We start from the raw sequence: 71436 nt of genomic DNA, 5'->3' as shown, positions 1-71436 counted from the left end.
CAATGGCCTCAGTTGTCAAATAAAACTGATTAAATAGACAGACATTAGATATCTTGTTAAATGACAGTTGTTTCCGCTTCAGTGGTAGAATAGTTAACATTAGCTAGCTATAGACCTAGATTGGATATTGCTAAGCAACAAAACAAGTTAGTTTCTGAGCTGTCTTGTTGATGAAATGTGAATTGGAAATGTACCTGACAAAGAGAATGACACATGTACACCTAATTTTAGATTTATATGACAACACAGGAATAGGACACAGACAGAAAAATAAAATCTTTTACCTTTGTGTAAATAAACTAGCTACCCAAGTTACTGTTTAGTATACTACTTAGCAACACAAAGTAAATTAAACCTGTTAGCTCACTATGAAACTTTCAATGTAAGATGATCTGGCTACAACTGACAAAAAGATAAAATCGCAAACCTACTTACAGGTTGCCTGTGATGCCAGTGATGCTGGACTGGCCCTTGTTTCAGTGTGAAATGCTGAGCGAAGGTTTGAGAAATTGTCCAGAGTGAAATGTACAGAGCAAACTTAGCAACATCTCCAGGATCCTGTTACATATGCATGTCTACGAAGCTCATTGCTCGACTGTGATTTTTTTAAATGACAACAGAGTTGTCTGTATGAGTTATAAATGGCACTAATCCCTAAACGATTGTTTAACCATTCCCATTGTTCCATTGTCATTGCTTTGATCTTCACTATAACTGCAGAAGTGCACAGATGTCTGTGGCACCTTTAGCTTAATTAATTAATTAAAATTGTTAATTTTACTATTTACCACACTATTCAAGTTATGCACTTAGCTAACCGTTAAACTATTGTTTATATACATTTTATTAGATAATTATAGATACATATAATTGCTTGCTTTCACATTTTGTCCTTGGGTGTATTTATGTTATTCCTATAATTACTGCATTTTTGGTTGCTTCAGTGCAAAGTTGACTGGTTTTAAACTCATTCTGAGAAGGTAAACAGTAGAGTTAAAAAAACAGCTTGAATTTGTTGCCTGCCAAAATGGCTACAGCCCCCTGCTGAGGACTGAATTAAAGATGCCAACAGGTGCTCTAATAGAGAGAGAAGAGTGACTCATTTTTTTCTGCAGCATCCGTATTTGCTAAATAGATGCATATACAAGCACAAAAAAGAAAGAAAATACCCAGTAATACATTGCAGTTCAACTCACTTCTATGTGCAGTAAGTGGAATGATGACAAACTATACCACAGTATGCCTGGTTTAAGATCAGGCTCTCTGAAGTACTCTAATAGTCCATCAACCCTGTTCTGCCCTTACACCACTGCAACACAGAACCTGGGGGATGGGCAGCCCAGAGGCACCAAAGGTGTCTGCATCTAATTCCACCTGAGCCCATAATTACCTAATTAATTTATACTGACAGGATAGGTTAAACCCGTCGCACTGATCTCCGAGTACAGCCAGGAGAGCCACCTAAAACCTCACTGTCACTGCTTGCTGTTATCTTTGGGGATGAACTGTCTGATTCCCCTTGAAGATTTTAAAGATACCAAAAAGCTTTTTGGCTCACCTAAGATAGACCAATTTGAGGTATGCACCGGAAGAGTGTTATCCTGGCCTTTCCAGAAAGACCGCAGGCCAAGAAATAAAGTCAGGTCTTAAGGCCAAGGCTGTGAGGGGCCTGAGGAGAGGCCGACGAGGAACTAACCACAGACCCCCCATCACGGAGGTGCAAGAGTTCCATCCAATGATATGCCTTCTCAGACGGGGGAGGGGGTGGAGGTGCCGATGGTCGAGGCTTACGGGCGGACTAACGATGGGCGGAGATTGATCGTCGTCGCACCGCGGCTCGCCCGCCTCTGCTCAGCCGTCTCCCATCCCCCCTGAGCACTGCCACGCAGGATCCGCTGCAGCCGAGATAAATCGACAGATGGTGGAGGAGAAAAGCTTGAGGAAAAAAAGGGGAGGAAAAAAAGCAACAACGAAGTTGTCAAAGAGGAAAAAGAGAGAAGGTGTAAAAGTGAACAGTGACAGAGGGGGGTAAGGAGGAAAGAGCTCCTCTGGGATGCAGAGATGAAAGAATAACTTTTTATCTGAGCCAGTGAAATGTATACTTCGATGAGATATACCGCGTACGCACCGCTTCTCTTATTGTAATGTAAGAAAATAGGTTTAGGTTCACAAAGTAGGATGGATTGCAAAGTTAAGATAGAGAGCCAGAGTGGCATTGCATTGTTCATCTATGGAATTGAATGAGTAAAGTCAATAGGTACACACTCTAGGGACAAATTAAAGAGCATTCTTCAGGTCAATATGGATTGTGTTTGCATATACAAGGACTTGGTCTGCTTACAATATTACATATTGGCATGATGAAAAGCCCATTGAGTATCTGTCAGGTGCCACACACAATCACATTAGCACGGCTCGCAAGCCTAATTGCTGCAGGCAGGGTGTGATTGGTTACTTTATCAAGAGGATTAATAGGTGGAAGGTTCTGCACAGGCTTGGTGGGACTAAAGCAGACCAAGCCTGGAGGTCAACAGAACTGAAACCTTTGGCCTGGAGGTTAGGGGCCCTGGACTAAAGCATCTAACACTTGGATTAAGACTTAAGCATCGCATTCAAATACAGCCTGGTGGCTATGTATGCCAGAGTGTACCAGAGAGTCTTGCTCTGTAGCACACTTGCTCTGTAGCACTACCTGCCAGGTAGAATTGCTCTTTGATGACTGTAAAGGCGCATTTTGAGCCAGTCTCAGCAATATACACCTCTTCTTCCTCCTTAGACAACCACTCCTCAGTGTCCACATGCCATGAAATGTTTGCTTTTACAATTGTGTAAACTGTATGACCATTTGTATGTATGTATGGTTGCAGGCCTAGTAAATGCAGTCAGACATCTTTTGTGAAGATGTTCCCACATTAAGCATTATATGGCATTTTCAGAGACAGTCATGCTTAGCGTTACATTCATGAACAAGGCTTGACCAGCCAAACTCTCTCTCTCTCTCTCTCTCTCTCTCTCTCTCTCTCTCTCTCTCTCTCTCTCTCTCTCTCTCTCTCTCTCTCTCTCTCTCTCTCTCTCTCTCTCTCTCTCTCTCTCTCAGAATTGTCCCCATTCTGGTACTGGCTGCAGGATGTCACACCGCTAAACATTCCATCTCTGATCAAATCTGAAAGGCTCCATGGCTAACTCCCTATGCTCTCTGCTCTTGGTATAGGCATGTGTGCTGAGCAGCCTGGGCTGAGGTACAGCTCCTTTAGTGCACTGGAAATACTTCCAGCTTGACAGTGCAGCACAGCCGAAATACATCCAACTACGATGCAAATGGAAGCATATCCACCCAGTCCACACTACGGTGCGATAGCCTAGCCGGATAGCAAAATAAGACAACAACGAAGACACAAAAACCTCCAGCAGACAGGATTTTGCAAATTAGCACAGCCACCATCATGCTGACTCTTTAAGCACAGTAATAATGGTCACTCTCACATTTGGACACACATTGGCTAATGAACAATAAGGGAGAAAAAGGAACAGCCAGATGTTCCTGCTAAAGAAAGGCAAGTTCCACTGAGGTTTATCTCAGCAGGAGGAAGTCAACTGCCCTTCACACTCAAGACCTTAGTCCCCTGAAATAACACTGTCACAACACGCCAAATAGACCTGAGTTTCTGGCTCTGTTATGTCAGGTAAGGGTCTGAGTGAATATAGGGGTATCCGCTCAGAGTGTCCCTGGCCGGACTGTTGCCTGTGATTAAAAAAACTTTTAAAGGCAGTGAAATTCAACAGTCTCACCAAATGTCTGTGGGAAGGAAGCTGTGGCAACAATGTCCTGTGTGATAAGTGAGCTTTCTCGTCCTGCCTGCACCCATCTTAGTGTAATAAGAGTTGACACCTATTTGTGACATATGACTGTATCGCAGATTGCTTTAGGCTTGATAGAATCTTTTATCCCTTGTCTGACTAAGGCAGCCACAGTTAGAAGTGTGTGAGTGTGTGTGTGTGTGTCTGTGTGCATGTGTGTGTGTGTGTGTGTGTGTGTGTGTGCAAACATGCATGTGTATGTGCAAATACGTGCCTGTTACAGGGAAGTTGGTAAGGGTGATACGCTGCTTATTTGTGTCCTTGGCATTGTTGCTATAAGTGGTGGGATAAGAAGGTAATGATGTCATACAAATATCACCGGCAAGCCAGTCCGTTTAGCACCATGCAGTGCTAGCATAGTCAACTGCCTCACAGCTTATCTAGTATCCGCTTTCTGGTGATGTTTAAGGGTCATTGGACATCTAATGTTGTTGACAACGTGCACTGACTCATGGCGAGGCAGAGAGGGTGTAAATAGTTACGTGTATGACAGCCGTTAGGATTCCGCATTTCTCCGCATGCAAAGCAGCGGGATGTAATTGGACGTTATTAACACGGCGACGCCATTCATGCCAGTATTTTTATTATATGCTTAATGGCGCACGGCTTTAGGTCTCATGCTGGCACACGCGCGTGCCTACGTTCGAGGTCTGATCTTCAGTAAACAGATGGTGTTTGGTAAACAGCTAAAGCCCAGTGTCAGTGCAGGGTTAATCCCTGCAAAGCTCTTCTTGTATGATGGGAGAGCTCTGCAGACCGTGACCTGCCAGAGGTCCATTGAGATGAAAACATAAATAGATGCAAATGGATGAACTCTCCTTGGGGATAGATTCAGTTTAACTGCAAAATTAAAAAGAAATGGCCTTTCCCCCCCCATTTAATGACTGCAGTATCAAATTCAAACTGTTATTATGGCAAAAGTGCTTTACTGAACTGAAAACATGAACGTTTTCAGAAAAAAAGTCTGCTAAAAATTAATCCCCAACTTTTCAAATCTAAATGATTGAATGTTCACTGAAGTCATCGCTTGGATAAGGGTAAAGTGTCAAATTTATCTCTCCCTCATTTCCAATTCATCTCAATCACACCACTTACGTATCACAGGGAATATTTCACTAATCAGATTTATGATTTATCCCATTTAAATTCATTCAGCTTCTCAGATGGAGCCTGCACATTGTGGGCAGAGAATATTCACGTAAAAGGGGCCTCTGAGCAATTTATAATCTAGAGGGAGAGAGGAACAGAGGAAGAGAGAGAGAGAGAGAGTGAGAGAGAGAGAGAGAGAGAGAGAGAGAGAGAGAGAGAGAGAGAGAGAGAGAGAGAGAGAGAGAGAGAGAGAGAGAGAGACCTGGGGAGAATGACCTCCATTTAAATGAATAAAGATGAGCTCCTTATATATCCTACTATTGTCCCTCCACTAATGATCATCAATTATTAACAGGCTGAGTTTGTGCTGGAATAATAAGACCATTTTATTAGACTACCCTCATATTTAGGCCACCTGCATTTCTGTAATATTAAGGAGAGCAAAAGATCCAGCCATATATTTTATCTGATTATGTACAAGTTAAAGTATATGAGAATAACTCTGCCTGAAGGTTTATCATAGATACACAAACTCTACCATCAACCAGACACTGCTGCTATACGTGTTACTGTACAATTCCTTGGCTTGAGGCACTGACTGCTTCATTGATATGATGGGATTTTTACATCAGGGAATTTCTTTTGTCAATCGTCAGTTTGTGCAAATGTATGATGCCCAATCTTTAAAAATACGAGGAGGGTTGTATACCCTTTTATGTTCCTTCATGTTCTGTAGCACATAACTGACCTCAATTGTGTGTATTCACTATTACTGGCCCCAGAATTGTGTGTAATCACCATTAACGACACCAGAATTGTGTGTAATCACTAATACTGACCCCAAAGTCCTTGGCATCTTTCCCCACAGCAGGTTGTATGTCATCTCCATTCAATCCATCTATATTGGAAAAGTGGCGGATTATCTTTATGAGTAACATAAGCCACCATATTCAGTCAAACAACCAATCCCTCCTTTAGACTGTATGTCAATGCAAAAATCATACTTTACACAATAAATACTGATTTTACAAAATGATATATTTTATGAATTCAAAAATCTAGTTTTTATTAAAGTAGCATCACTTTGTGTTTACATGTGAAATAATTCAAATTTTTTATTTTAAATTTTTTTTAGCGCTGTACTAATGATTGATCATCCAGAGTAATGGCTAGTTGAGCCAGTGTATAAAAAACGGCCTGAGTGACGTATGCACATAACCCCAGCCTGTTATGGGTTAAATGTAACATTTCGCTTCTGATAGTTTTAGCTGAATAAATTACTGGGTTGAAATATTGAAAATATGAATAATTTTGCTCTAGTCTATTTTTATAAGAAAGCCAGAAAGTGCAGCTTGGTGGGTTATTACACAGGAAGTTTTCATCCTTGTGTTGTAACATGACAAAGTGTTTGCACAGTTTCAGAAATTGGATTACCAAACAGTTGCCCCCAGGTGTGAAGCTAAAGCTGGAAAATGGTATTCCAGAGAGGAGCTTTAGCAACACAATCCAATCGGAGAGGCTTAACAGCCACGTTGCATGGGGATGCAGGCAGGACAAGGCTGCCGGAGTAACTCAGGATCCCCCAGACTGGGAAAGGTGTGAAATGAGACCAGGGCATTCTAACACAGCAGGGCTCGAGAGCAGAACTGGGGCCCTGCTGTGTGCCCGTGGACACATACCGAGACCCTAGGCCTTTTGGGTGGGTTAGTATATGTATATGCCTCTGTGTGTGTGTGTGTGTGTGTGTGTGTGACGATTAGTGCCTCCCAGCTTCCGTGTTCCATGTTCTCCCTGTCTTGTGTATTTTAGTTTCATGCCATAGTTTCGTTTTCTCCGCCCCTCGTTTGATTGCTCACACCTTTCCCTCATTTCTACCTTGTTAAGTTCATGTATTTAAACCCTGTCGTGGTGCCTTTGTCTTGGTTGTTCACTGTGGTTGTTTACTTCATTGCGTTTATGTGTTTGATTATGTGTTTAGTAAATGTTTTTGAAAGCCCGTCTCGGTATACCTGTACGTTTGTACTTCGAAAGCTAGGATTAGCCTTTGTGTTTCTTAACCACATGTTTTCCCTAGCCTGTTTACCCTGTTTGCCTTAGTGTGTTTTATTTGTTGACTCATGTATCCACGTACTCTCCATGTTGGCGCTTTGACCCTGGACTGCTACAACGACTCTGGTTCTGGATTTGCCCATAATAAATCTCGCTCTTTTCCACACAACGCTCAACGTTACAGTGTGTGCATGCGTCAGAAATATCTTGCTGGAAAAAGGTAAAGAAGACACTGTGTCTTACATTTTACCAAGGTTCACAAAGAGCATGTCTTAATGAATTTTCATGAAATTGCTAGCTAAACTAATCAATAAATACAATGCAGAACATTGCCATGGCAACTATGACCCACAGAGGTGAAGCTAACATTAAACAAATCTGCCCTACACAGAGGACCTGTATGCCTCACTCGGTCGACTTGCCCGAGCTTGTTCCACAGAATCACTCCCTCGGTCTCTGTTAGACTGTTATGTTTATATAGCCATTATATGAGTTGCCTCTCTGGCCTTGACTTTCACCGGTATGAAATGCACAAGATCCTTCACACTTGGAGAGGGGAAGCAGAGGTTAATCTACGAGGTGAGGACATCGGTCAGCAGGCTCACAGAGTCAGTCACAGCAGAAAGAGGACTGCGAGGATACATCCAGAATCAGTATGGACCCTGAGGGCTGTCCCTGCCCAGTGGCAGAAATTCTATTACTGTCTTAAGAGAGAGAATTCAAGCTGTCAGACTTCAGAATGTAGACAGACAGATGGACCGATGGATGGATGGATGATGGATGGATGACTAGATAGATAGATTGATAGATAGATAGATATTGAACTAACCCCCTGTTACCGTGGGTTAAAGTTTTTTAAGAATCTGTGAAAAAAAATATTCCTGCAAAGAATGTTATATATTCCAGTTACCTTCCATTTCCCCCCTAAAACATTAAGAGGAGTGTTTTAAATGTTCTTCTTTCTCTGTGGGCATGGACCCCAGTGGATTGATTGACAGCTTCAGTGTAAACACTCTTGCATCCAAAAACTGAGCAGTTGTATGCACATGCCCTGCATAGTGAGTACAGTGTGGGAGGGTCAGTTGATTTCACAGTTTATGAATATGCAGTATAAGGTATCTTATGGTTCATTATAGTCAATTAGTGTTATATATGATGGCAAAGATAACACTAAATGAAATGCAATTCTTGAACAGAAGTTAGGGGGCAGTATACAAAAAAAATAAATGTAGAGGTTATATCATGCAATCTACAGTGCCAAAACATACAAGCATCAGCATGAAGATAATCACATACTTCCTGTTAATGCATTTTGAGTAAGGAGGAAAAATAGTGTGCAGGGCCTTTAATACGAGAGCTACCGAATGCAGCGGTCCAGGGTTCTTTTTTCTTTGATTGACAGCATGTTAGTATGTTGAATATTCATATAAATACAGTGATAACTGGCACATTTTAAAAATATGGTGATTACTAGCAGGATTATGTTGCGGACATGTTAAGTAATAGCTACATGTTAAACCCGTGTTGATTAAATTCATTTTCTTTTGTGTATACTTGACGAAAACATTCAGTCACTGAAGCCGAATTTCCATCGAATTAGTTCCCACAATCGTTTATAGATGATAAACTGCAGTGGGATCAAAGAACCCAGTTACGCCTCCTCCAAAACAGTGCCAGGCCATTTCTGATGCGACGGCTGTCTTAGTCAAGATTCTACATTTGACGAGCCCTTCATTTCCTATCGTGGAAAATGTTTTAATCAATATTCTAACAAAGTTCCGGTATAAGGAACTTTAATCTCTCCAAGGCCAATATTTTCCATACCTCTCTGGGATGTTTCCACTGATGTAGCCTGCCGGTTTGGACTGAGCGTTCTGCAGCAAAGGGCCAGTTCAGCAATGCTGGACTGCTGTGTGTTTGTATGTTCATGTTTTACGTCTCTTGAGTTGTTCATGAATCTGCATAGATAAAATCCAGGAGGTTGTAAGAGCTTGTTGGTGACCATCTGGCTGACACAATATTGGACCAGTGTTCCGAGACTATTAGCAGTTAATGGCTTAAAAAGTAACCCAAATGTAATGGGAAGTAATCAAATTACCTTACTTTAATATACTAATGTTTTGGATTAAGTGACAGATTTATTTTTAATTGGCAATCAGTAATCTGTAATGGGATACATTTTTTAAGTAACCACCCCCCACCCACCCCCAAACAGCCCGGTGAGAGTGCAACAGTGTGACTGCACATATGTAAATTGGAGGCTGCCTGAGATCTAGTCTTCCTCCTTAAAGATGAGAGAAAGACCTGGCATACAGTCAGATAGATTACAGGGAAAATAGCTTCCATCAAAAAATGATTACGGCAGCCTTTATCAAATGCCCAGGCAATAAAGACACCAGAATGAGGCTGTAATTGTGAATAAGCAAGGCACAGCCTTCTAAAAGCCCACAATAAAATGAAGAACATTTAGAATGTGACAGTGGCACTCAAAACCTCTCCCACCAAAAATCAAAATGACATCGGAACCTGGCTAGCTCTCATTAAACGAAGATTTGTTTCTCTCTCGTTAATCTCGAAATTCAGATTCCTCTCCTCTGTCAAGACTTAAGACCTCAAAACGTCAAGGTAGGGGGAATGGAAAGTGACAGAACCGTAATATGCAAAATAAATAATCCAACACGGATTAGATGGTGGATGTGCTTTTGCACATAAAATAATATGATTCCTGGAGAAAACAGTACGTGAGGAATATTTTGCACAGATAAATTAAATCACTTTGTGCCACAAAGTGCTTAATTAAAGTTTGGAAAATGTCAGTGTGCCCATGTAATGATTTTTAAATGTAAGTACAGATGTGGTTGTGTGACCAGTATATGACCAATCCAAACTCTGACAATACAGGATCTGAGAAAACAAAGCAGTTGATCCAGGTAAAAAAGTTTCAAAATGGAGTTTTGGGTCTAAGAATATCCTTTCCAAATCAGATATATAGGCTACATCCTAAAAATAAATTCTGAATGATGTATGTTCTTACAAAATGAGTTTCTAGAAACTTGCAACAAGTCTAGATCTTCCCTAGTGTTTCCTTAGGTGCAATACAATACAACCTCACCATGAGAACAGATGTATTCGGAGATGTTCTCTCCCATCCCAGTACCTGCACTGGACATGCAGCATGCTTTATACACATCACAACTGTGTTCAGAAATCCAGTGGAGTGTCTCCATCTGCGTTGTTGTGCTATGTGCCCCAATTCCATTCAAAGATCCTGTATTTTGCTTGGCAAGGAAACAACCAGGTGGTCTGTATTATGTGAACAGCAGCTCATTAGGAAACTCTAACTTTGAATAAACTGTTTAAAAAAGAAAACTAGAAACACTGCCTATTGTGCTGTAGATGAAACAAAGCAGGCTACTGAAATATACTTTTGCTGGACATGTATGGCTCTGCTGATTGGTCAGGTTACCTTGTCCAATGTGTCTGATGTCAAATTGTAGCTATGTTCTATATGCTAACTGTATCAAACTAGTCTGCCTTCACAGTCATGCATCGGTCAGGACATTGAATTAAAAAGTCTAAACATAGACCATTACATTGCTCACCTATCACCCAAACAAAATAGACACCTATCACCCAAACAAAATAGGGTCGAAAAGGGATTATTTACTAATAAATACATGTTGTTTACTAATAAATACAGGGTGGTGGAGACCCAAATGCAGCATGGAAGCTTGCTGGCCTGCGCTGACTAGGGTGGAATTTTAAACATGCGGCGGAAGATCAAAGTTTGCGTTCCCTCATGAATTAAAGAGGGTGACCCATCTGTGCAGGCCTAATAAGACAGGTTCTCTGTGGAGAAGAAGGGGAGAGGAGTCAGTCGAGTCCCCTGGGGAGGAGCCGCTGGCCTGCCAGCACTGCACAACACAGTCTGGCTTTTGAGTTTCCTTATTTAATAAGGTCATGAGATATATATATATATATATATATATATATATATATATATATATATATATATATATATATATATATATATATATATATATATATAATTCCCCACTCACCCTCCTCTGAGTGGTCTTTTTCCTTCAAGCTCAGGCCTGGGAGCTTGAGGGTCCTGTGTAGTATCTTAGCTGTTCTCAGGACTGCACTCTTCTGGATGTTGATCTGAGATGTTGTTCCTGGGATCTGCTGGAATCATTCTCCCAGTTAGGGGGTCACAGCCCCTAGTGCTACGATTACCAATATATATATATAATTTTTCTTGCACAGCTGACGAAGGACCGCTGTCCAAAACATGGTGAAACTCTGTGTACTCTCTCTCTCTCTCTCTCTAAATGTGTATGTATATATATATATATATATATATATATATATATATATATATATATATATATATATATATATATATATATATATAGCAGTCTTGTGTGTGTGTGTGTGTGTGTGTGTGTGTGTGTATCATCAAGGGAAATCATCATTCAGTGGACAATGTAACTAATTGTGCACCCCAGTATGTTCATTTTAGATAAAAGAAGCACTGTGAGAACCTTATAAATATGGGCTTATTAGGACTTCACCTAAATTAATTGTTAATAACTTAATTTTCTTGGTTTTTATCAATTGCATACTTAATTTCAAATAAAGTTCAATATGTTCAGTACTTGTTTTAATATAAAACATCAAACACCACTGAGACAGTATGCTTTTGATTTAATGCACCCTATTGATCATCAGGATGAAAGGAGCTTCTTTTGCAGTACGTTAACAAGCACATGAATACCATTCCTCCGTCCTTTATCTCTGCACAGGCCAGGAGCCTCATTTCATTTGTTTTCATTGATTTGATGTTCACTTCAAGAGTGAGGAGCTGTGCATTCAATGACCTGTATTGATTAGTTTTAAATGACCTTGTGGGCACAAAGACCTCGCTCCGGAAAAGCCTTGTAATGGTGACAGTGGCAGGAAAAGCCATGTGGCTCCATGATGGACTTACATGCTAATAGAAATTCAGGCAAGTGGGGCACATTTGGGGTTTTAAAATCCGGCCACTGAAGTGTTGGGGTAGCACTGGACAGATGGACCCGAGTCCTTAGTGAAAGTACACAGGTCCCGCGCTGGTGTGATTCCTTTCAGTAGACCGTAATTAATCTTCTCACTTATATCCCCAGTCTGTGGGCCAACCCACAGAGCCGAAGCCCTGGAACCATAACGGCCTGCTTCATGACAGCATTGTAGTGGCCATGTTGTGAAGAAGAAGTCAATTATGACCATCTTGTGACCTTTAACCCTCACAGTGGCACTATTCCCACTGACACAGGCACATTAAGTTAACTGGAGTTTGGTGTTGGGGGGGGGGGTGATCTCAATACACAGAGAGTAGCTATGAGTGCACAGGGAAGAATGATAAACTAGCCAGGGGATACAAACCCACAATGCACCACAATGTGCATGAACAGAAAGAACCTCGTCAGCAAAGTAATAAAGTAATGGGATAATTACACCCTCAGTCAGGCCTGGAATTAATAACATCCAATTAGCGTTTTGTTTGGTGTATTATTTGCCTCGGTATCTATGGTACACAACGCTAACCATTTGCAAACTGTTCAATTTTCAATTGCTACCCTGAGCTAATAAAATATGAATGAAATGTCTCTTTTTAGCCAACGCTGAATGAGTCACAAGCCCTGATTCACAAAGAAGCCCTGAAGGAAACCAATAATATTCGATTCCAGTATTGCTTTTCTTAAGCATGTATCAGTGATACAATTTTTATTTAACAAGGACAAGGACTACAAATAACCCACATGCTTACACAAATGCTGGTGGAACAGCCTTTAAAATAAAAATCTATAGTAAAGCAAATCCTGGCAGCTGTAACACATTAAGTCATGCAACTACTTAGAGGTTAAAGCATGAGCGATGAAGGAGTAGAACTTTGTAATGATTAACAATAAGCCTTTGATGGATATGACATTCCCCTTTTCCTTACAATGCAATATGGGACTGAAAACAGCAGCCCAAAGTATCATGGAGGACACATATTGCTTGTCAAAAGGCATTTCAGATTGCTCTCTGACAAATCAGTCAGAGCAGCTCAGACATAGGCGCGTATCTCACTGGGGCCATGGAGAGAGAGACGCCTTGTACAGAGATGGCTCCTTGTCTTGTCGCACTTTTCTGAGAGGGGCTTCAGGAGACAGGGCTATGAGGACTGAGGGTATGAGATTAGCAACCCACCCTCCTCTTCCAACCCCCCACCCCACCTCGTGGAGCCCACAAGCTGTCACTTGAGCTTGGCGAGCTGTGGAACGTGGGTGACAAGCCGAGTTGCCTCCCCGCTCCGTGTCCCATGCCGACCAGACGGGCCGCCTTCTCTGGGGCGTAGGGGGTAGGGGGAGGGTGGAGCTTGAGGTGTCAAACAGTCACTGCTTTGATATCCACAAGAACTTAGGAACTTCCAGCATGTGACAGTAACAGATCAGATAGGAAGGAAGCAAGGACTTTTGCCTGGTGGGGGCGACAGTGAGCAAGGCCCACAGGAAACCCTTAAATCTCCGATGAGAATGATGCTCCTGACTCAGTTGTGTCCCAGAGACATTAACCTGCCAGTCAAGCGGTTTCTGAAGGGCCTGCACTTATTAAATTTTCTGAAGCTATTTTTCAATTAGCTCAGTGCTGATCAGTTTAGGAAGGCAACAAAAGGATTGTTTACTAGATTTACTGTGTACCTTACTTAACCTGTGACCACTTCCTTCATATAGGTTGCATCTTTGGGGAATTAAATAATACAAAAACATTCACAGAGAACGTCCGAACTCCAGATCTTTGTTCAGTTTTGAGGCGTCAAATCCAATCAGAGTGACTATGCGGTCGCATGTCAGATGAAGGGCATTGTGCCCATGTAAGGGAATTTCAATGAGCTGTTTGTCCTCTTGTGCTTTGAAACCACTGAATAAATCTTCCACCAGAAAAACTCCTTCATGCATCCGAGCCGCCGGAAACATAAGACTGGAAGCATTGGGTCCAGCCATTTTGAGAAATCATTTCCCTGATGTTGCAAGGAAGCACTCTGAAGGTTAATGTCCTCACAGTCGAACACCAATTACACCACCAGTCCGTTTCACGGGTACGGAGAAGGGGGAACGAGAGTGCCTCTGGCCCACTGGGACACTGGAGACATTGAGCTAATGACCCTGCCTCATCAGGAGGACACACCGGCGGTGGTCAGCCATTCTGAGCATGCTCAGTGGGCCTCCTGTGACTACACTGTTAGGACTCAGGAAGAATGTGCTCATACAGAAGGAGGACAGCAAGAGATCCCAGCATGACCTCATCAAGCACTACAGCTCAGTTTAAATATTTGGGGAAAAATGTTTAAAAAAATGTTTAAGAAACCTAATTTATTACAAAATAAAAGATCATGAGCTTCCTTCATATGGCACTGCAATGAGGAAGGACTCCTTTTTACAGTAACCTGACCATTTTCATACTTTTAATTTGCATAATACTACAGCAGATTTCTTCTCCTAGCTGTAATTGTTTATATATATGCCAACCTCCACTATATATTGCCAGAAAATGGTGACTAGAAGGAGAATATTACCATACTCACAAACACATTACATACTCACAAAAGCAGAAATTTGGACATTTTGATTCTCTTCTCTCATAGACATGAGGAAGGATATTAAGGTAAATGAGTTATAGGGAATAATATATTTCAAAGTACTGTCAAGTAAATAAAAGGCTCACTCCCATATCCTGCATACAGTGAGCTGAAGCAGTTTTTATTCATCCAAGCAATGTTACTGAAATATTTCCAAAGTTTAAATGTACTGTATGTACATAGACATTCATATACATTAAAATATGGCATGGTGCCTAAATCTCACCAATCAGAGAACATTAGCAAGCTGGTTGGGTTAAAAGAAATAAAGGCTTCATAATGATTTTGGTAATCATGCACATACTGCTTGAAGACAACAAAAATTATTCTATATTTACATATAGAATAATTGCATTCAAAACAATTCAAACACTATCAACATCAAATCTGGACATCGTCCTCCGCACCAAAGCACAACCCTATGGAAAAGACAAAGCTACATTCTTGCTTACTTGAGCTGGGCAGAATCTCAACTGGCCTGTCCATATGCCCACTGATTGGCAGGCCCAGACACCCTTGATCACCAGCACGAGGCTCCATCGCGCGGCTCCGTCTCCACCTCAGCTGGCTGCACCTTCAGGCCCTATCGATCCAGTCAGGTGTGCTTCAAACTCTTACTATGACGCCTTTTATATTGCTGAAACTAATTGAATGAGGAGCCCCGCTCGAGTTAAGAAGGCAGCGGTGTCTCCAGCCGTGATAAGCCCTGGCCAGTCCCAGAGCCCTGTGGCAGAGGGATTACAGAGAGGATGGAAGACACAGACACGTCCTATCACTGACACCCGCAGCACCCGGGAGCATCATCCAAAACCACTAATCCCCATCAAGTGGGCATGACGAGGGGGCCAGTGGGCCGCGAGGGGCCGTGTCCCCCGTGTTCCCACCTGTGACCCGCGCTGCACCCGCGGTCACCCACGTAAGCAGCGGGGGAATAATTGCATCCATGAGAGAGCATAAATTAGCAGTGGTTACAGCAAATCCAGAGGCTCAGTTGTCGGATCGAACCTGTTCAGTTGTGAGTCTGCAACCAAGCCTCATTTGGTAGATGGCTGAGCAACAGTGAGATGAACTATGATTTCTGTTCCATCACTGACAATGAGCATTTGATTACAGGGGATAAAATTGGTGGAAGGAATGCATTTCATTAATATCCATCTGTTTCCATGGAAGGCGAGTGGCATATTAGTCGTTGGTTTTAAATCTCATCCATGACATGGCTGGATTTGCAAAATCATGTCAAAACACAGCTTTAAAAGCCCAGCACATCTAAACTGACTTTACTAACAAAATTGAGGTAAGCATATTTGTAAAATAGGAAGCTTTGTGGAAATATAATTTTCAAACAAAAAACACATCCAGTCAAAGAAATACATTAATTCTAAGCTTAACAAGATATTGTTGTGATATCACACACAATGTATAAACGCAGGTATCCCTTTGGTAAAACACACTCTCATCATTCCACTGTTATATTACCAATACTTCTCTCCATCGTAAATGTGTTCTGAGCTCATTTTCCATCATCTTGAATGTCCTTACACATACAGCCCTCCTGCATGAAACGTCCACATATGAACAATTCTCCCACTCAGAGGGATTCATTTGCTTTGCGATTGTGTGATTTTTGTCCTCCCTATTTGAGTCAATTGGTCTTAAGATAAAAAGAGCTTACAAAGATTATCCTCTTGGCTTGCATGCCATTATCATTAATCAGTGAATATTGACTGCGCCGTCCTTTTACATTTCAAGTTCAGGCCTTAGTTAATCCACATATCCTGCCCAGAAGACACACACACATGGGCACACACACACACACACACACACACACACACACACACGCACACCTAACTCAGACAAGGTGCAGCTTTGCACTGCGCCAACCCTATGAGAAAAATCGATCCACAAAAAAGTCTGCCCTTTGTGTCTTGCTACTAGCAGATAAACTCACAGAATATAAATTAATCGCAACTATGGAAGCAAAATAAGCACAAAGGCTTTGCAAGTCTGTCCAATCACACACCAGACATGAGATTTACCTACTTTCCACTGTTTTGTGGATGGTTAGGAGTGCTGGGTGTGGCTGGCCAAAATATCTCGGCTTAATGCTAAAAACCTTCACGCACCTCTAATCCAGGCCCTGAGCAGGTGACCATCCATGGCCCAGACAAAGCAGCCTGCTTCATGCAACAGTAGCAGAGAAGAGATCGACATTTCTCGCCTCTGCCCTGATCCTTCATGCTGAACACGCCTTTATTCAATTCTGTGGGTTTACTGTGAGTCGATAGCAAGGCCGCCGCTCGTTTAAGAAGAGAATGAAAGCAGATGTGCGGTTAAGAGTGGTCATATCACTTAGCACTGCGTGCAAGGCTATCAAATGCACCACTATGACATTACCATGTCATCCCGTAATCCTTAACTTACATTTTTTTAACCGTTATTCAGCCAAACTTCTTGTGACAGTTCAGGGCCAGACTGGATTAGACTGGATTGGACAGCACAAGGACTGGCCTAATCTTGTTCATCTCTAGTTGGGAGAATTTGCGAGGTCTCCTTCATAGGGGGACTGGGTAAAGACTCATCACTCCTCTGTTTTAAAAATCTACTTTAAGAAATCATGGACACTGCAGAAAACAGAAGGGCCACGTGTGATTTGCTGAACACAGCAAGCAAACTGATTGCTTCACCCTGACATATTTTGAATGTCATGCTGTCAGATTGCTTCCATTGAATGCAATTATCCCACGTTCCTGGGACAAACAGCCATGGCACCAGAGGTTCTCAGCACTACTGCAGGCTTGTCCTCAGGCAGCTCAAGGAGAGGTAGCGTATAGCAGAGCGTGTGTTCATCTGTAAATATGAGTCGAGCTTAATCAATAACCTAAAGCGCGGGAAGGCTTAAAGCTTAAACACATTTACTCAGCGATGACAGAAACCCTCCTGGCAAGGGAGACATAGCCGTGAATCATGCGCAGCTGTGTCTGGGTCAACGCATGTCCTATAAAGTGGCTAAACACTGACAGCTATAAAAATAAGCATCGGATTTCATTATATGAAAAGTGACCTTAGCATATTTAATGTTTGAAAAATCGTAGCCAACTTGGCAGCTTGGGAAATCTTGTAGGGTGTAATGAAAGTAATGGAAGGATAATTGCGCTCAGCCTAATTGCTGCAAAATTGGAGAAAACAAGAGCAACAACATACAACAATAATGCTATTCCAAGATATTGGATGATACACCGGGGTCATGTTAGATTGCTTTAAAACTCTGGTTTTACATTTGGTACTAAGATTGCACTTTATATGAGATGTCAATGATTGGTTTGTCTAACTTGCTTATTAACTTTAAATCACATGTGTTCAATATTCACCACAGCAAACTGTAAGTTGTGACAAAAGCGAAAGGCTCCTGAGAAGACAGGAAATCAAAGGGGATTTGAATTTTTAAAATTATTATTTTTATTATTCTATCCATATATTAGCCAGGCATGTGGTGGACACAGAAGAGCAGCGCACTCTCTCTCTCTCTCTCTCTCTCTCGCCCTCTCTCGCCCTCTCTCCCTCTCTCTCTCTCTCTCTCTCTCTCTCTCTCTTGCCCTCTCTCTCCCTCTCTCTCCCTCTCGCTCGCTCTCTCTCGCTCTCTCTCTCTCTCGCCCTCTCTCCCTCTCTCTCTCGCCCTCTCTCTCCCTCTCTCTCTCTCTCTCTCTCTCTCCCTCTCTCGCCCTGTCTCTCCCTCTCTCGGTCTCTCTCCCTCTCTCTCTCTCTCTCTCTCGCCCTCTCTCGCCCTCTCTCTCCCTCTCTCTCCCTCTCTCTCTCTCTCGCCCTCTCTCTCCCTCTCTCTCTCTCTCTCTCCCTCTCTCGCCCTGTCTCTCCCTCTCTCTCTCTCGGTCTCTCTCCCTCTCTCTCTCTCTCTCTCCCTCTCTCTCTCTCTCTCTCTCTCCCTCTCTCTCCCCAGCACATCCCATGCACTTCGGCACGCTTCCGCAGCCTACTTTCAGGCACCTTCCCGCAGTTCCATTTCCAGAAAGCAGCTGGAGCTGGGAGCCGAGCGCAGGCAGCTCCAGCGGCAGGACCCCATGCCTCCTCCTAATTCCCATCATTCTAATTGAAGCTGACAGACACCGCTAATTATGCAGAGATAATCTTCTTCATCTGACTAATTATAATTCCCATTAGCTGCTGATAATGCTCATTAAATTAACTTTCTCCAGGAGAAATGGTGGATAATAGGACCACGACCGATCTCATGTAGTCCTAGTGCTGTTAACGTCTTTACGTTTTGCCCGCAGTGTAAAATGGTCAGCAAAGAACTGCACTGCACAATTGCACAATTGCTTTTGCAATATATTCCAATGTAAAGTAAAAAAAAAAAGCCATAATATTCATATTAATCAACAATTATCTTTAGAGTAAAAGGAAAACAAACATATAACAATATATTGCACTGCTTGCTTTAGACAAAAAAAAATGAACTTGCAACATTTTACTGCATGGGCTTATGCAATAGTATCTTTTTTAGAAAAGTCATCTAAGAGAACCAGATGCCATGTTTTTGAACGCTCTGACCAACTTCAACTCTTCTTTCCAATCCTCAAGGCAGAGACTGGATGAGAGATGGCAGATTTCCACTACCAAGTCCCAACCTGCAGCATCTCACTCAATAACTCTAGGGCTCCACACAGGCTAGCGTTGACATGAAGCCCTACCAAGCTGAGCCGTACCAAACTGTTATATTTAAATTCTTTCTGCCTCATATAAAATCGGCTTTGTGGCGTGGAGTGGCCCTTTCCAAATGGATTACAGATTTGTCTGAGTAACTATGCCTGATCCCCACGGTGACGGTGGCGGCATTCTCATCCTCAGCCAAGCACAGCGCCCGCATGTGGCGTTGCGGCTGTGGGTGGCCTGCGCTGAGAGACCGCGCTCAGCTCCTGGAGCGTTCGAACTCAATCTGCGAGAGACGTGGAGAGCCCGCATCCAGGCGATGAAAAATGGGTATGAAAGAAGAGAGAGCGTTTCATAATTCATGTTCCCGCCGGGGACCGGCTCGCTTTGATGGAGAGGCATGCTGTGCTCTTGAGGGAGCTCGACGAATCAGTTTGCAGATAGTTGGTGCATAGGATAAAGGGGAGGAGCCTATATGAGCCAGTGGTGATCTTAGGGCTTAGAAAGCCCTCGGAAACTCCAAATCAGGCACACCAATGATGCTCCCTCTTCCTCAGTTTGTTATTTAAGGAGCAGAGAGGTTAAGTACCAAGAAAGTGAACTTCCAAGTCCAGTGACATGGTAATATCAAGTACTGCAGTCTTTTACACACTCCTGAGAAGAAGGAAAAGGAAGAAAAGTCATGAAAGCAATTCTGTAATGCAACTTTTACTCACAATGAACCTTTTCACATTTTCTTATACAAAATCATCTCAAAGGAAACCTTTAGAATATAGCAAACTCAGCTACTTCCAGTGAAAATAGTTTTGGCAGAGGGATATCTATAACATAATATTTCCTTCAGTTATAGATTACTATATGAACTGTATCAAAGCCTACTTTTTTACTTTAAGCTTAGGGTCTCAATTGTCAAGCGACAACTTAATACATCAAAAAATACACACATCATTCTCCATATGACATACAAATAAATTACAATTGGCCAGACTTTTTGTCAGAGTACTCCTGTCTTTTGCACTACAGTAAAGTGTTCTACTCTAATCATTTCGAAGGCCCTCCCTCTTAAGGTCTAAATACTGTAATTGCAATGGTAAATTTTGCTTCTTCTTTATGGCTTGGAGTGGTGGGGCTTCAGCATGAGCGGGTCTGCTGTAGCAGTGGGATAGTTATGTTAAAATCTAGTGGTCAATTATAAGAGCAAGCAGAAGCCTGCATAGGGAAGCAGGCCATAAAAGCTGTGCCCTCGAGACCAGGACATGTCAATGCCCTGCTGTAATCACTTACGGAAAACGTACTGAGAGCACTCCAACAGAAGCTCTCTTAGAATACAATTTAAGCAATGTAATATTTACCCAAGGAAAACAGTGGGGCCATTCAGAACACTAGAAAAGAATGATTATCGAGGACTTGAGATCTTATAAAAGTAAATCAAAGACATTTGATGTTGCTGAAGCAAACTGGGCACTTTGCATCAGCCTGTGCATTAATTTGATACTGTCATAAAAAAGGTTTAAACATTTCAACATTTAAAGGTATATAATATTTCATATATGTATATATATAAAATAATGCAGGAGTGAAATGTTCATAGACATTTCTGGAAGGTCAGTATAAACTATTTATTATTAAAGCCATGGCTATAATACAAGGGGGAAAAATATGAAAACAAGGGGAGAATAATATAAAAACATAATATTGTGCACAAATATATTTGTAGAGGGTTAGAAAAATCACTGTGGGTACAAATTGTTTCTTTTTTTAGTTGATAGGGGTTAGGTTTATCTGCAAAAGAATCACAGAATTTCTGGGATAAAGAAAAGGCATAATTTGGATCAGATTTAAACTTAGACAATATTATTAATATTATCATTTGTTTAATATTTTAGATAATTAGTTATTGTGTACTGAGTTTGTAAATGTATTCAAAAAGTATTAATTGCTTACTGTGTTTTTTTTTTTTACTGATAATTTACTAAAGTTAATCAGTTTGTATTTGATAATGCCATTTTGATATTGATTTTAAATTTCTACTTAATAAAGAACACCAGAGCTTTTGCAACAGCTAACAACTGTATCCATTTCTCTTCTATTGAGGGGAAGCATGGTTTGTGTCCATCAGCAGAATAGGATGGTTGCTTCTGGGGCTCAAGCCCCAAATGCTTTCTCAAAAGCCCTGAATCTTTCTTAGTTTTTTTTTTAATTACTTTGTATTATTTCCCTTTGGTCTCTCTGACTGGAACACCAAGTCGGTGGAGCAAAAGTTCTACTACTAGGCAAATATTACCATCTATAGGTCTGCCATAACATTGTCATGTGGGTTGTCATCTTATTTGTTGTGTTTCATTCAGTCTTTTATCTCAGTGAGCTTGCTAGTGGCTATCCATGGACATGAACCAGCAGTGTTTTAAAGGAATGCCTCCAGACCCCTTAGGTTTGGTCTAAGTGCTGAATATTTACATTATCTGGCTTTGCCAAATTGTACCATGCCCATGTTCATCTAGACCTAAGACAGGTAACAATTGGTGTTATCTTCCAGGAATTTTGAGATTGCTGTCTGAGACATCCTGTGTCTTCACTTCAAGGAACGACCATGTAAAAGTCATCAAGTGAGAAGAAAACAGAGAAGGTAGCGTCATCTGAACCATGGCAGGTACTCCTGTGGGAGATGAACCAGACACTACAACTACTAAAGGCTCCTCAGTTTTACCAGCTGGCATCTTGAAGGTGAAGATAATACAGAGCTTTCTAAGTTTTCTGAATCTCAATTGTATTACTATGTTTTATGTTATATTTAAAGAGAGAAGCTACTCAACCTGGAAAATACATATGGCCAGCCTTCTTGCTCTTCAAGATACAATGAATGGACTATTAGCTACCAAACTCATAACAAGTAACAAGTAACCAGTTAAATCAGACCAGTCTTGCTTTAATAGAAATATCTTCTGCAAGTTCACACTTCATGTCTACCTTGTATAATCTGTGCCCCCCACCTCCCCCACCTCCCTAATAACATCTATCAGAGGCTCTGTGAACATAGGTAGACCAAATGCCCAATTTAATGTGTCAAAATCAAGACCAGCCACAGTGAATGCTACTCACCAGCCTGAGGGGCAACAAGGTTGTCACTCTGAGGAACTACCCATCGATGGTGAAGTTCAAGCCAATCATCCTGCCATCATGCAGCTATCTGCCCACTTGTCTGCTTTTAATTCAGAAACTGGAGAAGCTAGAGAAATCTGCAAGAGCCTACCCAGAATAGCAGTGTTACACCATCCATAAGCACCCAGTGCCAGAGAACATTTGCTAAGAGGAAGTGCCAGGAGGGTACCCAACAAGCCATTGCTTTCGCTGAGTCCAAATTGGACAGGCTGTGGGCAGGGTTACCCAGTGACCAATTCTAGCCACATTGTCCCATTTACACGTCTGTCCACTTTGCAAGCCTGAGGGACCAGCTATGACAAATATCATGTCTAGGACTGTCTGGGACTGTTAATGTCCAGTGCACACCTATTTTCATACCACAGAAAAATGTTTTGGACTGGATACAAGAAGTTATTTCTGTCACGCCAATGCTTAGTTCACACAAATTAAGCCCTCCACCACCCAGAGAAACTCAATCCAAAGTAATCTTTGTGACATAGCCAACCAGAATATTTAAATATATGAAAAGTGACATCCCCCTGTTGATGTATCCCAGCCTGAACAGAAGGAATGAGAAGTAATCTGACAAATGTAATATAAGGAGTCTGGTGTGTTTTCTAGGGATGATTCCAACATTTGGTGCATTACTTCTCTGAAATTGAAAGTTAATTTGAAGGATAACATTCTGGTAATGCCATTCAAACTCCACTTTTTAAAGAGGTGGAAAAATATCTACAGTATCTCTGTAGTTAGATTAAAAAGTCGATTTTACCACATTCCTCTCTGTGCCTCTGTAGATTTCAGAGAACTCAACTGTAAGACCATCCATGATAGGCACCCATTGACCTTGACAAGATGAGTGCTGTTCACCATACTTGGACAATGTCCCGTCTTTTCCAAGACATTCACAGATTATTTCACAGATCTGAGACAAGTACTGAGTAAGGTAAGAAAAAGTGATATTAAACTGAGACCCACCAATTGTGAGCTTGTTAAGCACCAAGTTCAATATGTGGTCCATCTCTAGTGTCTCTGGTGACAAAGTAGAAATAGACCCCAAAGATTTAAAGGCTGTGTTGCAATTAAAGGAGAAAAAGCTTGCAACGGTGTTGGATCACTCCTTGCTTTTCTAAATTATTATCACTCCTTTGTGCAAGACATTTCCAGACTAGTGCAACCTTTGATGGAAAAGTCTAGTGTCCAATTCCCAAGTCAGTTAAAGTCAAACCTATCGACTGCCTTCTAGAACCCCAGTTAAATTGACTTATTGAGCCCAATGCTGTGGTGGAAAGATTTGCTGACCAATCCACCCATTCTTGTTTCTCCTGACTTTTACTTGCCTGTTTGTACTGCAACAGATGCCTCTAAAAAGGGACAAAGACCATTATTTTATCAACACCATCAAGGTAAACTTTGTGTAATTGGTATAGATCTAGGACTCTCAAGTCTGCTGAGAAAAACTACCATATGCACCCTGGGAAGCTTGAATTTTTGGCCTTAAAATGGGCTATCTGTGACAAATATCTGTGACAAATTTTACTGTGTATACAGACAATATTCTGCTCACCTATATTCACAATACAGCAAGGTTCAATGCATTTTGGCATTATTGGGTTGGGGAGTTGGCAGACTTTTACTTTGCTATAAAGTATCACACTGGTAAGATGACTTTGTAGAATTATAGATAATTATTTCCCGTTTCCCTGTCCTACTTAATGATAACATTGATGCAATTATAGAAAGGTTATCATAGCAATATGGCAGGGGGAACAGAGCAGTTGAAGAAAAAGTACCATGGATGGCTTCTTTGCAGCTGATATTGGTTGACAATGTGTCACCCCCAGGCATATATATAATCACTCACCAAGACATAACAAATGCACAACAATAGAATTTGGCCATTAAAGAGGTGATGAACCTGAAAAGGAAAGGTTGGAATCCAAATGAGCTAGATAAGAAGCAGATTCCCATAGAGACAAGGAGGATGGTTCGGGAGAGGAACAAGCTCATTATAGATGAAGTTCTGTACAGACAAGTAGGGTCATGTAAGCATGACCTTTGCCCAGTAAGTTTAAATCCACTGTTCTCCAGCATCTTCATGATGACGTGGGCCATGTAGGCGCAGATTAGGTTATTCATTTGGTTAGATAAAGATTCTATTGTCCTTACATGGAGTGCGAAATTAAGGACTATGTGATCAGGAAATGTGCATGTATTAAGCAAAAATGTCCTTGCATTCCACATAAAGCACCTATGTGTTCAAATCTCCACCATTGCATTCTTTGAGCTCAGGGCAGTGGGTTATCTTCATTTGGAGCCAAGTAATGTTGGCTATGAATACAGACTTATCCATGTTTATCATTTAACTTATTTTGCACAAACTCACATAACAAAAATATGTCTGGCAAGACAGTAGCTGAGAAATTATTAAATTATTTCATCCCCCATTTTGGTTTTCCAGAGAAATTATATAATAGCCAAGGGCATGAATTTGAAAATGGTTTATTTAAGAGGTTACAAGAGTTGGATGGTATTTCACATTCCTGTACAACTTCTTACCATCCTCAGAAAAACCTGTTAAGAGGTTGAACCATAGTCCTTCATGTTTTGTACTATGCAATGGGGGAAAATCTCAAAGAAAAGACACATAATTCATGCTTATAGCTACACAAAACACGAAGTGATTAGTTATCACTATCTCCTTTATGGAAGACTACCTTGTTTACCATTTGATCTGCTTTTTGAACTGAAAACAGAGACAGAAAGCAAATCTAAACAAGAATTTGCACAAAAATTCTACTAAGATGCAAGATTAAGGGCAACTAGGACTCAAGATTAAGTTTATGAAACTGCAGCACAAAACAGTAAACGGCCCTCAGCCAAAGGGAAGCATTATTATGACAGAGGTATGAAAGGGGTTGCACTTCAACCTGGCAACAGAATGCCTGTTTGTAACCTGTCAGAAAAAGCAGGCCCTAAAAATCTCTGTAGTTATTTGGAGAAGAAATTCAGTCAGCCCTGTGTACAAAGTACAAGCAGTGAAGAGTGGCTGAATCCTGCATGTATTGCATAGAAACGTACTCATGCCTGTCCGTGATTTACATTTGGAAAACCTTCACATGGAACCAGTGGAAAGAAAAATTCTTCCTGGAGAAAGACATTCTAAGAAAATTCTGGGAACACTGACCAAAATTCTGACGACTTCATGAGGTGGGAGAAATTACATATAACTTCTGCCCAAGTATTGCAGTTTAAGCCTTCTTAATTAGGTCCGCCAGAGCCTCTGTCTAGACTTGGAGCTCAAACAAAAGAGTTCAGATCTTCCTGAAAGAACTACAAAGAATATATACATAGCAAATGGAACAGGTGGGAGAAGTTCACAAATTACCTGAAATTGATGTTTCCATGGGTGTCAGAGAAAACTTTCAAGAACATGGAGCACTGGAGATAGAAGAACCTGTAGTGAGGAGATGCATAACAAAGCCAACATAAATACTTACCTAGTTCAACCTTAGTCAACCTTCTTATCAACAGTGGAGAGTTATGCTGTGATCCATAGTCCTACTTACTTCATATAGAATTATGTGGTCATATCCAGCACGTCCAGAGTTTTGTCACTATATCAGCACTGTACTTTCAACCCCCCCCCACACACACCCAAAATAAGGACATAGCAACAGGTATGTAGATGGTACTTGTTTGCCTATGTAGGATGGAATGGGGTATATATCTCTGGCAATGAGGAAACTGCAGTATGAACACTAGAGTTTCTCTGTTCATTTATCTTCTAGTAAAGTAAAATATCACTTTATATTTATATTTATAAAAATCTTACTGCGGTCTAGGTAATGTCTAAAAGGGTTTTGCTGAAATGTTGATGCTTATGATTAGTTATACATTCTGTTTTGGCAGCATTCATTCAAACAAACAAACACTATTGTTGACATAACCCCGCCCAATATTTCAGCTCTTGGTGTTTAGTGTTCATAAGAACTAAATTTCTAATCATTTATATTTTTAATCATTCTGTTTCATGTAACCGCATCACCAATACTGTGTGTGTATTATGCAGTTGAATTATAATTGTAGATTAAATCAATTGCATATTAGTTATTGTGTATTAAGCTTGTCAATGTTTTTGAAATTGTAGTGATACTGATGCATCTAAAGTCAGTCAGGTTGTATTTTGTAATGCCTTTTTGATACTGATTTCCATTTAGGTTTAAATTTCGGTTTAATAAATGAATGGTAGAGCTTTTGCTAACAACTGTGCCCGTATCTCTTCTACTAAGGGAAAGCGTAGTGTGCACCATGCCCAGGTTTCCCTGGGCCTGAGGCAGGTAACAGACCCCACCTATCTGAACCAAACAGTACCAGTCCCTGCACCGTCTAATACAGCATCAAGCTCTAGGGCACTTAATACAAACAAAGCAGAAAAAAACAAATCATCATTTTTAAGTTTGGCTGTTGACCCACTTAAACTACCACTATTCCTGCTATGGAGCTTGATTTGATTTCAGCTGCGTAACGTGCAGTACATTCTTTAGCTGCAGGCTTTCCCGTTGTCCTTTTCATGTATTCCACCCTGTTACTGCAGGAAATGTAATAAAAGAAAAGTTGCTTCCCACAAGCCTGAATGAAACCCTCCAACCAAAACAAGCCTGACACAGTGACTAATTTGAATAGGCCCACTAACCAATAGAATTTAATTCGCAATTATTCTCACCTAGTGCCTTACAATGAACCTGCCACTGTTGCATTTCAGCATGGAAAACATCTTAAAATGTTTCAGATAATCAAAATTAATAAATATAGGATGTGCCTTTTTAGATCCAACATGTCAGTATAATTACATTTTATTCATGCCAACAAGCAAAGAATATGCTTTTCTTCTGCAGCCAGATGCAGTAAAATGAAACAGAATGAAATATCGGAGTAATTTAGCAGAAAGCCGCTGTAACGCTGAAATTAAAAGCTGTTAACAACTGTGCATCTCCCTGTGTTTGCCGTTATCACTAACACCATAACCCCTAAACACAGCTGTCATTTTAATGCCACTGTGGGTTCCACATAAAGAGTCATGTAATGTGCTATTATTTGGAGGCTGTCAAAGCTGTAATATTGCAAATGTCTCATCTCTTTGCTCTTGGCCAGATCACTGGGCAGTGCAGCAGACGGAAATTCTAACAAGATCGTTAGTGAGGTTTTTTTTTTTTTTACAGTGCAAGGTCGTTAGGGAGTGGTTTTACAGTCGTTATCTATCCAAGACAGGCTGAGACATTAACAAAGCCGTCAGCCGCAAGCTGATTCATCCACTGAATAATTTTTGTCCTCAGCAGCCTCACAGTTACCTCTGTTTTGGGATGTGCAATGCCATTTAAACTTGCAGGAAGGGCCTGTCAAAGATGAGAGCCTTCAATAAGGGGCTTTATCGCACGCCGGACCGAGAAATGCTTCCATGATCAGGCGTCCGACAGGGCTTATCATCGGTTGCCCTCACCTTTGCCTCCTCTTCCTTGCACCTGCAATTAGGCAGGTAATTAACCCCTTCTGTCCTTGTTGAAGGATGGGAGAGACCTTTTGCCCTTTAGAGCTATAGAAGCTTCACATTTGTATGCACAGACATGAGGTTAATAGCCTGCAGGCCCGGGTGTGACAGAGACGCGAAAATGTATCAAAACGAGGGTTACAGTTCTGATAACCGTGTCAAAGACAAAAGCATAACACTAAGAGAAGGCAAACGTGTAAGCAGGGCTCCTGATGGGATGCCAGTTTTTAGTTCCAGATCTACCTGCCACTTAGACATCAGGAAAGAGCAATAAAGACGGGGCAGAAGGGACAGAAATTTAGCCACCAAGCAAAAATGAGCGATTTTGAAACTGCCACCAAATTAATCTACACTAAATGACAGTGTATCCGTTTTCTAAGATATCTGATGGTGAATGGAATGGAGGTGGCAGCCAGAGGTTATGGAAATTTATGCTGTACAAATTTTGGTAGTCTGCTTAGCTCACGGATGTCCATTTACTATACTTTTATTCTTGTTTCTGTTTTGTTTGCTTCTTTTAAACCGTTAAAAACAAGTACAGATCTCAGCTGCTGACCAGTGAGGTTCTTCACAGCAGAGAGGTGAGCTGTGCTTATGGGACTCCCCTCTGAGCCATAAGCCTCCCATGGCAGCAAGCTTTTAAGAACCTAATCTATCTTACCAAGGTGAGAATGCAGGATACCAACACCTGTACTGGTGAACTAAAAGTCCTGAGCTGAAACAGTGAAGCTGAAAAAGTAAGTGATCCCAAAGATCCTCCACTAAAGGTTGAGGGTGTCATGCCATTCAGGATAATAATAGCCAGCAACCTGGCGCACTGTGCAATAAGTTTGATTTTCCACAGTAAAAGCATGTCTGGTATTGGATAGCAAGTAACCTCAGTCACTTAAAACAGTGTCATGCTGTGAAACACAGGAGCTCAGCATTCCAACTTTGATTACCTTAGTGTTTCAGATCATCAAACCTCCCTGTCATGTTTTCCTGCATTCTCACTGAATGGAAGCAAGAAGTTTATAGACACCAGAGGGAGTTATCAACAGGCACAAAAATCACTCTTGCTTTTGTACATAATGAGGAAGTCTATTTCAGGAACATCAGGTGGTTTGTTTGTTTTTTTGTTTTTTTTTACGGAGGCCGAGATGTGATGTGTCTGTTCCCGACCCTGCGCTTTGCATCAGGCCACTCCAAAAAGAAGATCAGTGCGAATAAAACATGAACACAGGAGCATAATTCAAAGATACAGATACAAAGCAATCTTGTTTGCAGCGAGGATGCGTGGGGAAAACCGAGACACCGATTCCACACTCTGATTCCTTGAATATGATGGCATTTCAATTGCATTAAACATAGACAGCTCCCTAAATACAGGAAATCCACAGTTGTAACAGAGATTTGCTGTTGGCTGTCATGTGTTTTCACAGGAACAATCTCCCATTTCAGCGCTACATCTCCTGGAGAGGCAGGACCCAAATAAACAAAGAGAGGGAGAGCTTTGTAGGAGAAGCAAAGTCATAACAAATAATTCTTTTTCTATCACTTTCTGTCTGCCAATAAAACATCTGAAATAGCTTTGTGTTTGGGGACAATTTAAAGATGAAAGAATATAGCAGCAATAACCCAGTGGAAGCACCGAAACACAGGACTAGGGGAATTGAACAGCAACAGGTGAGAAGCACCCTCATAATGCCATGCACCTACTGACACCCCACACGAACAGTTTCATAATTCACTGGGCATAAAGTGGTTAACCTCAACAGTCCTCATCTTAGGACATGACATATAAGCTGAAACTGAGATGAGTTTGAAGTCCTGACGGTCCCGCTTGTTTTTCAGCTTCAAGCATGTGATTTTGAATGGGGTTACATTTGTGAAGATGTCCTTTTTCAATATACTATATAAATCTCATAGCCTGCTTTCTACAACAAACATAAAGAAAATCAAAACTAAAATATGTCTAGATATATATGGATAATTTTTAATTAATTAATTTTCACTACTCTCTATCACCACTAAAATGCCTCATCATTTCCATTTAAAATTTTTCCTAAACTGTAATTCCATAGTAATGTAAGTTTTACAGCCAATGAATAGATTTCACAGTTAAACAACATTATGTTAATTGTTGTTTTCCTTGCCCAAGGGATTGAGTCGGGTGGCTAGGACTCTGAAAGATGTTTTTTTGTAGATAAACTCGTAGTCCAGCCTTTTCCCAGCCTAACTACACAATCACACTTTGTACCATACAGTTCTTAATGATTCATCCCTGTTCAGACACTGTCTAGTTAGTCAGGAAACACAGAGGCAAGTACTCCAATCAATAGCTGATTTTAATAGAGAGAACGAGACTCAGCATTTGCACTGATGACGTGTGGACTGGGAACCTTTAGAGCAGAACTGGCACACATGATCAGTCAAACCAGTCACTTAAAAAAAATTAAATAAAGAATAAGATTTTCTACTTGTTATTCTATCCATACAAATAGTAACATTTAACAGTTCGGTTTCTCCCATTTTCAAAAGCTATTTTAAAATTTAGACAAGCAAATCAATGGAATAAGACAGTCAAATGTGACAATTACTCAGAGCTTGAGGCTGAGTGCAGGGAGCCAGACTAACAGAAAGTCATCAGACATGTATCCTCTTTCTGTAAAGTAAGTTATTTTTGCTGCAGTAAACTAAAAATAACCTTGGTCAGCCATTTCAGGAGAATGTTTCAGACTGCAGTTATTGTAAACAAATGAAAAAAATTTTTTTATATGAAACTCACCCATCTTACCCATTTATTCTGTGCCGTTACTCAACCCATAACAAAAAAATTCATTAAAAATTCATCAAAAATTCAGGTTTTCATGGCCTAAATAGTATTTTCCCCTGAGAGTACACAACTTTAAGGTATTTCAAATGAATGTCCTTTCTGTTAATCAATTTCTCCTGTTTTGTGGAATCACCAATTATTCCCATTTGACCAGTGGCTTATTAATGAGCAGCAGCTAGTGATTTATCCACACATTTGCAGCCCTCTCCATTAAGAGGCAGCCAAACTAACTGCTTCTCCCATTTTCCTGTGAAAATGCATGGCTCGCCCCCAATAATAGATCTGTTAGAGGGCTAGTCCAGAGCCAGCAGTGACAGCAGAGAGATTGATGCCCCTGGTCTGCCTGCCGCCGATAGGGAAGCAGCCCATGGCAGGCCCGGCTGGGCAAGGCTGAGGGGGGAGAAAACACAATGTACTGGCCCACAGAACCTGCCGCCCAATTTCCAGCATCTAGGTGGTCAACAAGTATTAGGGAGTCCACACAGAGGGAGGGAGAAAGGGAGTGGGATATGGAGTATGTACAGGGGGGTTAGCACATTCGCTTAGGGGAGCACAGCATGGAAATGCCCTGAATCCAAATGGAATGGAATCCGCTAGATCATTCCAGGCCATTTCCTACAATGTATTCCACAACATTATTTGCAGATAGCCATTAATGGAGTGTTTTAACATTTTGCACTGATGTAGTTCCTACCATCCTCTCTCTCTTTCTGTCTCTCTCTCTCTCTCTATCACACACACACACAAACACACACACACACACACACACACAAACTTTTACCACAGGCCTCAGATGCCCAGTGAATAAATTACTCTACCAGCCAATTAAGTCCAATGGAGTGCATTTCATGTGCTTGCTCGGGCACCCACTGATTGGTCAATCTGCTGCTGGGCATACGTCAAGGCCACATGTCCAGCCCACTGATTGGTCAGCTTGCTGCTGGGCGTAGGTCGATGCTACAGGTGCAGCCCACTTCAGACGACACACAAACAAGCCAGGTCCATTTAAAGAGCTGGTCTTCCTCAGCAGCTCCCATCACTTTCACCCATGTTGACCCCACTCCCTGCCTCCTCTGGCACGTCCACTGGTGTCTAGTATTTCTTTAGCTTTTGCCTGGCTGAGACAGATTGTGCTAAATAACATGTTCTTGACTTCCTCATCACACAATGAACACCAGTCGAAATGATTGTGCAGTACACATGCATGATATTCTTTTAACTAAATTGCATTTTAGAGTTAAATTTCTTGAAAGAGATTCAACATCATTCAAGTATTTAGCATACAGTAAAACGTGTCCTACTCTGGCGAAGTGCTACTCTGATAACTCCCTTTTTATAATGAGCTAGTCTTTAAAAAAAATAATGCACCAAAATTCACAAAAGAAGCAACAAAACAAAAAAACTAATAAATAAATGAAAAAAGAAAGAAAAAACAAACAGATACGGTCTATTGATAATTAAGCAGTATTAGACATCATTCACTGAGGAGGTGTACGCGGTATCACCACTGAGCCACCACGCCTTCATTACCGTTTAATGTTACCGCGGCGGTTACACTCTAAAGACTCCGCTATACATTAGCGACTCAGGGCGCTTTCAATAAACTGCCAGTAACACATGTAGGCACGGAATAACGCGCAGGTTTAAACACACGGGCATTCACAAGGCGCGGAGGGTGGCCAGTGGTAGAGCAGAGAGGCACTGAAGCGTGTTGACATGAGGTGCAGCGGCATGTGCAGGAGACGGCCGGATAATGCTGTAGGTAATGGGGTCTGCGTCCTCGTGTCAATTGCGGGGCAATTGCGCCATCCTTTTTTCGCCCATCTTTCCCACCAGTCAATATTCAAAGAGAATGAGCACCAACGTTTATTCACTATAAATCAGTCGATACACTAGACTGAGTGGTTCAAGCAGACAAAGGCTCCCGTGCTGTAACACAGCGGGTTATCCGTTCAGCAGAAAAAGAGAAAAAGATCGGACAGAAGATTTAAAGACCTCATATCTCTTTACATTACTGCATCAAACTCAAAAAAAGCAGAAGGGTTCTTTATATATATATATATATAAAGAACCCTTCTGCTTTTTTATATATATTTTTATATATATATATATATATATATATATATATATATATATATATATATATATATATATATATATATATATATATATATATATAATTCATTCATAAAAGAGCAAGCAACCAAAAATCATGACAGGGTTTTTTTTTGTTTTTTTTTTACAGACAGCTGCGGTTTTAAATGAGTGCAAGCCCGTGTCCCGCTACAGCGTCCAGGAAACCTCCCCCGTCGGAGTCACAGAGCTTAGCAGCAAAGTGGCTATCTCCCGAATTCGGCAGGATAAACCAGGGATGTGGCCCTTTCTACAGCAGATAAGGCGTATCACTCTAATGAAAAGCCTGTTTCAGCGAGGAGGGAAAGCTATCTTAAGACAGGTAGAATGGGCCCTTGTGTGAACACTATGCACTGCCAACACACTGAAACTGACATTTAGAGCAGTCTTGGGTAAGATCCCATAGGCACATCACGTCTTTGGGCTGAGATTAGAGTTTTTTCCCATATACATAATGTATTTTGCCTCCTCAGCCAGACAGATTGGATGTAAGTTAATGACAAACGTTTCATTTCATTTCATCACTTCTCAGAAGCCGGGAGCATTGGCAGTGGAGGGAATCCATCTGAGGGAGGAGGGTTACTGTTATCTGAAGGATATTTTGAAAACAAAGGCTCAATTAAAGCAGGTACATTACAGTTTAACAACTAGTGTAATTATCTAGAGCAGAACAAAGGCACAGGACATTTGACATCTTATCCATTGTATAATTACAATTAAATCTGTGATTATGGGATGTGCACTTAAATGGGCACTGCCTAGTTTTGGAAAAAGTGGTCTGCTCACGACTTAACATACTGCCATTCGCAAACAAAAATGTTCTGTAAGTTCATGACCATTAAAAAACCATTCTGTTGTCTTCAAGAGTAAATGTGTTAGTCAGTGAAAGAAAACAGCCTTAAAATATTTTAGCAATATGTACTTAAATTCGTGTTCTCCCTCTCTCTGTGGGTTTCTCTGACATGCCTTCCTCAGTAGCCGTTCACAGAAACTCTCCGGACACGGGCCATTGCAGCACTTTTGTGCCCAGCCCGTTCCTTTCCTGCACTTCACATAACGCTCACTTGCCGAGGGCTAATTCTGTTTGCTAGAAAGAGCAAAGGAGCAAAGAAGAAAGTGTAAATCTAACAATTCTTACACAACAGCCTTTGGCAGAGCCCCCAGGATCAAATCCAATTCCACATTAAGCCCCGTCAATCACAGTGCCGCCCTTGGAAGAAAGAGAAAAAGAGAAGCTATGCTGATGAGACTGATGGAGGGGTTCTCCCAGGACGAAGGCTTTCTTCTATAGGACTCCCTCCTCATCCTCTCTTCCTTTGGCCGACAAGCCAACAACCGTGAAGCTAAAAGCCACAAGCTTCTCTCTGCAGTGTTGTACCCAGAAACACACACACACACACACACACACACACACACACACACAGCTAGATACATGTGCTAAATGTAAATAGGACTGATGGTACCAACCACCTTCATAAAGCTCTATCCTCCTCCTCCTCTTCCACCACAGTACGTGCTCTGCCCTTTTATAATGCTGTAATTAAGTACTGCCTTGCAAAGAAGCCTCGTGCATAGCCATGAGTGTGCAACACTGAGTCTATTTACTTTAAAGCCGGACTTTGCTAATTATCTTCACTGCACAACTAATTATGCCTCACTTCAAAGGCTTACCCAATGAGGCTCCAGGCCTGCTGTTTCCAAGGTGGACCGAATTATGACATTTATGGATAATTGGGTAATAATCATGTTGCCTCCAGGAGTACACAGTACGCCGGGGCTCCTTCAGCCGGAATGCTAGACAAACATGCGTCTTTTTTGGATCATATTTCTTCCCTTTTGTTGTTGGAACAGAAGACAAACTGTAAAAGAACCTCCCTCTAACTAGGCAGTTTCAACATTTGTTTTAGGCTGATAGATCCAATGCAAAAGACAGGCCTGTGACACCAGCCGGTGCATAATCCATTTTTATCTATTTGAATATTTCATTTTTTCATCTTGCAGCGCTAACGTCAGGGGCTGCCGCAGTGTTCCTTGTTACTGTTCTGAGGGCTCCATTAGCATAAAAATCAATTCTGGGTGTGAGTAAATACAGCCCACCAGCAGAGCTGGGCAATAGAGCAGCAGTCCTTCAATAACGAATGAGCCTGGGTTTGCTTTTTGTCTGTTCTTTTTTTTAAAACTCAGGTACGATAACAGAGACCGTACAAGCAAGCACATATAACAAACTTTCATCCTGATTAAATTCATAATGTCTTAGTCACTTGATTGTAATCCATAGATGGTGAAAGGAGCATTGATTTAAAAAAAAATACACCCAAAACAAACAAGTAGATAAAACGTGTTGTTTTGTGGTAGACAGACTGCTCTCGAAGCAACGTCCACCTGTCAGTCAGGTGGAGAAAGCCTAAAGTATGTTTCGCATGTCACTACTGGTGAAATGGAATTAAATACACCCACATGGCAGAGTGTGATGAGTTCTTTCCTGTTCATCTCCTGAGGAATCTGTACTATAAAACATTGTGTTCTGTAAGGCATTAGTCCTGTAAAGTTGGAGCGTGCGAGCAAACTTTGAAAGGATTATGTAACTATGAGCACCTAAACAACTGATAAGACCTAAGAACAGGCTACGTGTGATGATACAAAGATTAATATCACTACTGAGGTGCGTGACCGTGTGCAGTTCCAGGCTACCATCTGCCACATTAGCCTTCCTGTCATGCCAGCACAGTAAATATATATATGATATTGTGGTAGAACATTTGGGGCCGTGTGCTTTAATCCTTTTTGTACTGAAACAAATGCTGACCACCAACTGAAATCGTGTTGGAAGTGATTATCAATATTTAGACTTGCAAGGTAATGTTGTTCCAAGGTATCGGTCCAAGCACCATCCAGACGTCCTCCTACTTCAAGCTGTCAGTGTAGATGGCAGGTGTTTGTGTCCATTTTAAATTTCTGGTTGATGTCTACACAACCTAGATGGAACCAAAAAATAAATTTAGTCTTTGATGATTGTTGATTTAGCATACTCTGTGGACTACCTTGTTTCTCTAAGAGAGCTAAAACACAGAGCATTAATATTTATTTTGTTATTGCTTACAGGATATTATGCCAAGTCTCACTGTCACTCGAGAGAGAGAGTCCATTGAGTTAGTGGTGAACTGTTTTCCACATTCTACATTTTTCTAAAAGGTGGAACTGTTTAATTCTTTAATTTCCCTAGTTTAGCCCTACTTCCATGGCTGCCAGCTGCCACGGATTTCCTGGGATTTTCCTTCTTTTTATATTAATTCCCAAAAAATCTATTCTCTCTCCCAAGAAACTTATCTTAATATGCCAATAGGCTAGATCATTTTTACCCTTTCTGCTTAATTGACCATGTAGATTTTGTATGTGTGTCCACGCTCTTGACATATGCATCATTTTGCTGCTGAGGTACAATACCATTGGGTCTGGTGAGGTACTTCCATCAGCCTTGGCAGCTACTATTGGCAGCTCTAGATATACAGTGAAAAGATAATTGTGTTGAATCTACTATAGCTTACTACTTGGTAAATGGTAAAGTTATTTTAGAGGATCAATATAACCATTGAGATGGGTGGCAAGACACAGGACGGAGACGAGATTGCATCTACTGGGTCTGACAGGCAGGTTAAAAAGAAAATGAAACTTTCAACTTATTTCAATAATAATGTCTGGATGAAGAATGAAAATTATACTGCATGGCTAAAGCCAACCCCAGGTGAACCACGTTTCACTATCTGTTCCATATTCTCAGTTAAAATTGAGACACGAGGGCAAAACCACTTTGGACGACCATACTAAAAAGAAACACCAGAATGGCATTCAAATCAAACAAGCAATTTCATCATTCACGATCGTGAATTACTTGGATGAGTCTTTGATTGGTTGTCACTGATTTAACAGTTTATCACGGCCTGTGACATGGCCATAACTACATATCCACTGAATGTGGGAACAAGGTCAATGCAAAAATATTCAGTGACTGTAATATTGCAACTAAGATGTCCTAAACTAAGAGTGAAGAATGTGTTGGCACAATTTAATAAAGAGAGTTCCTCAGCAGAGTTACAGAAAGTGCACTGCATTGCAGTATGTTCTGATGCTTCCAGTTCTGGAAACACAGAATTGTTTCCATACACCATCCAGTATTTCTGTGTATCGCAGGATGTGATATTTATGACGCCCTCGGCAAATCTTGTGAAGCCATATTTAAACAAATAGTGTCCATCACTGAAAACAATGGATGTGTCAACCAGATAATTGCCTATGGTACAGATATGGCATCGATTAATTATGGTCAGCACAACTCAGTTTTTTAGAAACTCAGAGAGGTTAACCCACACATTTTGAAGTGTAATTGCAAGTGTCACATCATAAATAATACTGTGAAAACAGATAATCATGTCTTTAGTTATGCGGGGTGTGATGTGGAGGCCTTTGTGCTTTTTTAGTGAATTCAGTTGTTCTGCTAAAAAGGGGGTAAGCACTTTTAAGGAGATCACGTCTACAAAATACAGCATGATTCCGAGGCATGTCCTCATATGATTGCTGTTTTTGCTGTCAGCTATCCGGAGGATTTTAGAATGTTGGCCAGTGTTAAAGTCTTATTTTGTATCCCTTGGAAAGAAGGACTGCCCAAGTATTGTCTGAACATTTGTGTGCAGTGCTACCGATGCAGAAAATGCAGACCCTACTCTGGCATTCATGCACAATGTGATGCAGGAATTCAATTGCTGTTATGAAGCTGGAGAGTGACAGGGCATCTGTGGTGGATGTTCTCAAGGTGATGAACTGACTGCACAGTTAGCTGGTCGAAAGTAGCCCTGGCAAATTCTATGGCAGCAAAGCAAATAATGAGAAACTTTTACCCCAACAAACACAGTTCCAAAGCCTTGTATATAGATGTGTTGAGAACTCAGTGCTATAACCTGAGGATAAATTTGACTTCAACGTCCATCTTACTGCACACATTGGCTGTCTCAGGCTTGATAAAGGACATCGACTCCAGTGGTCTGAATTGGAACATACAGTGGAAAAACTAGTCCTGGATGTTGATGAAGACAAGCTGTATGGTGATGTAGTCATCTGGAATGAAGTACTTGATATTATTCCAAAAGACCTTAACACAAATGGAAAGTGGGTCTATTTTTTTTTCATCAGGGCAACTGAATCCACTGAACTGTCAAAAGTAGTTGCTTTTGTTTTTTCCATGGCAGTCAACAGTGCCTATGCAGAGCAAGTGTTCAGTCACATGGAGGAAGTTTGGTCCGACCAAAGAAACAGACTGTCAGATGCAATGGTTAAGCCGGAGCGTTGGGTTAAATTGAAATTTTAGTTGTCATGCACTGAGTTCAAGTCATCCATTAAAGAACAGAGAATGCTGATAGCTGCAGCAAAGGGAAATGTCAAATATTAATGTAAAATGAAGCGACATGAGGCACATAATAGTCTGTGATTAAGGGATACTAATTAGATAAAATGAATTATGTAGTAAATGGATATAGGTTAGGTCTAAGTATGGTAAATACAACCACATCCCCATGCCTATTTGTTTAGCCAAGAGGGAGTGAAAGCCAACGCAAGCAAACCCCACACCAGTATTTAAGCAATCAGGTAAGCAGCTTTTCCTTCTCATGATAAAACTGAAGGTATTTTAAATATTCAGGGATATAGTTGTGAGCAGCCTAGTATGAGGTTAGAGATAGAGTAGACTACAGTGAGTTACAAAGTTAAGAGTTTTCTCTACAATGTGTCTTACAGATACACAGACTATATCTTAATTTTAGTTGACTACATATATTGTTTTCTCAGTGGGAATATAATGGAGACTTCGAGTAAACAACAGAGAACATTGAGAAGTGAGATTTCAAAAACCAAGTAAGACATGAGTAAGTATAACATGCTAGTGAATAATAGTGATACTGTGTAATAGTGACATTATAAAACATAACAGTTATAATCACAGATTATGTTCCAAATCCAAAGATTAAACCTTCTTAAAAAAAACAAAAACAAAAACAAAAACAAAACAAAAAAACAAGATGAAATTAGCTTGTGAAAAAATAAAGATGAAAATAACTTTTAAAAAACCTGAAGGCAATGTAACAAATGCAATAGTGTATGTAATATCGTTTAGTAGACAGCAGCATTCATGAACTCAGAGTTTGGGGGGGGGGGGGGGGCAGAAAGATGAAAGGGCCTGAGAAAGCTTAAAAACCTTTGTTGGAATATCGCAGGTGGTGTCGGCTGCAGCTGACGCTTTGGCGTTGAAGCCTGCGACATTTCCACCCAGCAGGCCTGCGCGAGGGGCGGCGCGTGCCCTGGGTTGGCGCTGGGGGTTGCCCGTTGACTTGGAGTTTTCGAGTTCGCGGCCCCTCGCCAAACGGAGCGCGGCCTCCTGAGTGCGTCGGGATAATTAGGGCACTTAGGCCCCGTCAAAGTCATTTGATGACACTGATGTGAGAGATTGATATTCATGCTCCACTTGCCACCCTCTCCACCTGAGCGTGGCGTTTACTTCCCTGCGCAATTAGGAACTGATGGCAAAGAGAGACGCGGAAAGTGGGGCCCGGGTCAGATTTGCATTCGGTGCCACACATTTAACGAGCTCTGAGCGGTACAATCAACAGCTATTCTGGCCCTTTGGACACGGTCAATTTCATCGATGCGGAAATGAAAGAATTTAAATTTTCTACCCTTATTACTGATCAATGAGTATTTGGAGTTTATGAATAACAAAACTGGCCTTGCCTTCTTTGTGTGCAGAGTTGAGTCAACTCATCCCAAGACTCAGTAACACATACTGCTGAAAACGCCACGATCTGTGCGTTAGACTTTAAATGTGTATGATGATTGAACTGATTTGGAAGCAATATGGTTGCACATAAAGTATTTAAATTCCATTCTTAAAAGTATGCAAATAAACTGCAAGAAATATATGTGATGCCATATCATGAAGACTGAATGAGGATAAAGTCGCTGGATTTTTTACCCCGTTGTACGATGTTTTACATTCATGGAACCACAGTGCCATCCAGTGGAAAATGACAGAATATCCTCTTGTGTATGACAAATAATATTGCCGTGATAATTAAGCAAACAAGAACAAATGCGGGTAAATAAAAAGAACCCAAGACTACATTGTGCTTCATTTTTTCATGTTTTAATATCAGTGTATCTATTAAAAATCCCAGCAACCATAGTTATCAAATAAAAACAAAATCTATATATAAAAATGTATCCAAACATCTACCCTTTGCTACCCAGAGTACAACTAAATGAATGTAATGAAATATTTCATTAAACAGTCATATTTAACAGTATTTATAAAAAGGCAACCGATAAAGATCCACCTGAATGTGCCAGAACCAAGTAATGACCTTTCATTCTTACTTTCCCATTTTATATATAAAGTAATGCAGATATTTTTTTTCTTCACAATAAATTAACCCAGGCACATCATTTTACAATGACGGTCCCAAAAGCACAAAGCATCATGTAAAAAATAAAAATAGAGCTTAGACACAACAAAAAATAACACAAATACAAAATAAAAAGGAGAAAAAAAAGAAATGTCTGGGCAGCAACTCTTTTTCTTTTGGTTTCATGATAACAGCGCATTTTCAGTTTCCATAACAACAGGACATTGTGTAAGCATCTGAAGAATATATATATATATATATATATAATATATACATATATATATATATACATATATATACATATATACATATATATACATATATACATATATATATATATATATATATATATATATATATATATATATATATATTTAGTTATATAAATATAATCAGAACAAAATAGGCTAAAACTGTTATAAAAACATTACTGGTTACAAAAAACATTTAATACTAAAAGGAAGTTTATGCATATAAACTTCAATAATTTAAATGATGATACAAAAAAGAAAATAATCTCACATTATGTGTTCCATTCCTGCTTTTAGTTTCACATGATTAACTTCTTCCTGCATCAGTGAGGAAGGCCCTGGTATGCTTATGTTCCCCCACCCCAACAAAAGTATAAATACAACTAGAAAAATGTATATACAGAACCCACAGCGGTAACTACTTAAGTTAGCATGGGTCCATTTACAGCTATATACAGAGTTCATTAAATAGAGGAGCACTTTCACGAGTGGAGGTGAAAACGTCAGGTGGAATGAAGGACATGGAGTGGGCAGATGATAGTGGAGTTTGCACTGTTTGGTGAGGTGACGGAACTCCCCTGCGTGGTGGTCAGAGTGGGAGGGGCCAGTGCAGCCCACTCACCACTGGGAGGGTGGGGCGGAGCGGCAGCAGGCACTCGACCAGGCAGCCGGGGAGGGCGGAGGGGGTTGGGGCCTAGCCCAGGCACTGCTGAGCAAGTGGCGTCCTGCGGTGACAAACACTAAAGGACTTTCCAGTCACCCAGGGTGGCCGGCGGTGCTCGAAGCAGGTCAGTCGATGTCACTGAGGTCGCTGGCGGGCTCGTCCTGCACGCGGCTCAGGTGGTTCATGGCCCGGGCGAAGGCGATCTGTACGGCCTTTCGCACGCCCGAGGTGCGGCCCTCCATCATCTTGATCTTGTCGATGGTCTTGTCAATCCCAAGAGGAACCATTTTGGATTTAGGTAGCCATTGCCTAGAGATACAGAATATTATTGTTGCAAAAATTGCATTTATTTTTTTTTTTTTAAAACCACAGAAAGACAGAGGCCCCTTAAAAAAACAAAAAACACCATTCTCTCATTCCATTACATGTGGATCTCCATCATTCTTATCTTTAGTGCAGAAAACGAACAGCATGAACAGGCTAAAGGGCTGAGTGAGGCTGCTGGCCCTTTAAACCTCACCAGCTGCGCTTGTTGTCGAAGAAGAGGACAAGGAAGAGCTTTTCTTCCGACTTGTACTGCATCTGTTCCCCGATCCGGAGCACGTCGAGAGGGGGGATCGGAATGGACTCGCCATTGTGGTGGCAGCCCACACGAGGCATGTGGGGGTCGATTATCTATAAGAAGCAATGACATGCAGGTTATGGGCCTGAGGCGTGAAATCTGGAGAGGGTCCATGCAAGGGCTGACAGCTATAGGGGCACAAATGGCCAGAGTCCATTAATAGAATGAGGGTTTATTATTAACCATGAAAAATAAAATAAAACCAAATGAAGCCATTAAAACACTAGGAGGTAGAACACTGCCACCTAGTGGATAAACAAAATGCCCAAATTCCTCCCCAAATGTACTCATGTTTACAAACAAGCCATATTCTCTATACATGCACTTTGACTTTAACACAAAATAACCATAGTGCATTCATTTCTTTAGGGCATGGGCAACCACATGTCTGTGTGTGTGTTCTGGTGTACTACCACTCAGGAGGTTTCCTGGATGGGTGGTGGGGGTGGGGGGTGGGAGCATGGAGAATGAGAGAAACTTGGAGGTGCAGTCAGTTTTCCACACAAGCATGCATGCTCACACTCACCAAGGCAGGGTAGGAGGGATATCCGCTACATTTTGCCCAAACTAGTTTTAGAGGTTCCAGAACAACTGTTGCAGCACTAGCAGGCATCCAAATATTGCTGTTGCCAACTTCTATGGAAGCAGGAATAACGACAACAAGGTTATGAGGGGTTCACCGCAAACAGAGCAGAACACTTCCAAAGCCATGCTTAGAGTGGCAGAGCAGAACACGACACACCGCCTCAAAAACCACACAGTACGTTTGGATTTCAAAACAAGATGCAGACAACAGTTCAATCCAGCTGCCCCTTCCAGATAAAAGCCGACAGGCTTCCAGTGAAGTTAGGTTTAAATTCAAAAGCAGTAAATGTAATGTCATTTTTAAAATGTAACTGAAATGTAAATCTATTAACATTATGCAGTTGAGTCTTTAGTTTTGCTGGCCAGAGTTGCTATCTGAAAAAACAAGAAGATAGTTTATAGCTCTGGATGGCTGCACTGCTAATGAGCTGCTAATGCGGTCAAACACAGCCTGAAGCCTTCCGTCAGCGGAAGGTCTGTGGGGGTGTCCAACTACTGCTCAAAGCATAACAGAATCGTTGATTAAAAGAACTGGCATGCTCGCCGCTAGACGTGCCTCAGTCGACCTCCCGCCCTCCCGCCTCCCGACCTCCCGCCCTCTAGTCACCGGCAGCAAGACGAGCAGCTTTGGCGAAGTTCCCGTTCTCGATGCAAGCGATGAGCTCGCTTTTGTCGTCTGTGGTGCTCCTCCGCACGAGGGCCGGCTTTCCCTTCCCGCACTTCGGAAAGCTCAGTGGTGCACTGTTGAAGAAAGGCTCACTGTCAGCACGGTGGGGGTTTAGGTACACCCCCCCAACACACACACACACACACACACACCCCCACACACCCCCACACACCCCCACACACACCCCCACACACACCCCCACACACACCCACACACACCCACACACACCCACACACACCCAAAGGGAGGCCATAGCATAAGCTCCTGAGCAGTACAGATAGACAACAGTTTGGCTGATTGGTTACGTTTTATGATCTATTAAGACTTTCAGTAACTGATGATGCTTAGTAAATTCAAGGAGACCAGGCTAATAAATGCATAAAACTGTAATGAACACATTTCATATCTTGCAGATTAGCATTAAATGTTTCAGATCCAGGTTTTTTTTTCTAGGCAAAGAAAAACAAGCAATTTTTTTAAAAATGTGGTAGAGTTTTTAAAAAATCCAACCACCATTAAGCACTTTTCAGTCTATGGTCATAACAACATATTACAGCCAAAATGAGCAGTCCTGTAGTCATCAGTAAGCTTAGGCTTTTAGCCTGAGCAAAATCATTATGAAGGAAAAGGACTGTTCACAGGATGCATGACACTAATCACAGATCAAAGTGTACTAAGGAATGTACTAAGACCTTAATGAGCTCCGTGTTCTCCCATGAAAGGGCATACAGTAGAGATATCATTCTCTTGGACCCATACCAAATAGAAAACTAGCATCTGTTTGTTTGACTCCACCCACCAGGCACTGCTGCATAATGAGGCAGACTGAAAAGGAGCGGAGTGAATGTGAAATAATAAACAGTTCTCAAAAGGTCAGCTTTGAAACAATTAGAAAGATATATGCAGTACAAAGCATTGCACAGTCCACAAACAAGACTTTGGGTACAATGTAGTTAAGGAGAGAGAAATGGAAAATGGAAGAAACGACACAGACGAACAGAAGGCCTTTAGAAAGCTGAAGGCAATCACAGATATAACAAGCTGGATTTAGTTTGCAGTCTCCTAGTTCAAAAGGCAGTGCACGCATTACAGTACAAGTTTTGCGCTTTAATATTTCCTTCTTCATCACTTTTAAAGCATCCACCGTGAAGTGAATGTTTGATATTTCTGTCTTACTTCTCTATATTTCAGATGTATTCACTTGCATATTTGAAGAAATGTTAAAGCAGCTTTTTTATTCAACATGAATCTTGAATTCAATACCAAAAGTATGTTTTTTCCACAAATATTTCTTCACTTCCTGTTTTGCATGAGAGCACACTATAACACACAACCCCATGCACCTCTACTACCTGTTTAGTGTTTCAATTCCTGATAATGACCACAACACTGCCTCTAAAGCTGCATTTTATCCTCTCTAAAAATTATACACAAACTGGAAGGAAAATTGTAGTGCAAGACCATGAGCTCTTACCAAAACCTTCCAAATTGATCAGTTTTACAAAGGATTACTGAGCACTAGAGCCCAGGATTTCCAAGTTTTAAAATTTTTGTCATCTTGGGGAAATAGACAGCGTGCATAGGGTTCTGTGCACTGCCATGTTTGCCAAGTTCATTCCACTACAAAATAATCAGAACTAGGTGTTTACCTTATTTTTCAAAGTTAAGAATGCCAGCAAGTTAACTGCTGGCGCATGCTTGTGGAACACGGCTCCTCCTGTCAGTGTGATGAGGGAGGTGGACATCTCTGGGGACTGCCGGCCCTTACGCGGTCAAAAAAAATGGCAGCTTCCTTAATGGAGATTAACTGAGTGTTTTGTGGGTTTGATGCATTAGCAGACGTTCAAGTTGCCAGACGAAGGCACCTGGCATTGCTGTCTAGTTTTGAGAAGGACGGCCAGAGTTTGAACCTCTCTCTCTCTCTCTCTCTCTCTCTCTCTCTCTCTCTGTGTGTGTGTGTGTGTGTGTCAAGGAGCCATGTCACTTTAAATTAACAAGGTTTACAGGAAAAACCTTTTTGTTCTGGGCTACCAGTTTCTCATCTAAGAAACAACTTTTTACATAACCAAAAACTGACACACACACAAATTATGATGTAAATTCTATCCCTGAACAAGGGGACTGATTTTTTTCCCCACGCCTTACTGCTCAGTAGCACTAATATGGCTTGGCAAGAGTCTTGCAGGAACTGACTTTTCGGTATCCAGAACCAGTCGTGACAGATCTGCGAATAAGTCATTTGTTTGTTGGGAAAATTTATGCAATCCTTTCTTTCCATTTTCCGAGATTAAAATGATCTGATTCAAAATTCAACATATCACACACGCTGTCTCCGGAATATCATCACAAATTGAAACATCTGCTTGAAAGAGGGCAACATAAAAAGCTCGCGGATAAAGCAGCTTTCAGGCTGAAGGAAAAGCTAATTGGAGAATGCGGGTAGGGGCTTATTTAAATGGAACACAGCCGCTCAACTGGGCTGGCTGTCTTTATTGCGGAGGGTGCCTGCCGCTAGGCTGTGCGCAGCATGCAAACTGGGATGCGGCCCTGAACAACATGCTTCCCTTGAGTTTTATGACAGCAGAATAAGACTTTTAAAGACTGGGTGCACCAAAGTACCGTACTCCTGACTGCAAAACATGTGGCCATTCATTAATGTTAATCAAACTACTGCTGGTCATTGTAAATCTAAATAACTGGCAGAGAACAAAGTTTATTATAAGCATCAAAAGTGAGACCTGTGATCTCTTTAATCCCTTGTACTTAGTGTATAAAGGACACTGGTACACTACATATTTATGAGGCGAGGCACACTGAAGATTTTCGGCACATGTTTGGTTGAAAACTGAGCCTGAGAAGACGACACACCAGGGAATGGCATGTCAGAACCCTGAGAGGTTTGCTTGTGCCCTACAATAACTACATGAGCACAGTCTCTCTCAGTACTTAAGTACAGGAAATAGAGAATTCTGTGTATCACTGTGTGTGTGTGTGTGTGTGTGTGTGTGTGTCTCTGTACCTGGAGGTACCCAGCAGGCTGCCGCTGGACGAGATGCTGGATTCAGAGGCACACCTGCGGCGAGGCTCCTGCTGCCTGCTGGGACTCAACTCCGTCTGCTGCTCCAGAACAAAACCATTTGACAGGCCTAAGAGGGGAAGAGACAGAGAGAGAGAGAGCAAGAAAGAAAGAGTCAACATGCAGAATAAAAACCTGTAGTGAGCATAGTGGAGTCTGCCTGAGGGGAAACTGTAGTCTACATGCAGGCTAGTGTTAAGAGCAAGTCTAAGGCCTATGCTTCAGTTTGATGTTCGTTTCCCTGTCTCATTCCTCTCTTTTAAGCATCAGACTAGCTCTGGCCTCTTTTTTTGCACCAAGTATATCGAAACACTCATACTGCTCCTTAATCTATTTCAATGGTATTCAAATCTTCAATTTTTCAAGCTCCACCTCCTACAGAATCCCCACCCTCCCTTTACCGAGGAGTCTGGTGTGATTAAGTGGCCAAGCAGATACACCAACCACTACAGATCACAAGGAGGTCCAGATTTGAATGCCTCTGATCTATGTAACATCTAGTCACTTCAGTCCTGCTGTGACTGCTGCACTCCTACGTGCAGTACCAGTGTCGGGGCACTTGATGGGCAACTCCTCTTCCTCCTCGCTGCCCTGGCTGGCACTCCGGGTTCTCTTCCTGGTGTGGAGCAGGGTCTCCAGGCGGGGGATCACCACAGACAGGAAGCTCTTGGCACCCAGCTCGGGACACTCCGCCTGGGCGCCCCCGCCTCTTGCGGCCTTCTGCGGGCTCACGCTTTTGGACTTACGGAAAAGCACTGACGTCCGCCTGTTTACCGGAGCAGGGCGCTCGGCCAGGGTCGGCGTGGCCACCACGCTGACGTCACCGCCGTCGAGAAGCAGCCGGTCACGGGAGTGTCCATTGAGGGTCTCCCTGGGGGCTGGGAGGCAGTCTTTGGGCTCATCAGGCTTGCCTGGCCGGGGCTGCTCTGCGCTGGGCTCAATAGGCTTCAGCGTGGGGGGCTCACAAGGGCTGTCCACGTCAGCCAGCGGGGGGTGACAGTCCGAGGGCTCCAGCTTTGGAGGAGCTGATCTGTCGCCTACAAAATGACAAAAGGTTGGATTCTGAGAACTGGCAACTGATGCAGGAAGATTTTGTCACAAACGTTAATGATTATAGGATCTACACATAAGCAGCCGTTGTAGTATGAATAAATCATCATTGTTATCTACCATTTGACAGCAAGGCCAGCATGTTGCTGTCAGGAACCAGCTGGTACATTTAGCATCATGGATGACCATGGAGGAAGCCTGTTTGTGTGTCTGCATTCTTTACAGAACATAATCTTTCATCTCAAATCACATGCAACTACTATTCTCAACTTCTAAAAAGGCTTGCCTACCTTATATGGAAACGAACACACGAACACACGAACACACACACACACACACACACACACACACACACACACACACACACACACACACACACACACACACACACACACACACACACACACACACACACACACACACACACTTTCTGTTTGGTTTTCATCGTGAGCCCACATGTCTGGCAAGCTGTGGTTTTATCAAGCACTTTCCATAACCATTGGAATGTGAGGTTCAAGCACCACTTGTCTAAAACTTGCCACAAAATGAGTCTATAAAAAAACTTCTGATTGCTCTGTGAAACACTGTGGATGCCTCTCCAGAGACTGCTGATCAATGAGACCCAAAGCCTCGTCACGTTCAACTGGGTGAGGATTAAGCGCAAGTGGCCCAACCGGAACGGACCTTCCTCAGCTGAGCCGAGTTCAGCTGCCAGCCTCCTCAGGCCAGGGGTGGGAGCAAGCACGTTCCTCAGACTCATCTCCATCCGCACATCGCTGATGGCCTTCTTCAACAGCTTGAGGCGTTTGCTGCGCGATGGGCTGGACTTCATGGCCGTGGTCAGGTCCAGCTTCTCCAGGAGCTCCTTCAGCTGATCATCGAGGGACATGTGCTGCCGATTGGCTGGGACCAGCAGCCGGTCCACTGACGGAAAGAATATAAAGACACGTGTTAAAAACATGTTTTCCCCTGAATAAAAGTGTACTATCTAAGCAATGTAAAACTTTTTTTATGCATTGTAAAAAAAATAACTTTTTTTTTAAAGCAATTGTTTATGTTTCAGTACCATCTTCCCAGGAGAAGGGAGCAGATGCTACAGTATTGGGCAGTTCAGGAGTGTGCGTGCCGCTGTCGGGCTCGAAGCCGATGTGCTCCACATGGCGGCGTGTCTTCCTGAGCAGGGCCCCGCCCTGATCCCTCAGCCTCACCGCAGCCCGGTAGAAATACGTGTCCTTGGCATTGTATGTCATGCAGTTTGTGATGATGAGGTTGAAATCAGCCTCAAACTCCTCCAGGTTCTTGTAGTACTGGGCATCTATACGCTTCCTCATGGCAGAAAAATCCATGGGGTGCTCGATATGGTCCAGGTAATCGGGAACCTTAAGGCAGCATGCACACTGTTAATACTTCACTGCTCTAGAAGCAACAAAAGACTACGTTTTGTTTCCATCGATGTAACCAAGAGAACAAAGCAGTACAAATCTTAAGACTGCGGTACAGTGGTTACACTTTAACACTCACCTCTTCAATGCTCACAGGCTGTGCAAATATCTTTGCTTGGTCCTTCTCTTGCAACTGGTCTAACACAGTCCTCAGTAAAATGGTAAATGGGGTGAGCTGCAGTTCCAGGATTGACTGCTGTAGCTTCATCTGCAAACAGACCAAGAAATAGGGGGGGTCATCATCTTTCTAACACACATTTTAAAGCTTTAATGTCCATGGTAAGTCTATAAAACTAGGCCCTTGGTGATCTTAAACGATGAGGAGCAAGGTCCTTTCAGTGCTCTCTTAGTAAACTGAGAGCCCTCCTCTCGGTGGTCTCAAATGTTGGTATTTACGTCTCTCCTTCAGCAAGAACTTTGAGGAATTCATTGGACTGATCCAGCATCCAACCAAGCATGAGGTGGCCTTTTCACAAGCTCTTTTCACAGGCTTGTCATCAGAGCAACAGCCCCAAGATCATGAGCGAGGCCATTACCTCCTCTCTTTTGAGCTTCTCTCTTTTCCTGATGAGCTCCAGCAGCAGGCGGGCTCTCTCGAGGTCGTGTCTCAGACGATGCCACTCCTTCAGCTGCTCCTTCAGCGCACGACTCTCCTCCTCATTGTGCTTCTGGAAGAATGAACCGCCAAGCAGAGGTTATGCAGGAACCCTGTAGAACCTCGTTCAAGTCGAGGACCTCAGTGGACTCGGCAGGGCTGACTTACAGGCTTTGTGGTTTTCTGGGACTGTAGGCTGGAGTGGAGCCGCCGGATCAGAGGCAGACCGTTCCTTGATTGTCTCTTCAAGGTCCAGTAGTTCAAGACCAGCTCGACAAAAACCTTCTTCCTCTGGAGAGAAACTTGATTAAGGACGGTGTTTAACCTGTGGGATACATGAAGCAATTAGAGAAAGACATTTGTGTTCTGTGTTCAGTTCACAGCTTGGCACTGCCATTTAACTCTGCCTATCGTGTAAGGAGTTTCCAATGTAGTAACAAAAAAAAAATGCACCAGTGTGAAGCCATCCTTTTACTTCACCACAACAAAGCCGTCACATTCACGCCTGAATCTTTCTTAATTAAGCTCCATACATCAGTCTAGATGTCTATTCACCCTCCAGCTCCTCTAATGCTTACCTATGTGACGGAAAACTAGGACCAGATGGTGGGACTACTGCCACCGGCTCTGAAGTCTTCTTGCTCTTCTTCTTCTCTTTTAGCCTTTTTCTGCTGCTACTTCTCTTCAGTGTCTGACAAAGTCCATTTTTGGTTTTATTCCTGGCATTGTCGTATATGGTGAGGGGCCTTCTGACGGAGCCGTTGGGGGAGTGTGCCCCACAGTACGCAGTCTTCTTCACTGTGAAGGTTGGTGTGCCCAACTCGGTCACATCTTTGACAGGCTCCATTTTCATGAAGAGGCCAGCCTTCTGCGCGCAGCTGACATGGAAGGCCGTGTAGCAGTTGGCCTTGTGGCACTGGATGCAGGCTCCAACGCCTTTCTCCTTGCAGAGGTAGCAGGTGAGCTTCCAGCGGGCAGGAGGGATGTTTGCCACGCCATCAATGGGCTCGATGAAGACCGTGTTGGAGAAGCCCACTTCGGGCACCCACAAGGCACAGACCACATGTCCCCAGCGGTCGTCCTCCGTCTTCTTCATGGCACCACCCCGGTTGGGGCAGAGGATGCAGTCAGCGGGCTTGGTGGGGCACTGCAGGCAGTGTCGGCAGAGCCACTGGCCCTCGGGAATGTAGGGAACTCCATAGCACTCCTGGTGCACAGCCAGATTGCACATGTCACAGAAGAGGATGGCGTTGCTGTCCTGGCACTCGCCGTCCATGCAGATGCAGCACACTGCGTCCTCGTCCACCAGTGAGTGAGGGTCCTGCCGGCCCTGACTCTCCAAGAACGACTCCTTTTCGAAACGGTCCACAAGGAACTCAAAGACATTGGGGGAGACCTGGCTAAAGCCCTCGCTCCTTCTCTTTTCATTGACCAGGTCCAGCCAAGCATAGTCCTCCTCATCCATGTCATACTCCACCTCCTCATCAAGCTCCTCCAAGGTCTTCTCCTCGTACTTGTAGTACGTCGGAGGCCTTCGCGGGACAGCCGGTAAATTGTACTCCACAGTGCGGAACCTGGGCTCGGGGAGGACACAGGTCGGGGCCTGAGCCCCTTGTGCGATGAGGGCTGCATTCTTTTTCTGCTGGCTGTTCTTGAGCCGTGCCGACCTCAGGGGGGCCTGCTGAGGCTTGTCTGTATTCTCCTTATTGCTGGTGCACTCCATGATCTCCTGGGCCGTGGGGTCATCTTCAGTGATGACCTCAAGCTTGTCGAAGATGCTGATGCGGTGCATGCGGCCATCGACCTCCAGCTCCACCATGCGCTGTGCCTGTGCATAGGTGAGGGTCTCCCTGTTGGCCGAAGGTTTGATGGGGGAGGGTGGCCGATGCAGCGTCTGTACCTTCTGATGCCGTGCTTTCTTCCTCATTGTGGACCCTCAAAAAGCTTCAGAACGACAAAGAATGGTATTAGAACTGACCAGTATTAATCACAGAGCAGTATGATGATTCCCATAATATTACAAGAAGCTACAGTGTAACTTTGACACAGTATGCAATATCACACATTCCACATATGTATAGGGAATGTGACTGATTTAAATGTATATTTTCTAAATGACATGTCTTGCATGGCTTTTGTCAATAAAACCTTTGTTGTAAATAAATGTAATATCAATAGGTAAGACAAAAGCCAATCTGAGGTATATCCACAGAGTTTGGAAGTCTATGAGAGACTTTCCCAGGCTTTCCCTGCTGTCAGAGACAGTGTGTTGACAGAAGCTGAGGGGTATGCGGACTGCTTGATAACATCCTGTCATGAGAAACCAGTGCTTATCCTTATCAAATGCCTGCAGCACACTTCACTGTTTTGATAAGCACTGAGCAAAAATCCTTGAAAAGTCAGAAAAGGGCAAAGCTGCTAATTCCACTGAATATACTATTAGCACAAGTTATGCTGTAGTTCTCCAATTAGACAAAAATAAACCTGTTGACAGTTTATGAAAATCATAACACACAGCAAATGCAGACCTCCGCTTGACTAATCTTCACAAAAGTCAGTAATTAATTTTAGACACTCAGTTTGAAGCTGCAGAGTATATAAAAATGAACAGATGTCACAGTCCGTTAGCATGAGCTTATTAGCAATAACCTTCACATAAATATCCATGTACACAACATGAAACGGGGATAACACGTTCAATAGCTAGATGACATGAGCATTCGACAGAGAATGCACCGCAGAAATATGTAATTCAAATGACAGTTCTTTGCACTTTCCCCTTACCCCCAAGTGGGTGCTGTGGTGGTGGCGAGGAAATACTACTACAAACCTGAAACCGTATTTAGCTTAAGAGGCTGTTAGTTCACATTGCGGTGCTTTTTCTCTGTATCGATCATGTGAGAGCAAGCGAGGGCAGAACGAACACCGCGATCAGTAGCCCAATCTACCGGGACAGCTCACAATAACAAACTAACATGGCAAATGGCGTCCTACCAAAAAAGGCACAGATTGCTAGAGACCTTTAAAGACGTTTCACAACAGCACACGGACCTGCTTGTCATACGCCTCTACGCACTTTGCATCGACCACTAATGCTTGAATTGCAGTCATTCTTTTCATAACACAGTACCTCAGAGTCACGATGCTTTTGCCCGAAGACAGAGGCAGCTCTTGGAAGCAATGGCGATACGGCCTGCTCAGCGGCTGTAATTCCGTACGCAATGTTCGCATCCAAAGGGCGCAGTTTTAGCTTTATATTGATGAATTTGAATTATGTGAACAACTATCCACACCGGCCCCCCCCAAGTCTGTAATCTTTACGCGTATTCAGCAGGGGGAAAACTAGGTTTAAAGGACATTCAAAGGCAGGAATATCCTCTTCCCTATAACGACAAGCAGCTGCTGCAAGCTTCGCCTTCCCCCCACAACAATGCGGACGGCTACTACAGAACGTCCCAAGCGCTACGCACAACGTCATGACGTTCCGGGTGAAGAGGAACTGCAACATTGTAGCCATGATTCGTTCACTCTCGCCCCGCACTTCCGAGGTCCTTGTAGTCGTAGACCTGTATTCATTCAAATTGATACAGATATGGCGTAGTAAAAAAGTGCTCGCAGGACTATGCTCAACCTTATATTGTTATTAGGTTTAATATTACGTTAAAGAAAGCTTGGGTGTACACAGGGCACAGAAAAATCCTACCTCTGCCTGATGTAATAAGTATCACGGCAATTTTGAACAACAGCGGCAACAATAATAATAAGTTAATGGTGATTGTTGTTCCTACTATCATTACTATTAAGTATATTATCACTACTATTACTACAGCAACTACTACTAATATGAAGAATTTTAATAATATTAATAATAATAATTTGGTTTTGTTGCTGTTGCTGTTGCTGCAGCTGTTATTACGTAAATCCATATTTATTTATCCCATATGCTGCTTCTGGCAGTCTATGCAAATGACTATGAAAGCCTATATTTAAATAGCAAAAAGGTCCCTCTTTGCCCCACCCCTGATGGCGCCTTGGTGCCCCTGAGAGAGACCCCCAGGTCAAGAAACCCCGTATGTTTAGTTTACTAACATGATAAGACTGGTGTGTGTGTGTGTGTGTGTGTGTATATATATATATATATATATATATATATATATATATATATATATATATATATATATATCTTCCCCAAATAATTTGTCGCTGTAATTATGAAGACATTGCGTATATATTTTTTTGGGGACGGGGGGGTGCATGAACGTTTATGCAACTAATGAGGCCGCATGACCTCAGCAGTCCCGTAATTTAATCCCGACAACGAGTTTTGTTTTATTTTTCTTACCCCTTGCCGCCATGTTGAAAGCCCCAATACCCTATGACATCATAAAAGCATGTTCCTTCCGTCCGACGCTGAGTGGAGCTACAACTGCTGAGTGTTACCCGCACTGGAGACAAAGCGACGAAATAATTGCCCCTTGGATCAATCATATGTGTTTATTTAACTGTTTATTCACTGAAACGGATTGAAACGCACACGGATGACTTAAGGTATGCGACTTTTATTTCTCGCTTCGAACACTTTGAACCGTCGTAACGAAAGACGTCTGTGGGTTTGGTTAGATCCAGTTCTCCGGCTGGTTCTACCACCAGGATCTGGTTCTGCCTCGCCAGGTTGTGCTCCGTACTGTGGCCTAAATGCGGGGAAGGGACTTTATTACTGGGTACTTACTAACCACCCCTAGTCACTTTACCTAATTTGAAGACTTCAGACGTCATCTGGTGCGAAGTGCGCTCTGCTTTAGTTGCCTGTCTCAGTGCTGAGTCCATGTGACAGTAGGGTGGCCAGCGTTATTAGCGAGGAAGCTCGGATAGGTGAAGTGTGTTCCTGTTTTTGTCCGCGCCTGGTAAATGGCTATAGCTAGCAGGCTAGCTCGCTGGCAAGACGTGTAAACCGTCCCGTGGGTTACGAACTTCGTGTTTGTCGGGAACTTGTTCGGTTTCGCTTGCAAAACGCACTCGTGGCAAATTATTTGTCAATCAGGTGACACTGTGGCGTGATGTTTATTCGCGGTGTAGTACGTGAAATGTGCGTGGATAGGGAAGGTGGCTGGCTGACTTGCGTGGTCTAATTATTTACCCTGCGTTCGGGGTAAAAGCTTTGTCGCACTTATTGTCTGGGTGGAAACGGCAGTTGTTTTAGACGCGCTATTAAGTGACTGGGCCAGACTGAACGGTTAGAGAGGAACTGACAACCCGGAAAAGTTAACCTTGCCTGCTATCTTAGCTGGGTGAGTGCTGGATAGCTTTAAAACGACGGGATTTATGAATATTGAGGGATTCCAGTGGTAGCTGTAGAGGCATATAAGTTATATGGCCACCTAGCGTTACCCCATTTTCCGGACATAATTATTACATTAAAAGCCTTTATTTAATCTAGATATTTAACATGCTTTCACAAAGTACCAGATTGTGCTGTTTGCCTTTTACTCTACGGGCTTTGTTGTTTGTGTTTGTGCGATTAAATTTGAGCAAAAACGATAGCGACGCGACTCAAATGTGTAGCCTAATTCAGTTCCGGATTGAGTAGCAAACAGAACATGGATCTGTCAAGTGCAACACATTGGAGGGTGCAAAGTACACATCACGATAATCACACGGTTTTTATCATTTTATATATATATAATTAATACGCATACACTTTATTTATATATAAAATGTGTGAATGAGCGATACATGCGTAAGATCGTTTTATCGAGTCTCATTAAATGGCTTTTGGTCAGTATTATATCTAATTATATATGATAACTGGTTCCCTAAGTAATAAAATAACTTGATACACATTTTTTAGTAATTTATTTGTCTGTATATCTGACACCAATTTGCTCTTTTTTTTAAATACAATGTTTTGAACAATATCTGTATTAGTGCAATCAGTTTCATTAAACCAAATTTGAACTTGACTGCATTTGTCTTTTAGTAAAAGCATTCTCCCCCCCCCCCCCTTTCTTCTCTCATATTCAGATTCAAGAAAGTGGAAAAAGTTTCTTGTACTTTCCTAGATGGACAAGTTGGGTACGTCTTTCTCAGCCGGATTTGAAAAATAACATGCTTATATAAACGTTCTGCTGGAAGATAGAAGAGACAGCCACGCCAATGACACTTCAACACTTGACAAGTTGCTTTCATTAGAGAAAGTTTGATTCTTAGCAGAAACTCGGTCTGCTACAATGGACGGAGAGGAAGGCATCTCTCAAAAGACTGCTAATGTGCACCTGGAACATAATGGTTCTGTGGAGAGTGACAAGAGAAAAGAGGCCAAAGGAACATGTTTGAAAATTGAGGGGCAAGATGGTTATGTATTTAAATCATATAGCATTACCCCGCATGCTATTCCAGATGCAAAATCCTCTCACTGTCCCATAGATACACTGGCTAAAGACTTGTCTTCAATATCCTCGTCCCTCAATGAGACACCGGATAATGTATCTTCTCAGGTTGATGGACATTCAGTAGATGGTCCAGAAGCAGAAGCCTGCAATAAGCAGGCCTATCCAAATTCTCCAACCATTTCAGATCAAAACCAGAGCACTGAAACGGATAAGGACATTTCAGCAAATGAAACAAGTGTACATATCAAAGAGGAACCAAATGAAACGGGTGAAAGTGCTCAAGAGGATGAAAAGTTATCCTTTGATGGGGCTGTAGGTCCCTTTGTCACTAAAAGCAGCAATGATGATGATTATGGTAACTTATTGAGTGGCTACACAAGTACTCTTTATGATGTTGCAATGGATGCTGTCACACAAAGTCTTCTGTCATCTATTAGAAATCCTCTTAATCCTAGAAAGAAGTCTCCTGCTTGGAACCATTTTTTTATATCGCCTCGCGATAGTACCAAAGCAATTTGTATGTACTGTATGAAAGAGTTCAGTCGGGGTAAAAATGAGAAAGACCTCAGCACTAGTTGTTTAATGAGGCATGTAAGAAGGGCTCACCCCACTGTACTTTTGCAAGACAGCGATTCTTCAAATACTTCATCCAATTCTGCCTCATCTTTAATACCTCCCATTAAATCACCAAATAATGGAGATCTGGCAGCTAGCATTAAGAAACCCCATTTAAACAATCACACCTCACCGTCCACCTCCTTAGCAGAAGTCACAGATGTAGCATCCAAAGACGCATCACAAAAGGTCAAGCAAAAAGTAGAAAAGATGGCCAAGGCTGACCCTGGCACTGTCCTGTCCCCACATTCTTTTAGCAACCATAATGATGACGCCATGGACGTCGGGGCTGATTGCTCAGGATCAACCCATAAGAGCTCAAGTTCACGAAGACGATCAGCTGTGTGGAAACACTTCTATCTGTCTCCTGCAGATAGCTCAAAAGCAGTGTGCATTCACTGCATGAATGAGTTTAGCCGGGGTAAAAATGGGAAAGACTTGGGAACAAGCTGTCTAATTCGCCATATGTGGCGGGCCCACCGAGACATTGTTATTGAGGAAAATGGACAAGGTTCAACCATACCACCACCTTATACCACACCACCAACACTACTGTCTCTCACACAAATGCAGGACCCGGTGGAGATAAAAAAAGAATCCCTCTGTACCTCATCCTCCCCTGAAACCATATCAGATGAAGTGCCCATTGATGACATTGAAAATGTGGATTTAAAAGAGGAGATGAATGATGCCACATATCAATCTGGACAAGACCCTTCACACAATGTGTCTTTTGGGCTGAAAGGTGAAAGCATAAGCAACATGTCATCCTCCACAGAAGAGTCAGCTGAAGGCCCGAGCCAAACCCAAGATCCTAGCTCAGTTTTCCAACAAAACAAAAAAATAATGAAAAGGGTGAAATCAGAAGTGTGGCATCACTTCATTGTCTCACCCATTGACCAGCTCAAAGCTTTGTGTCGGTACTGTCCTTGTGTCATCAGTCGTGGCAAACGTGGGGACTTTGGCACAAGCTGTTTGATGCGGCATCTGATGAGACGACATCCGGACGTCCTCAAGAACCAAAAAAGCACAAATGACAAAGCAGCTTCCCCTCAGTCTCACTATACTACTCTCAGTGCAGAGGAGGACATGTCAGTGAGTGCAACTGACAGTCCTGCTATTGAGAAGAAGCACCCTTTACCCATTTTTAGCAAGAAGACTTCAAAGCTGTGGAATCACTTTTCCATTTCTTCAGCAGACCCAACAAAAGTGGTCTGTTTGCACTGTAGCCGCACGATAAGCAGGGGCAAAAAAACAACAAATTTAGGCACTAGTTGTTTGTTTAGGCACATGCAGAGGTTTCATGGACATGTACTTGAAAATAATAGTACTATCTCAGGTGATGTGTCATCTGCTGAAATTCAAGTCAAACAGGAGCTCATGGACACTTCTACATATGAGGAAAGCAGTGAGAAATTTGATGATTGCCACCCAGTTGCCAAAAAAATCACCAAACTTATTGCCGAAATGCTTGCACTGGATCTTCAGCCATCAGCTGTGGTTGAGAACATTGGTCTAAATCGATTACTGGAATACCTCCAACCCCAGTATTCTCTACCCTCTTCCTCGTACTTCACCAGCACCGCCATCCCAGAAATGTATGAAAGCGTTAAAGAAGTTGTTCTGACACACCTGAAGGAGGCTGAGGGTGGAATTATCCATTTCACAACAAGTATATGGGTAAGCAGCCAAACCCGTGAATACCTGACTCTCATGGCCCACTGGGTGACGTTCGAGTCATGTGTCCGACCTCAGGGCCAGGATTTCCACTGCTCCGCACTGCTTCGTGTCTCCCCAATAGACTGTGATTATAACATGCTAAGCATACAGAAGCAGCTTGAATACCTTTGGGACACCTGGATTGCTTCCTCAGGCCTGAAGATTGGATTCACTGTAACTGATAATCAAGCCATCGGAAGTGCACTGGAGGACAGTGGTCACACCATCATGCATTGTTTTGGTCACAACATAGACCTCATTGTTAATGAAGCCATAAAGAGTCAAAGGATGGTGCAGAACTTGCTAAGCATTGCAAGAAAGATCTGTGAGCGAGTACATCGTTCGTCAAAAGCAAAGGAAAAGCTAGTAGAACTGCAAAAGGCTTATAACTTGCCTGAAAATCAGCTGGTCCAGGATGTTCCCTCTAAATGGAAGACCTCATATTTCATGCTCGAAAGATTAGTTGAGCAAAAAAAAGCCATTGATGAAATGTCTTTAGAGTGCAATTTCAGGGAACTTATAAGCTGTGACCAGTGGGAGGTGATGCAGTCAGTTTGCAATGCTCTGAAGCCCTTTGAGGTAGCCTGTAGGGAGATGAGCAATCGCACTGCCACCCTAGGCCAGGTCATACCACTCATTCATATCCTCAACCGCAAGATAGACATGCTTTTTGATGAGACTATGGGCATTGACAACATGCTTAAGTATCTTAAAGAGGCCATGGTGACCAGAATGTCTCCCACACTTCATGACCCACGTTATACATGGGCAACCATGCTGGACCCTCGTTATAAGACCTCACTATTCACTGAGGATGAAGCGGAGCAGTGTAAGCAAGACCTCATACAAGAACTTGAGAAGGTATCCATATCTACCTCCACAGAAATGAAACCTCCATTGTCTAATGGATACAGTGAGGGCCCAGCTTCATCTAACAGCTCCACCACAAACAAAGACAACCTGTGGGCCCTGATGGATGACATTAGGCATAAGATTAAGCAAGAAGAGAGACCAAAGTCATTAGAACTTGCTGTTCTGGAGTATTTGGAAGAAGACATACTTGACCAGAGCTGTGATCCTTTGGATTATTGGAATCTCAAAAAGTTCTTGTGGCCTGAACTTGCCAAAGTAGCCGTGCGTTATGTGGGATGTCCACCCAGCATTGTACCAGCAGAGACTCTGTTCAGCACATCGAGCATGAATTGTGCCCTGACTCAGTCCCGGCCATTGTTGGAGAATCTTGAAGGACTCTTGTTTTTAAAGGTCAATCTTCCTTTGGTATATTTTCAATACTGAGAACATTTTTAATGTGTGCAAGGTTGTTTCTTAGACTTTGATGAACCTTGACCAAGGACCAAATCACTTCTGAGATGGCCCTTTAAGATCTTACACTGATATTTAGATTCAGAATTCAGAGCATATAATGTTAATAAATGCTTTGTATGTGTACTACTGTTCAACACTTGATAACTGGACTATGTCTTGTACCCAGTAAAAAGTGTTTTCAGGGAGGGAGGAAGGGGGGTCCTTAGCTGTAGGAGTTGTGTTGCTGTTCACTTCTTTATGGCCAGATTTGTTTGGGGGGGGGGGTTCTTTTCTCCTTGTGCCTTATATAAACTACTTCTTCAGGTCAAAATGCTGTAAATATTATCGGATGTGCAAACCATGTCAGTTTTTTGACTCAATGATTTATGTAAAATAGAAACAGATGCTGAATACTGTTTTTGTTTATTTGTTTTTACATACACATGGCCCAAAAAGAAATGCTGTGACTGAAATGTTTTAATGTTTAATTTAATCCTTACATTGTGATATTGTGGCTTACGGTACTGTCCATTAGAAGTAGCTTTGTTTTGAACTTGTTAAAATTTCTTAACATTATATAACATAGTGCTGTAACTTCAGGGTGAACAATCTGTTTGAAAATGAATATCTGAAGCACAAGTCTTTTTCTGGGGGATTAAATTATGGGTCAATGTTAATGTACATTTTATAAATAATAATTTCCAATCATTTGCTAAAGAGTAAGCATTCAAACTGGAACCATACAACTTTTGTGGTTATTTCTTAATAAAAGATTTACCCTTGTTAACTGATTCTAATACTATATTTTTACATGTTTTCAGTATAGTGGCGTAATACTCATGATGAACTGGCAGATATGTAAGGGACTCAGCATTTTGATGTGCAAAATCATGTTTCTGCTGTAGCTTTTGCATTTATATGTTTAAACTGTAGGCAACACTGCAATAAATGCTCAGGTCCATTTTGCCACAGTGCAAAAGAAGCATTTTTCCAAAAAAAAAAAAAAAACAGAACCACTGATTAGTGCTAAAATTTAAATTAATTTTACAAAATCACTGTGCTAGGTATTTACATCCTTACACAGGAAGCATTCTGTTCTACACCAATAGCACATTTTTACTTTAAAAGGAAGTGGTGAGCAGATGACCAAGCCGTTACACAACCCCAGGTGCCTCAAAAGGCAAGCAGACATGGCCCACAAACCAGTTTTTCTTGAGAGTCGAGAATATGTGCAGCATGGCACTGCACTTCCAAGACAAAATGCCATGTTGATTCAGCCGCACATTTCTACTTTGCGTCCATTTAAAAAAAAAAAAAAAACACTTCCATAACTTTCAGAACCCTTTATCCATCTACACAAAACAACCATATTGGTTCAACAGCAGTTTGTTTTTTGGGTTTTTTTTGCAATGCATTTGAAATCATTAGTCCATCAGCTGGGCTTAAGATGTCGCAGTCTCTGTAATATCACCAGCTTATTGCTCAATTTAATACCGAGTGGTGGAAACTGGGACACATCGAGTACCAGGCTTTCGTATCCCTGAATAAAGATCAAAGGTTGGTGAGAGTCACTTAGTAGTGATATCTGGGTTGTGTTTGCCTCCATCAGTATATGTGAGTACTCCTTCATAAGTAAAGCACCAGGTGCCAGATCTTCTCTCTTGTCATATCTAGAAAATTACATAGGGTGGGTGGGGGGAGCACATGTTCAGTCCTAAGCATGAGATATGAAACACAAAATATTATTTAGATTTTTGATGGTTACTCACCTCCATTTACTATTCAATTCCAAAAAGCGTGAGACTCCTGTCTGTGCAGCAAGTACATCTATGTGCAGGGACACATCTAGCAGAAACAAAATTGCCTTATTAAATCTGAAATTATCACTTTTTACTAGTTGACTGCTCAATTCCTTCAGTTGGAATAAAAATTAACATACCTGAAGTGGCTGGCACTAATCTGTGTAGTTCCCGTAAGGCTTTGCCTCCTGGGTAGTTGTGATGTGAAACATATAACGAGAGCCCTGAATACACACCATTTGCCACCAAATGTCCCACTACAGCAAGAGACCCAATTTTATACATCCATGATTTCTGATAGTTGTTTAAACTGAAACAAAAATTTTAAAATAAGATTAGGCTTCCTGCTCATGTAAAACACAAAACATGTAAACATCTTTTCCCAATTCTGGCACTAACAGACCACCACATTACATATTTTAGTGTGCATCTAGCCCACACCCCCAAACCTGACTCAATTAACAAGCTAATAATCTCTTCTTGAACTGTGAACTTGTTAAAGAAAACATTAAAATGTGAACTATAAGGGCACTCCAGGACCAGGACTGTGGGACAATAACATACAGTACAACCATAATGATCAAAATGCTATATCCCTATACAGCCTTCAATAATAAAACCAGTAGCCAAGCATCACTGCCATACTGGATTCAACTCACATGAAAGAACAGCCCCGAGCTGCCACCAGGTTGAAGATGGGGAAGGTATAGATGATGAAGCGGAGTTCCTTGTGTGGAAGGAAGGAGTAGAGTAGGATGAAGCCCAGCACAGGCAGCAGAAGCAGCCGCATACGCCTGTCCTGAAGCCCGAATGGGACAAAGATGACAGTGGCACCGAGGGCACGTGGGACAGCAGAGTAGAGGTACCAGAGAAAGGGAGAGGTTTACTGAGCACAGGAAGTTAAGGAAAAGACAGCAAAGAACAGAGAGAGGCTGAGACAGTGCTGTCTGAGTAACCGATGGTTCATCAGCTCATGTGCAGTGCTATACTTTGACAAGGTCGAAAGGATATTCCCCAGTTGGAGCTTTTATTCAAGATGGTGTTGTACCAGAGGACCTGGCCTTCAGGCCACAGCAGCTTTCTCCAGAGCACAGAGTCCACTGCAACAGTGAGACCTACGGAGACAGAAACTCTGGGCTCTGTGCTGATTTTGTGAAGTCAACAAGAAAATCTCAGTGAGCATGTTCAAAACAGCACTTACCCAGTGACAAAATCCCTGCAGGTACAGCATAATAAAGCAATTTTGCAATACTCAGTTTCCTGGATTTAAGTGACATCAGCAACATGGGTCCAAACAGAAGGCACAGTTCAGAGCGGAACACAATGATGACGAATGCAGAGAGAGAGATGAACGTGCCCTGCCGTTGGGCCAGCCAGGATGTGAATGCCAGCAGAACTGAGAAATCAAGCATGTTACTTTGAAATGATGATGCATGCAAATTCAGCTTCAATAAACTGTTTTTGTATATGAACAAATATACACAACAAAAACGTTTAGTGCTACATAAATAGACATTTAATTCTCATAATGAACTCACGCTTTTGTAACATACCTATAGGCAGAGCAAACACATTAGGGAGAGTCCTTGTACTGTAAAACATTAGGTGGAATTGTGATGTACAGATGAGGCAAAAAACGACAGCGACCAAAGACCCAAACTGTCTCCGTACCTCTTTTTGCATGTGCCACAGAGTGAGACACAGGCACACTCCCAGGACACCTCTCACTGCGGGGCGTACAATATTCACGATATCATCAATGTGCGCATCAGCAAAATTTGTTCAAAAAACGCAATAGCTTTTCGTACCGATATACACACCTGTTATCTGAGAACAAAACTTCGACGCTTCAAAGAAAGACAGTGAAGCAGCCACTGGTGCGCTAAGCGCGGATATAAACAACGGGCCGATGAATGTGCGGGGCACCACGCCAGTGAACAGGTGATGGTCATACTGCGGACAGGACAGGCGCAGTGATCAATACTGAGATGTTCGCCTGCGGCTAGTCTCTCCGGGCCAGAGTGAGTCATCTTTAACGTTGCCGAGCCAGAGAAAAACTTGGAGAGTTTCGCACACATCTTGACAAACACATTTGCAATATGAGTTGCGATATTCCACTAAGCTAATGTATCTCTAATTTGTGAGGCAAAGTTACTGTCGGGCAGGTAGCTAGTTAGCTATCTTAGCTTGGTTAGGTTAACCGTTAAGCAAACAAGCTGTACTGGCTTACCTTGTCAAAGTCAAGTCTATGATACAGGATGTCATGAATTGCTTGTAAATTAAAACTCTCTTCAACTTTGGTAAATGGGCACGCAACTAAATGTACGACAACGACGAACGTCATGAGAAAAAACTGAGGAAGCTCCGGAATTCTGCTTTTCCGCGCCATCGTGGGAATGGTTATCTGCGCATGCGTACAACGAGCCGGTCAGGCGAGTCAAAAACTATTCACGTGGCTTGTCCCTAGAATGTAATCATTGCAAAATAAGCGTCCTTGATATTTAGAAATAATAATAATAATAATAATAATAATATCATCATCATAATAAACAGGTTACATTATCACATTTCACAAAAACCCAAGATCGCTTTACAAAATAAGAAAGTAAGCACAAAAACAAAAAAAAAGAAAACAAAATAGTTCTGACCAAGATCAGTCAGAAGTGATGATAGATGGTGAGTGGAAGTACTGAGAGAAAAGAAAAGTTTTAAAGGTAGAAAAAGAGGAGTAGGAGCAAATAGGTGTAGGAAGAGTGTTAGAGAGAGTGCGCCTCAACACTAAATGGCCTCACCCGTGGTGGACAGCCTAAACCTGGGGACAGTAAAGAGACCTGTATCTGAGGACCTTAATGTGCGAGATGGATTTTAGAGACGGAGTAATTCTGTATTACATGAGGGTGTGAGACCATAAAGTGCTCTAAAAGTTAGTTGGAGAATTTTATATTTGTCACATTTAACTATGGGCAACCAGTGCAGCTGTTCAAGGATGGGAGCGATATGCGCAGATTTCTTAATGAGGACCATGACTCAGGCTGTAACATTTTGCTAAAGGAGGCAGATAAATTTAGAGGGTAGAGCGCAGAAAAGTGAATTGCAGTGGTCTAACCTAGAGGTAATGAATGCATGAATGAGGAACTATGAGTTTTTAAGAGGCTGCATGGACTGAAGGTGGGTAATATTGTAGAGAAAGAAAAATGCAGACATAGTCAGCGATTGAATTTCCAGTTCAAATGACAGACGAGGATAAAAAAAAAATCAAGATTACTCGCAGAGGTTAAAGGAGTGTCACCGACAACCAGTGCAGAATTGGAAAATGAAGTGATGATGGGATCAGTACCTATAATCAGTCTTATGGGCATTAAGCTGTAAAAAAAAATTACACATAGCAAGGAATATAATTCCAGAATAAATGAGGTCAGAGTAAGAGGAGCGAATGCATCTGAAAGCTTAATATTCACATAAATTTGATTGTCGTCAGCATGACAATGAAATTTGAGATTGTTACGACAAAAAATATCACCAAGGGGAAGAATAAAAATTATAAAAAGGAAAGGGCTGAAAACAGATCCTTGGGGAATACCCTGATTAACAAGAGCGATGTCTGATTTATGATGCCCTATTAGTTAGATAAGATTTAAACCAGGACACAACAGTGTCTGTAAAACTGATATTTGAAAGTTGTGTAATAAGTATATTATGGTTAACTGTGTTGAAGGCTGCAGTGAGGTCAGGTAATAGCAAAATGGCAGCAGAACCGCAGTCAGAGAAGATCATTAGGAATATAAAGCTGTTTCAGTGCTATGATGGGGCAGAAGCCTGAAGTCTCAAAGAGATTATTGAAGTATTGAATTATTGAATTTAGAAAGTCAAGCAACTGGGAGGCAATGACTCTATCTAGGACTTTGGAGACAAATGGCAAATTTGATATAAGTCTGCAATTCACCATGGCTGAACTGTCAAGACCCAGTTTCTTAATAACAGGGGTGACAGCTACTCATTTCAGAGCAGGTGGAACATAATTGGTAGTAAGCAACACATTGATGATGTGAGAGATAGGATTAGAGATGACAGGGAAGCAGCACTTTAAAAGAGAGGCCTTCTGTGGAAATATGCAGTAAGCAACAGATTTATCTAATGCGATGACACTGTACCATGAAAATCTAGGAAATAAAAGCAATTTAGGCACTGTCAATAATCAGCGTGCAAATGGATTTTATGTGTATGTGTGAGCCCAGTTCAACCCCTTTGATTTCTTCTGGCCTGAGCCACACTGAAACTTTTATTTTAGATTTGTTTAGTGTGTTATTGATACATGTTTATTTGTCATCTGTCTGTCTGATATTGCTGTGGTAAATTTGCTGAAGTCAGTACTTTGAATGCATATATAGAATCCCTGCTGATTTGGACCCAAAACTGTGGTTATATTTTGTATATGTGATTATGCTGTGATAAGCAAATTTTGTCTATCTTAGATTTTAGATTCTTCAAAGTAACTATCCTATACTTTGATAACAGCTTTGCACCCATTGGTGAGAATACACACTTTGGTGTTCTCTTAACAAGCCATGCTCAACCAAGCGATGCTTTTCTCTCAGTCTATGTGTGTGTGCATGTGTGTGTGTTCAATATGAATTCATATATAGGCTAACACCTTTGTTAAATTATATTTGTTTTATAAACAAACCTAAGCACAGTCCATTAGATTAAAATGCCCTTATTATTATTAAAAACATACATTCAGTGAAGTGTGTCCAAACATTTGAGTGGTGCTATAATTGTGACATGTTTTTAGAAATATGTGACCAGCAGCATTTAAACAGCGTGCTGAGGATGGATTTAGGTGTATGACTGCTACTTCTCTTTAATCTTATCCCATATCGTAAGAGAGTTTTAAAACAGACCAGACTAGAGATGACTTTTAAGATAAGTGAAAGAAAAAACCTGCGTCAATGACTCCAAACTCATAGAGTTTGAAACCGAAGGCCCGCGCGTGGCGACTCTCCATTGGTTAATGCGTTGATTGATTGACGCACTCGTCCAATCGCAAGAAGCCACAATCGTAACAATGATCTTACGCGGAAGTCCTGAAACCGGCATGGGAGCTTTAGAGCTCTGCATATCCATCTACATGCATAATTGTCGTTTACTGATTACTTCTTTTCGTTACCGATGGCTGTTTGTTAACTACAGCCTGATAGCTTAACGTCTATTTGGTCTTTTTTTTTTCTTTCTTAGAATAGTAGCTAGTTTCATTATGACATATAGAGCTTTGTAGTGAATCCAGCTGGCCTTCTTGAACATGCTGCTTTCTGAAACAGTCAATCTCCTTTTTTCCCTGCTTTTTATGTTATCGATTGGACATGGCACCACCAAGGACGTCAAAGCGTTGTGTTCAACTTGCAAACAAATAACTGAAAATTTTAACAAGGTATGTGGCGTGTCTGTAGCTTTAAAACAGGTGTGTGCACGGACATAGCTTCGGGTGTCTGAGCATGGCGTGCAGGACAGATTTTAGAGTCACTGAAATGTTAATAGTGTATTTCAATGTTTTGACGGTCTGTCATTATAGGGGTTCGAGAGAACCGCAAATAAAAACTTCGGTGGTGGAAACACTGCGTGGGAAGAAAGGAAACTCTCCAAATATGAGACCAGGTGAGGGCCAGGCGGTTCTGTTTTCCGCAACACTGCATGTCTTGACTGCATGCGCGTCAGTGTCCTGCGGTGTGTTTGACATGGTTCACCTGGGCTGCCGCCCTCGCGTAACGCTGTTTCTCCAGTGAGATTCGCCTGGTGGAGATCGTGGAGGGCTTGTGTGACAGCAGCAACTTCGAGTGTAACCACATGGTTGAAGAACACGAGGAGCACTTCGAGACCTGGTGGTTCAAGAGGTGAGGGTTTGGTATGCACCTCCTGAACCTCAGTGAACTTGACTTGTGAAATTCATATACGCGGTAGCTGCTTTGCCCAACGTAAATGTGAGCTGTTTTCTTTGCTGGTTTCAGGAAAGCAAAGTACCCGGACCTGCATCACTGGTTTTGTATTGAAACTATCAAAGTGTGCTGTCCCAAGGGAACATTTGGACCAGACTGCAACTGTAAGGCAAATTTACATGTCCTAAGTCCACGCTTCCATCCGTCGTGTGTCATGGTGACCTTTTCTACTAAGTCCTTTTCCCACCATTCTCGTCTAGCCTGTGTAGGAGGCTCTGAGAGACCTTGCCATGGCAACGGTAGATGCGATGGTGATGGCACGAGGGGAGGAAACGGCAAGTGCTCTTGTGACGGCGGCTATGAAGGCGAGTTTTGTCTGGACTGTGCTGAGAGGTATTTCAGTGAGGAGAGGAATGATACCTTCTCTTTGTGCAAAGGTAAGAAACACTGGTCATAAAATTACAATGTATTGTCCATACACATATAACATGCAGTACAGGGAAACGCATTTATAGGCCAGCATGCAACAGAACTAGAGTAAGAAGACTCATTACATGGTAGTAGTGTAGTGAGCATCAGTTTTGGCTCACAACATGACAGAGCAATGCAGGTATTGTATAGAATAAAACAAGAGTTTTCAGTATGTCACAAGACTTTTTATTATTATTATTATTATTTTTTAAGTTACTATACATCACGTAGAATGAATCGGTCTGTAGCACACAGCCTCGATTGCCACTAATACCAGTCTTTGTGTTAATTGGTTAAAAGGTAGGATGCTGTCACATCTCTGGTATCACATTTAAATGCATCACTACGACTCCAGCTGTAGACACGTGACTGAGTAATAAACCAATCTGTATTTTTTTTGGTCAGGTGTCAAAACGCAACGTTCGTAGCGTGACGTTCAGGCTAGATGTAACAGATGTAAGGCACAGTACAGTTTCAGGCCGATTCCTAATCGGGTGTCTGAATGGTGATAAGAGCCTAGCGCATGAGTGCTGTTGCTGTGTTCAGAGTGTCACCCGTCATGCACAAAGTGCTCTGGAGGCACCGCACAGGACTGTGAGGAGTGCAAAGATGGCTGGGAGGAAGACCAGGAAGGCTCGTGCATTGGTGAGAGGCGTTTCCCCGACTGACTGGAACATGCATCAGCACACCCATGGGCGTAATTTGTCTGTTGTTGTTTTAAGCTTTATATATGCTGCTTCTGCTGTCATTTTCTCCAAGTAAAAATAAACTTTTAATGGAGGATTCTTACATCTCCAGGTGATGTTTAGACCAGTGCGTTAAGGAATGTCTCGCAAGGCCACTCAAAGAATCTTCTTCTCTTTGTTAACCTGGGTTTTCTTTGTCCACTGTTTCAGACATCGATGAATGCTCCAAAGATCCCCCGCCGTGCGACAATGCAGAATACTGTCTCAACACAGACGGCTCGTATTCTTGCAGTGGTTCGTGTGCGCTTCACTTTGCCACAGCCATGACGGAGTCCAAAATATGGTACAGTATAGTTCGTGAGTCCTCGAGTTCACCTGCACCTTTCTTCCCACAGTGTGTGACAGCAGGTGTTCAGGCTGCAAGGGTCCCGGGCCGGGTAATTGCTCGGCTTGCTCCGAGGGTTATGCTGACGAGGAGGGCACCTGCAAAGGCATGTATCAATTACCCATGCCTGCGACAGCATCCACCACCACACAAGATGCTTAGCACCTAGCCCCAGTGGTGAACTTGGTAACGGTGATGGCATTTCTGCCCTCTGCTCTTCTGGCAGACGTGAATGAGTGTGAGCAGACGGAAGCGGTGTGCACACAGGAGCACCAGGAGTGCGTCAACACAAGAGGCAGCTACAAGTGTCAATGTGCCAGCGGCTTTGGAGAGCAGGAGGGACTCTGCGTCCAGCAGCCAGAAGCAGGTACCTGTATAATTAAGCACCTTTAAGCCTTGAGTGTTCACTTGAGGCTGATACCTGCCAGCTTGTGAATATGGATTAGGCGTGATGTTTAGAGATCAGTTTCTTACTGTTCATGACATTTCTGGCACTGCATGTAGTAATGTGATTTCATGTTTTGTTTTGTTTTTTTGTTTTTTTTTTCGGCATCAGACGACAGTCAAGAACAGCCAGAGTCTGATGCTGAGGTTCCTAATGCTGCCCAGCAGCTAGCAGAACATGATGACCTGTGACATGTTGCTGTATTACCCATCTCGGCCACCAGGGGTCAGTAACAGCTGAAGATCTTTGTTGAGAATCATATGGAATACGCGGCACTTGTACTCGACTACTTGCACGTCCGTACGGGCAGTACACGGACAGCTGGTTACTGTGGAAACGGGACCAACAGGATTTGCACTGCTGCCCTGGTTCAAGCGAGAACGTCTGGTTTTATAGCTATTACACCTTTTTCTTTTTGTGAAATTAAATAAAGTCATATAACGTCTGTGTCCATCTATGACCTCGTTTATGATCATTTGGATGGTGGAAAGATTCACTTTAGCCTGCTTTAGCGTTTGTTTGTGAATAATAACATGATTGGGTGCTTTTTTTTTTTTTTTTTCTTTGATTTTTGATTTGGTTTAGGAAAATAGTTATCCTGAGTTTGATAGAGCCTTGAAAAGCCAGAATGTGACGAGAGTTTGAAGGGGAAAAAGGAGGGGGAAAGTTGAATATTTTTAATGGCCAGATTAATGTATGCATACACACTAGCCTTAATATGATGGCTCTCTAGAAATGTCTCAGTATTTTCACCCTCTGTACTAAATGCGTTTGTGTGGAAAACGTTTTACTTCTGATGGGTTTTTGTAAATGTGACTCGTATTTTGGCACCGCTTGGTGGCACTCTAAGATCACAGTTTGGATCAGACGGGTGTGTGGCGGAGGGCCGTGGCCACCATCCTAAAATGATTCCCCGTCTCGGTGTTTCCCACAGGTTGAGAGTTTTGTGTTGGTAAATGTAGCTGGCTAATGTTAGTAACCTAACCTATAATTAGTTTAGGTTACTAACGCATATAATTTAATGGTGGACTTGAGTGTATGTTTTTGGTTAAATTAACATTTAGATACGAGTTTCCCTCGCGTTTTGGCGGAGCTTTAATATGGATCGTGCACCCGTGGCTAGCTATGCAGAGAAGCCTCCAGAAAGCAGTATTTGAAATTATAGCATCGTTTCAATAAATAATCGTGCACAATTCCTGGCCATTTTCATTTCTGTTTTCTCGAGTTCAAAGTACAAACATGCAAACGTGCTGCTTCCAAAACTCAGGCGCTTCTGCTCAGGTCCATTTGTAAGGAATCAAGCGACACATTTCCAAGAGTCGCTCAGGATGCATGTGACACACTAAACAGTGTGCTGGCACATTAAACACATTATTGGTTGAACAACAATAGTACATAAACACGTTAGCGTTCATACGGTTTTGGTTTTTACAAAGTAGCGAGTTTTTACTCCGTGATTTCGCAATACAGACATTTACTGTATATATTTTTCACGTTCTGGTGACAAGGGGGCGGCAGTTCACTCTTGACCACCATGGGACATTACAACAGTCCAGTGCATGTACGGGCTATAGCATGCTGAAGCTTCGTTATAAGTCATCTCTGCACAAGCCTTCCCTGAATGGGATGAGTTGCTTTGTCTGGCAGGTGTCTGTGGTGGAGAGACGTAGCGCATTTTCAGACACGTAAAGGAGAGAGATTTAAACTACACAGTATATTTTAAGCACTCGGTGCTCCACTTTATTTACATTCCCATTCAATCCAAGAGAATGAGGACGACTGGAGGCAGCGTGGAGTGAAGGCTAAAGAAACACATGTATTCCACCGCTGATGTTGCTGGTTTTCATTGCAATCAGGTCTGCGGAATAAACAATGGAGCAGTAACAGAGAAATTAAAATATCCGTTTTTAAGTGGTCGTTTAGTAGTAGTCTGGATGCATGATATTTCTTTTAAGAGTTGTGTCTCTCCTTCTCAAGCAAAGCATGCTATAGGTAAATAGAGGCTAGGGTGACTGATCACAAAAGCAGTACTAACCCCGATTACCCGGAGGTGTAAGATAAGGAGTCAGATAATCCTGAGTATAGTGTACTGTAACGTCTATCTGGATTAAAAGAAATGTATATTGGATATGAAATATGGGCTGTGTCTATTGGGCTTTAGCAGTTTTTTCCCCTCAGTAGACTCTTGACTGAGATCTCATTGATCTCCTGTGATAAGAGGAGAGTGGCTGGCTCACATTTATATGAAGAGGGACTGACTAACAACCCTCTTGACCTGAATTAAACTTTTCTGAGGGAAACAGTGCTCATGGGTCTATGGTCACCAGAGTAGAT

At 42.2% G+C, this 71436-nt stretch overlaps 4 protein-coding genes across 7 annotated transcripts; 2 read left to right on the top strand and 2 right to left on the bottom strand.

Annotated features, from left to right (window-relative positions):
• Positions 1 to 40125: 40125 nt before the first annotated feature.
• On the bottom strand, positions 40126 to 52810 carry brd1a (bromodomain containing 1a). 3 transcript variants are annotated; one of them, XM_027003862.3, is made up of 13 exons: positions 52489 to 52810; positions 49937 to 51302; positions 49527 to 49683; positions 49300 to 49431; positions 48843 to 48971; positions 48388 to 48700; positions 48006 to 48245; positions 46817 to 47308; positions 46215 to 46341; positions 43136 to 43269; positions 42470 to 42579; positions 41842 to 41996; positions 40126 to 41630 (listed from the first exon to the last, which is right to left on the bottom strand). In XM_027003862.3, exons 2-13 carry the CDS (start codon positions 51283 to 51285, stop codon positions 41447 to 41449), a joined length of 3522 nt encoding a protein of 1173 aa, XP_026859663.2. In that variant the 5' UTR covers positions 51286 to 51302; positions 52489 to 52810; the 3' UTR covers positions 40126 to 41446. The 3 variants fall into 3 exon arrangements, with proteins under 3 accessions (XP_026859663.2, XP_026859665.2, XP_026859666.2); XM_027003864.3 differs by having other exon boundaries at positions 47018 to 47308; positions 52489 to 52809; XM_027003865.3 differs by lacking the exon at positions 42470 to 42579 and having other exon boundaries at positions 41470 to 41630.
• Positions 52811 to 53750: 940 nt separating this feature from the next.
• zbed4 (zinc finger, BED-type containing 4) lies at positions 53751 to 60173 on the top strand. Of its 2 annotated transcripts, none has more exons than XM_027003918.3 (2): positions 53751 to 53906; positions 55380 to 60173. In XM_027003918.3, exon 2 carries the CDS (start codon positions 55586 to 55588, stop codon positions 59375 to 59377), a length of 3792 nt encoding a protein of 1263 aa, XP_026859719.1. In that variant the 5' UTR covers positions 53751 to 53906; positions 55380 to 55585; the 3' UTR covers positions 59378 to 60173. The 2 variants fall into 2 exon arrangements, with proteins under 2 accessions (XP_026859719.1, XP_026859720.1); XM_027003919.3 differs by lacking the exon at positions 53751 to 53906 and adding an exon at positions 53941 to 54646.
• Positions 59793 to 63580, bottom strand: alg12 (ALG12 alpha-1,6-mannosyltransferase). The gene is made up of 9 exons (XM_081723506.1): positions 63416 to 63580; positions 63006 to 63138; positions 62739 to 62912; positions 62387 to 62581; positions 62198 to 62300; positions 61845 to 62069; positions 61326 to 61495; positions 61156 to 61231; positions 59793 to 61056 (listed from the first exon to the last, which is right to left on the bottom strand). Exons 1-9 carry the CDS (start codon positions 63572 to 63574, stop codon positions 60819 to 60821), a joined length of 1473 nt encoding a protein of 490 aa, XP_081579632.1. The 5' UTR covers positions 63575 to 63580; the 3' UTR covers positions 59793 to 60818.
• Positions 63581 to 66255: 2675 nt separating this feature from the next.
• Positions 66256 to 69547, top strand: creld2 (CRELD disulfide isomerase 2). The gene is made up of 10 exons (XM_027003896.3): positions 66256 to 66613; positions 66755 to 66837; positions 66963 to 67073; positions 67188 to 67279; positions 67376 to 67552; positions 68133 to 68231; positions 68483 to 68566; positions 68668 to 68763; positions 68884 to 69024; positions 69214 to 69547. The coding sequence occupies exons 1-10, from the start codon at positions 66485 to 66487 to the stop codon at positions 69291 to 69293; spliced, it is 1092 nt and encodes a 363-aa protein (XP_026859697.1). The 5' UTR covers positions 66256 to 66484; the 3' UTR covers positions 69294 to 69547.
• Positions 69548 to 71436: the final 1889 nt, after the last annotated feature.

This window comes from Electrophorus electricus, chromosome 11 (assembly GCF_041902795.1).
Source record: "Electrophorus electricus isolate QZ-2024a chromosome 11, ASM4190279v1, whole genome shotgun sequence".
NCBI lineage: Eukaryota > Metazoa > Chordata > Actinopteri > Gymnotiformes > Gymnotidae > Electrophorus > Electrophorus electricus.
The sequence above is the reverse complement of the archived record's forward strand: the minus strand, read 5'-3'. Positions and strand labels throughout refer to the sequence as shown.

Excerpts from the sequence above, each read along its gene's own strand:
- brd1a (XM_027003862.3), bottom strand. The coding sequence starts at position 51,285 with ATGAGGAAGAAAGCACGGCATCAGAAGGTACAGACGCTGCATCGGCCA. Across the intron at positions 42,580-43,135 it reads AGCTGCTCGTCTTGCTGCCG|AAGTTGGCAACAGCAATATT; the intron begins GTGACTAGAGGG and ends CTGCTTCCATAG. Across the intron at positions 41,631-41,841 it reads TTCGACAACAAGCGCAGCTG|GCAATGGCTACCTAAATCCA; the intron begins GTGAGGTTTAAA and ends CTGTATCTCTAG.
- zbed4 (XM_027003918.3), top strand. The coding sequence starts at position 55,586 with ATGGACGGAGAGGAAGGCATCTCTCAAAAGACTGCTAATGTGCACCTG.
- alg12 (XM_081723506.1), bottom strand. The coding sequence starts at position 63,574 with ATGGCGCGGAAAAGCAGAATTCCGGAGCTTCCTCAGTTTTTTCTCATG. Across the intron at positions 61,496-61,844 it reads GCTCGGGGCTGTTCTTTCAT|TTTAAACAACTATCAGAAAT; the intron begins GTGAGTTGAATC and ends TTTTTGTTTCAG. Across the intron at positions 61,232-61,325 it reads ATTAGTGCCAGCCACTTCAG|ATGTGTCCCTGCACATAGAT; the intron begins GTATGTTAATTT and ends TGTTTCTGCTAG.
- creld2 (XM_027003896.3), top strand. The coding sequence starts at position 66,485 with ATGCTGCTTTCTGAAACAGTCAATCTCCTTTTTTCCCTGCTTTTTATG. Across the intron at positions 67,074-67,187 it reads GAGACCTGGTGGTTCAAGAG|GAAAGCAAAGTACCCGGACC; the intron begins GTGAGGGTTTGG and ends TGCTGGTTTCAG. Across the intron at positions 68,232-68,482 it reads CCAGGAAGGCTCGTGCATTG|ACATCGATGAATGCTCCAAA; the intron begins GTGAGAGGCGTT and ends CCACTGTTTCAG.